Source organism: Ruditapes philippinarum, unplaced genomic scaffold (assembly GCF_026571515.1).
Source record: "Ruditapes philippinarum isolate M1 unplaced genomic scaffold, ASM2657151v2 ctg1896_1_1_1_1, whole genome shotgun sequence".
Lineage (NCBI taxonomy): Eukaryota > Metazoa > Mollusca > Bivalvia > Venerida > Veneridae > Ruditapes > Ruditapes philippinarum.
Window position 1 is genome coordinate 75,908 of NW_026865882.1, and position 64,281 is coordinate 140,188.

Consider the following 64,281-nt stretch of genomic DNA (forward strand, 5'->3'; position numbering starts at 1 on the left):
GTAAATTGATAGTCGTTGCGTTCTTGTTTCATTCGTAACAAATGGCAAAATAAACAGATTTATGCAATTTTATTTAGCAAGAAATAAAAAAAAATCGTTGTTTATATTTTATGAATATGTAAATATAAATATGCAATAAACTTGCATTAAAAATTAAATTTTATTTATCATTTTAACAACAAACAAAATAACGTTAACGCCACGACACTTTGTATTTAGATTGCATCAAGAGTGCTGGAAATACCTAAAGAAAAGATTCATACGATCGGTAGCAGTACAAGGGAAATTCCGAATACCATGATTACAGCTGGGAGCTTTGGCACAGACCTGTATGGACCTGCTGTAAAGGTAACATTATGAGCTTGATGAGCTCTGCCTTGCGCCCCGTCCCGTTTTTGTTTGGGGTCCTCCTGGGCTCATTGCCACTAGATCTTGTTGATGGGTCGCTTGGGGTTGCGTTCATTTAACGCCGCCTTTACTTTTTGATATTGTTTATCATAAATTTAGTATTATAGAACATTAATTGTAAAGTTGAAGGTGGCATGAGCTTAAATACTCCAGTTTTAAGGGTGTATTTTGAGCTAAAGCATGTGATTTCGGTGATTGAAATATTTTAATTATTCTCTTATATTATAAACTGATTGGTTCAAACGTATTTTATCTTCTTTTTTATGTTTCAGGGACATTCTTGTACTTTTCAATAACACTTCATGCAAACATTGCAATAAAGATCACGTTACATTTATACTCGTTTTAATAAATAGCTTTTTGAATTATATAGGATGCTTGTGAAAACTTGAACAAACGACTTATTCCTTTGAAAAGTGCGATGCCTGATGCAACATGGGAGAAACTGGTTCGTGTTTTTGTTACTTCTAATTTGTTGACCTCCGTCCAATTTTGTTTATGGGAAAAAACAGGTCAATAATTTGTAGAAATAGTTGCAGCTGGCACACGATCAGAAGCATTAGCTCGATAGCATAATGTTTAGAGCAATTAATTTGGTTTTGTTCATAAGGTAACTGTTTCAATTTTATTACACTTTCACACATACATGTAAGATATAATGTCAATAAAATGAGCAAAGCTGCTAAAATAAATCACATCAAATTCACAGCTTTAACTGTAACATATTCTTTGATGCTATTCTGACGGTTAGCAAACGGCATTTATAATGTTTTTATGCAAGGTTTTGTCTAGCTATTTACATAATTATGTTTTAAGTTTTATTTTCGCTGGCTGCTTGCTATATGAAAGAATATTTAAAACGCACTGTTATGAAATAGCCTTATTTTATTATTCTTAAATTTCAGATTTTCAAAGCATTTTTCTCACGAGTTCAATTGTCGGCAACTGGATTTAACTGGTAACTCTTCGATTTAATTAACAATTTAAAAAGTTGAGAGTGATGAATAATTTATATTACTTTTAGGAATATAATACATGAAGGATTTTCATTTTCTTTAACAAAAGTTTATCTTCACAAACATGGCGAATACTGCAAGGTCAAACTCAATCTTGAATATACTTTTGGTCAGCTCAGTAGAGTCAGTATAGTGTTATCATATATAAATAATCACTTGTTTTGATGGATTGTAAACAACACCGACACTGTAAATGTCAATAGGCGTCTTGTCTGTTAAGATTTAATGGTGGAGGAAGCCCGTAGGTGCCCAACTACCGCCTTCTTGCATTATTTCAGACACGATCGGCATCTGATTAGAACCACCGACTGCTTGTTCAACAGCTGTTTCGTAAATTTTGATCTACAACAATCCTATGCCAATATGTTTTTTATTTCAGTCCACAAAAACAGAAAACTGATGGTGTTTATGATTATTTTACCTATGGGGTGGCTTGTTCTGAGGTAGAGATTGATGTGCTTACAGGAGAAAGCCAAGTGAGTTATATAAATATAAACTCAATTGCTCAAAGATCTTTCAACACATATCTTCACTGTATCATTAACATAATAAAAAATTATATCGTGGAGGAAAACCTCGTTCTGAAAAATAAGCAGGAGTATCAGTAATGACGATATTATTATGATTTTTTTTATCACAAGTAGCAAAAGTTACTTTAATGAAAAAATGTTTGATGTATATGTTACATGTGACGAGGGGAAACTCTGCTTTTTTGTTAAAATGTAGATTGTCGCCATATAGATCCTTAATTACAATATAGAGGAAATTGCAAGTTTCTTATTTATCATTATTACATGGAAACATTTATCATTTTTGATCATTAAATGTACGAAATTAAAGTGATATTGATTGCCTTTTTTTTTAAATAAAGTAAAACAAACATCTTATATTTTTAGGTACTTCAATCGAACTTGTACGTGGATTGTGGTAAAAGTTTAAACCCTACAATTGACATCGGACAGATTGAAGGCGCGTTTGTGCAGGTATGAACTGTAAACTTTTTTGTCTTTACATGTAATAAAGCAACGTGAAGTTCACGTGAAGCATACAGGTTAAAATGCACATTCTTGTCTTTGTAATTGCAAAATTGTTGTTTTAGAAGGAGTTTTTATGTAACTCAATCATTTTAACATTCATTAAGAGACAACGATTGTATTGTTTTTCTTGTTGTAGGGATTAGGTATGGTTACCTCGGAGAATATGGAGATAGATGAAAAGGGTCGTCTGAACACCTGTAGTCCACTCGGGTACAAAATACCTAATATAAAAAGTATTCCAAGAAAGTTTATTGTCAAATTGCTGAAAAATCACGATATCGTTACAAATATCTATTCTTCAAAGGTGTGTACTTATAATATATTGTCACCCAAAATATTAAAATAGCTTGTATTCAAAATATAGTTACAGAAGTTAAAAAGCAGATCAATAGTACAGAAATGTTAAAAGGAATAATTATTTCTTTGATTACATTAAGTTAAGCTTTTGGATATTTAATATGTATATTGGTTTATCTTTTAATATATCAGTTTTTACAACTCACTATGTTTTCTTTTCCAAAGGTTCATAATTGTTGTGATTCCAATCTTACCATAAACTGGAAAACACATATAAAGTTTTTATTCAATATTTCTTTATAAAAAAATTACTTTTTCAGTCCGTTGGAGAACCGCCATTTATATTGTCATTGTCAGTCCTTGCTGCAATAAAAGAAGCCATACAATCTGCGCGTGCGCAGATCGGTATAACTGGATACTTCAGGCTTGATTGCCCAGCAACAGTACAGAGAATTCAGGAAGCTTGCGGTCTACAAATCAAATTATAACTGAAGAGAAATAGTTTGTGGATTTGTGAATTGATTCACTTGATTTTATAGTTGAATAACGATATGAATGAGATAGTAACAATATTATACTCACGAAAATAGTGTAACATATATCTTATAATACTGTCATGTGTACCAGTATAATCTTAATGAACAGCCGGGATGTTCAGTTTCATTTTCCCTACCTCACTTTTCTATATACATGTATATTAAAATATATATCGAAGAAACCTCTTACGATTATTTGTATTTTTGCTCCATGTCAAGAATTTTAGAAGCAGGCATTGTTTTAATGAATGAATTTTTCCATCTCAATTTTTCGTTTCTATTGTCATGAAAAATAGATATCTGCATGTATTAGCAATTGACCTTCTATCTGTATCTGAAATGAGCATTAAAATGAAACCTCATTTGTTTGTTTTTTCCTGTATCGTTTGATGTAACAAATCAGTTATCACACTTGCATTTAGTCAATTTTGTTCACATTAACTTGATCAACAGAACCCTTTAATCGGATAGACAGTAAACGATTAGTAAATAATAAATATTTAGGCACTGTGACAGAAGCTAACATCTCATAGAAGTCTTGAATTATATATATTCTCTACAATGTGTTCATATCTTAGTTAAGTTTAATTAACTATGTTCATCAGACGTTCGAATACATTTGAAATTTTAAAGATAACTTAATCGTATCGACCTCATAATTCAGAGTTTTGAACGAAGTGCGCATGTAAAATCTGAATGTCGTAGCCCCGCCTTTCTAGGGCGACATGACATTGTTAAAAAGTTATAACAGGTAACAACAAAAATAGATAACAAATACTTCCTTCAGGGGCGGCAAAATAAACTACTGGAAAGAGCTATGAAAAATCATATAGACACACAAGAATCGCTGCTAGAACGCTCAGCCAGAAAACTTTAGTGTGCCATTGATAAGATGTGATAGACTGATGACATATTGACCGAGCGATGTTCAATGGCTCACAAGTCAATAATTGTTTAATTATATGAATAGGCTAAGAATTAAAAGAAAGTCACGAAAAATACAACCTTAAACATGTACAACTTTTACTTTATTCGTTGAAGCGCGGTGAATTTGATACTTAGAACACTTAATTCAAAAGCCATAAATAACTTTAAATGGAACACTATTGACTTTTGAAATTTATACTTTATACATTTAAAATATTTAAATAACTTGATTTAATCATTCTAGTAAGAATCAAAATTTTATTATAATGCTTATCTATATTTCTATTTTTTATATATTTCTTTCTCTATAAATTGTTTATTTGATTTATCTATATTTACATATGAAACGTTTGTAAAAATTAGTTCCTGAATATTATTTCCTGAAAATTACTTAAAACTGAAATTGATAATTATTTGATATCACACAATTTTATTCAAATTGTATAAATTATTTTTGACTAACCTCAGGATAGGGGCCACGATTATGTTGTTAGAACTTTGGCCCAACCCTTTTGTATGTACACTTGATTATGTCTGTAAAATTATGAAATTGTATATTGTGTGTATATTAATACAATAAAATATTATTAAACTAAGAAGCGCGGTGAAACAGACGCACCTGTCAGGAGTGTAACAACTACGCGAACGCTGCGCATACTTATATAAGTTTATACTCATCATTGCGGTGTAGCCTTTAAGTGAAATAGTAAAGTAATGATATTTTAATCGAAAATATGCTATAAAGAACAAAACGCAACAATTACTCTTTAATGTGCACGTGTAATTAACAGTTTACGGTGTGTAGTTATTGAATATGAGTCTCAATCTATGTTTAAATGCAATTCATCCAGTGAAGATTATACTACACCCATTGAATATGATTTTATGAAAAGTTCAGTTGACTACTGTTTGGATCAATGAGATTGTAGCTATATTTATATCATATAAAAAACAAAATATAATTCTATTATTAATAGTACGTGGAATAGTCAATTTGTTTTTGTGGTTGCTTGTGATGAATTCGAGACTTAAACACAATATACGAGTGAACAGCACTGAAGTGCACAAAAAGCTGATGGTTTAATTATTATCATTTAAGGTTACCATTTAACACATCCTATACCGATATAAATTATATATGAATTATAAATTAATCTGGTAAAGATTCAATTATATAATCTTAAGGATTTAAGTGTTTATTATGATATTTAACATGTACTCGTGCGAATATTTCTAGTCAAGGCTCTCACGAAGCAAGATCGAGACTGTGATAAATCCGAGAGATCCAAATACAAGTACTAGATCTATGTATTCCTCCATAAAATGTTTTGTAAAATGTATCCGGCGTGACTGTGTATAAACTTTTATTATATATCTATACATTTTCTCCCTAAAATACAAGCGAATACGCTTTAACAGAAACCTTTCGTATTGTGTTAGTGACAAAAACGGGCAATATGGAAGTGCCGGACTCTTTTATCACGTTGGTTCCCATCTAAGATGTGTATTACGTAGAAAACGGGAGAACAAAATATTGAAGGTGCGACCTCTTTAAAAAATTGCAAAATATTACGTATTCATCCGTCGTTCGTGAATTTTATTGCTTGACAGCATATTGAAACTCTTTTGAGGTAAATGATAAAAGGATAATTATGTTGTAGAAGTTTTATGGGGCCATATATTTTGCTACCCACAACGTAAGAAAATATTGTATTCAGCTCGACCTCCGGTCTCGCGAGATATATATTTTCCTACGCTGCTCTTAGCATAATACAAAGCCTATTAAAGCTTTTACAACGTAATATTCAGTCTATATTCCACCGCAAAGTAATCTTATTTCGGTACCTTGTCCCGAAACAAGACCTCTTAGAATGATGTTTCATCCAAGTCATTAACAAAAATATTGGAGAACAACATCAACAATTGCCTATAGTATAGTATATGGGGCATTACTAAATTATGTCTTTTTTATGTTTTTGCTTGCTTATCTTAAGATATAAAACACAACCTTTTTTATACTGTATTGCAGACAATAATCAAAGTATAAAAAGTTAAAGCTACATGCCTTCACATGAGTCAAAATATTTCAATAAAATCAAACTTGATATAAATGTACTTATATGTAAGGAAAAGTAAAAAGTTTCAAGATTCAAGTAATATTTTACATATTATGTGCGATTAATGACTGATTTGCTGTATTTACAACTATAATTCTACTGCGTTACTAACGCAGTAAAGACTAATTATGCATATTTTGACCACTTTTTTGTAATTTACGTGGTTTGTAACTGCCATTGATAATGTGTAAATTGCTTCCTTTGGTTACTTCACAATATTACAATTTCAAATGCATTTTCAAAATTTTCATGAAAATTAACATGAATCTGGAGGCGTGCTGCTTTAAAATGAAACTATGTATTTATGATGTGTATATCGATAGTGCGTAGACGTAATCCAATCTGTGTGTACTCATGCATGTTTATTTTACAAGCTATATATATGCTGTTTATAGTTTACAAAATTATCAACGAATTATGTGTAAATGTCTCTTCAAGTACCTGGCGCAGGCACGAAACAATGACAGAACACTTCAAATTAAACCCGACAATATATTTTTTTTTCGGAAAATATATTTATTTAGTTAACGTGCAATATTTATGTTGGGTAAGTAAATAATAACTCTTTCGAGAATCGACAATAACAATTCTAGAATAGCATGATTTTACCGTTTATAAATAATGTTCGAATATTTCATTAATTCAGTTTAATGCCCCTTTTTAATCTACATAGCAACTTTATAACAAATCAATCAGAAACTTAAGCTTAATATATCTTTATTCATCATACTCGAGATAACAAAACTGTAAATGATTTCATTTCTCTTCAAGTTTAATATTATGTAAAGTTTATGATATCTTCCTGTGTGTAAATATACATTCAGGTTTGACATAATTTACAGCATACATCCGTAATATATTTGTTGACTCAAGTTTATTCATTACACCGAAATGGATTGTTCGGAAACGTCAGCGAATGTGAAGGCATGTGAGCCATGTAAAGAAGAAAAGGTGTCGAAAACAGCTGACGGGATGTGTAAACAATGTGACGAATATATGTGTTGTATTTGCTTCAAAAATCATCTTACGGCGCGTTTGTGTAGAAAGCATGAATTTATGGATAGCCAGGGGATACAAATCGATCTTCGTAAGGCTGCCGAGTCTGTTAATTGGGACGAGTGTGGAAAACATGAAAATGAGATAATTAAGTATTACTGTCAGAACCACGACGATGTCGCCTGCGGAGAATGCATGTTGATCGGGGAACACAAAGGTTGCTCCCCTATACTGATTAAGTGTTTGGTCGATAATGTACAAAACAGTGAAGATTTCAAAGCTTTATCTGATAGACTTGATAACATCGAAATAAAGACAAGTTCTACTACTGATTTGATTCTACTCGAAACAGAGAATAACTCAAAAATGAAAGAAGATACGAATGCTGACGTAAAACGGTTTATTAATGACATAAGAGACATAATTGATTCAAAAGAGACAAGTTTACTTTCCCAAGTAGACGAACTTTATCAACAAAACCAAGAAACTCTGAACAACATGACTGAGATCATTAAATCTACAGAAACAAAAATAGTAAATATAAAACGGGAAATAAACCAACTTAGATGCTCAGAAAATGAACTGTTTATAAAAAGTGTAAAATGTAGACGGTTACTAGCTGATATTGAAAACAATTTTGCTGAGAGTTTCAAAGATACCAACATTAGAAAATTTGAATTTCGAAAAAGTGACATACTATTTAATCAACTTGTTTCTACATATACCTTTGGGACAATTACTCATATCGCTAAAAGGATTGGTGTATATCAAGATTATGGATCAAATGGTTTGTAATGTTGTATGTGTTTTACTTTATTGCATTTGACTTTTAGATAACAACAATAAGTACAGGATGAATCATTTATTATTAAGGACTGAAGCATGACAATTTAAGTTGGTAGAAAACAAAGTTATGTGTAAGATATCTTATTTCTTAAAATACCAACGCTAGTTTAGTAAGTCTTTTGCAAATTGAATGACATTTAAATTAATAAAAGTATGGTTCTTTGAAATTTAAAATGTCGGGTCACATATTTACTTCAATCATGTGATAGGAAACGATTCTTGTTTAATTCGTAATGTCCCAAATGTGGAGTAAATGGACACTGTAATGTTCTGATAAATGAACACCACAGTGTTGACGTTAGTCGATTAGATATTTGAACATTTCATGGAAGGTGTCTTATATCCCGTTGAAAGGTTTTTCATATTAGGATTAAATTTGTTAATTTTACTACCATAGCCCATACTTTGTTTCATAAATTTTGACAGGTTATATGATCCAGTATAAAATATTGTAAACGTACTCGGGTCATATTAAGAGTAGAGAAAAACTGCATAGTCATATGAGCTAAATGACAAAACCGACAAAGATTATCACAAATCCTTTTCTTTCTTTTTATCTTCTTTCCATTTTTCTTATTTTTTCTTAAAAAAATAACATTGGAATGTAACATATTGCGACACAGAAACCGTTGTTTTATTACTGCTTTATTCGTTTTATCTTAAGGCACATTTGATTAAATGTTTTACTCCCGTTTGTTTGTTTATTTTACATGAGAAGTGGTAACCGAAGAAATGTTGTATACACTACTTGAAAAAGAAAGAGTATCAGGTATAACATAAAAAAAAACCTTTAATACTGTTAGATTTACGGTTCTAGATGCATCAGTATGACAAATCTACCTTACAAAGAACAATATATTTCAGGGTACAAACTAATGTTAACACTCTTTTTCACAATAGAAATAAGCAACCGATCGTTAGGGAAACTATGTAATTGGCAAAACGCAATAAAATTAAACCTGCTGCAATATATTAGTTATGACCTTACACACATGATTCTTTTATCGTATTTAGTATCATTATGTTGTGCTTTAGTTAATCGAGTTAAAAACAGTTTATTTGAAGACTTTTTTAAATGGGGTTCTCTTTTAATTTCAAAGCTATTGAATGCACAAACACGAAATCAAATGGCGTGGACACAGTTATTTGTTTGGACACTTCTTTTAGTATGGCTGGACAACCACTTACAACAGCAATTGAATGTATTGAGAAAATACTAGATGGTAACCATTTTTCTTTCACTCCCGATGTTGCAATCTTTTTGTTTTAAATTAACAACATTATCGTGATGTTAAAAAATGGTAAAATGATTAAAGTGGTATTATTATAGTGTATAAATAGAGAGTTTTAAATTAAATAACTTAAACAATTACGAGAACATTGTGTCATGTTTTTAAATTTATAATAAACGTTATATTAAGTAGTTAATAACCCTTGTGACTCAAATAGATATCTTAATTAATTAGTAATTATCAATTGGAAAATGTCAATAATGTTAAAGTTCAAGAGTGGGCAGTGTTTATATATTATAAGAGTTTTCATATAAATTGTTATCACAAATGAGTGTAATTTCAGTTTCAATTTAAAAGTCTTTGGTATCGAATTTCTGCTTTTAATCATTGAAGCCCTTTATTCGTTGATGCTATTGACACCAATATATTTCTTCTCTATTATCTTTTTTCATCAACAAACCGTACAGTTGAAATGAGGAAGAATTCTAAAACTATTTTAAGTCATTTTGGAGATAAACACAAATATATTAATAAGTACGAGTAATATCAAAATATCATGTAAATGCTACTTTATACAGTTTACAAATTAACAGTAAAAAATCAAAGACTTTTCTATGAGCATAGACAAATCACATTTCTTCTAATGATTTTATAAATTTGAACGTATACATTTCCTTATACTTAACTCATTCCGGATTTATAAGGAAACTATAAAAACAAATCCTGTCACCAGTCACAAACATAAAATGAGCCGCGTCACGACAAAACCAACATAATGGGTTTGCGACCAGCGTGGATCCGGACCAGTCTGCGCATCAGCGCAGTCTGATCAGGATCCATGATGTTCGCTATCAGTTTCTCTACTTGTAATAGGGTTTGTAAGCGAACAGCATGGATCCTGATCAGACTGCGCGAATGCGCAGGCTGGTCTGGATCCATGCTGGTCGCAAACGCATAACGTTGGTTTTGTCGTGACGCGGCTCAAATAATGTATTTATTTACAAAAACAAGAACATACTTTTTTGCATTGTTGTAAACGATACTGTTGGAGTTGATCCTACAAAAAGACAACAGAAAGGAGTTCTTAATTAGTTGTTTCACGAGCGTATATTTAATCGGATCTTATTTGGTTTGCAGGGTTTGAAACAAATGCAGTTTACAATGATTTAGAAGAAAATGTCGCTCTGGTAACGTTTGGAAATGAAAATAAAATACGTCATCATTTAACAAATAATTATGATTTAATTAGACAGGGGCTAGGTAAGATTCCTTCATATTTTGATAGTAGCTAAAATGCATATATGTGAAGTAACAATACGGTATTTGCATTTTTTTTCAATTTCACGATAGTTTATTCTCTGTACAATTTGAGATAATACTGTTATTGATGTTAAAAAAGTATTTTAAATACAAACATATGCAATACACATTGAGACTTTCAGTAACATTTCAGTTTAGCATCAGAGTTTATTTAACTAGTGGCTTATGTAGATGACATTAAGCTGTACATATAGCTTCTAATTGATAATGAGATTATCAGACAGGCGGTTTGTATGATTTAGATCTTGTGAAAAATTTTAATGTGTTTTGGCATAAAGTGTATAAATTTGTAACATAATTATGTTTTAACTAATTCTTATTTCGTACTGAAATGAACTTGAGTAAAGTAATAAGCATGAATGTGATATATATTAAAGGAGATATAAATGCAGGAGGACCTTCACCTCTCTGGTTAGGACTTTCACTTTCACTGGCAGAAATAAAAGAAAATGGTGAGATTTGTCTTTGTTAGTCATTTATACACTCCAAGTGACAAATGCATTAAAATTGATTTTAATCTCTACTTTGCAAACTTAGAATGATTTTAATGATATATTGTAAGCACAATGTTATAACGAGGTAGATATAGAGGGAGATGTTTACAAAGCAATAAAAAGAAATTTATAACCATTTTATTACTGTATGAGTTATAAAATCATAAAACTGAATTATTATAAAATGTCATATGTGATAAACAAGATCAACAAGGACAGGCGGCGTTCAATGCACGCAACCCCCATACGACCCAGCAACAAGAACCAGTGGCAAGGGGCTCATATATTTCGATAAGTGCTAGGTTTTTCTACTCTTTTACTACGCACGGCATATTTGATAATCTAAATAAAAATGTACAGTACATTGTCGTTCGTGTTCCTTTTCAGGTTGCGCATGTGTAATGGAACCAATGTCGGTGCTGCCAAGAATTATTCTAATAACAGATGGATATGCCTCACGAAAAAATATTTTAAATGGTGACGATAATGGATTTGTAGATGATCAGGTATTAGATATTATTTCTAATTTATTTTACCACAGACTAAAAAAATATTTCATTGTTGGTTGTCTATAAAATGACTACAAAAGTATGTTAGATGTAATTTATTTCTCCATCTGTTTGTCATAATTATGTATGAAAAGGTGTAAGATAGTTTTAGAATATTGTTAATGAATGAAGCCTTAAAATTTATCGTAATTTTACTTACTCCTAATGCAAATACAGTTTTAAAATACCGAGAAGAAAATATTTAATCTGAACATAGTAAACATATATCCTAAGGTCACATGTATGTAGATCTCGTATATTTTCAGGTTGTAAATGAAATACAATCCTTGATGGATACATGTCGGTCGTGTACGAGCTACTTGGAATGCATTAAACCCGGCGAATGTCACGAAGTAAATATATGTACATTAAAATATGAAAGTAAATATAGATTACATACATCAGAATAAATTATAAAAAAAGAATGTATTGGCCCTATTAATTATTTTAAACATTGTATTATTTTTATATATCGTTTGAAGTAAACTTTCAAAAACACAAAGTGTTTGTTTCATTATTATTATTATTATTATTATTATTATTATTATTATTATTATTATTATTATTATATACCACATTTCTATAGCACTCTTTTCATAAATAATAAATGTTCAAGAGTGCTTTACATAAATCTGATAAAACATAATCATATATATATATATATATATATATATATATATATATATATAAATATATATATATATATATATATATATATATATATATATATATATATATATATATATATATATCATGATCTAAAGTACTTTTATAAAATTACATTTGTAAGGAAACTACATATATTCTTGAAAACTATCATAACGATTTTAACAAATTATAAGACAGTACAACTCAATCTTTAGGAAATTCTGGAGATGACTACTAATGGAAGAATGTACATGGCTAATAACATAGATTCAATAACAGAGTTTTTCCAAAAATGCGTGAGTGCATGATTGTATAGTTAATATGACATACCTAGTGAGAATAACACCAATTACAAAATTGTTTGCAAACAATTTCTTGTCGAACTGGATAGTTTTCTTGTAAAATTATATTCAAAATAAAAACACTGTTTCTTTCCAAATATTTTTAAATAGATGTAGAAAATTAATTGATAACCAACCGGCTGTTCCAATTGAGATTTGATAAAATAACACCTGGTTGGTTTCATATTTGTTTTTGACATTTAGCTGTTGAAATAAGAAATAAATGTTGATTTTATCCCATAGGCCTTAATATATTCGTATATAAACTTGTAAGCTTTGATCAATTTCATAATCAATAGGAGAATGCCAATACACTTATTAAACAAGTAAAGAGTGATGCGATTGACAATGCTGAAATTGACGAGGCTGTAGAACACAGCAAGTTGAGTAGTATCGGAAAGGTAATACCGTTTGATTTGGGTATATTTTGATATATTCATTATCGCATTCGATTTCAAGATAAAAATACCAACTAGTCTATCAATTGTGATGCATCATTTATTGTGATGAATTGCTCATTTCGACTTTTTATAAAATAAATTTCGTCTGTTTCCGATAGCTCAAGAAACAAAAGACAAAGCAGTACAATTATTTATTTGAAACGTTGCTTTTTTTCTGGAAAAAGCAAATTACCAATTTCGTTTCATTTTTGTGCATTCATTATTTAACGATATTTGTGCAATTAAAAAATACCAATACTTGCTTAGATTATTGTATGCATAATTTCAAGAGCAAAGAATTGTTCTTAACTGAAAACATTTACATACCTTAAGTTAGCATATGCCTCTCAGTTAAATAAATACCAACATCAAGGTTATAACTGATTTCAAGGAGGACCTTAGGCGAATGGTATTAGAATATCTAACATCTAGTGATCACGGGCGTGCAAAAGAAGAACTAAATGAAAGTGCAAACGATGATTCTACTTCACATAGTAAGTTCGATATTATAAAAAACTGATGGTGATTTTAAATGTTTCTCTTCGATATGTATGTTATTGCATCTCCAAGGCATTGTCCTTTGGAATTAGATAATCTTTACTATATTGATATGCATACCTTTTGGATATGATACAATTCAAAAAAGAAAATTCTACGAGAATATTTATTCTTTGAAATCAAATCAACACAATATTGTTTTCTAAGATGTTAATCCTTTTAAAAAGTGTGTAAAATGGAATGCTTGAGATATTTCCTGTGCGTATTATTTCCACAAAAATAAAGATGTATTATATTTTGATATGTTTTAAAAACTTAGATTTGAATCTTGTTGAATTCAATGACTTATCATAAGAAAACAATCAAGGAATGATATTGTGGCACATGCATATGTTCATATGCTAGAAAATATTTCATTCATTACATGTATTTAATTGCTAAATTGGTCTGATGCATTAGGTTTAAACTCTATTATGAATTACAATATATTTTAAATCTTTATATTAAATGTTGCTGAATCTTTAAATTCTACGAGTATAATGGCAGTAACAGCTTTTTTGTGTTGTTATCAACAATAAATTGAGTGTTTTAGTAAAGATACGATAAGGATAAACGGATATTGTTGTGAAAAGTTTTGTACATTTCAGACATTTGATGTTTTAAAACAATAACATGTATCGCACTTAGAACATATTATTGATATATTGAACATTAACTAGTAATCAGTGAATATAATGGATAATAAAAGATTAACGTAATGTTTTCTATTACACCTAAGGTCTAGTATGAACACTTTTGTAACAATTTCTGGTTTCAGAGAAAACGTAATAAAAAAACAGCTTCTAGAAGACTTACGAAATGAGTGAATTCTTCTGTACACAAATCTGAACGTATAAAGTTGTTCCAAAGTAGAATGGTTTCTTATTATTATACATTACACAAAAAGAGTCCACAATACAAGTAGTTGATGATAAAGATTTTGAGATGTTCTCAGAAAACAGCCTTGAATATACATGTATAATCATTGTGTCTTTATCTGAGTATATATATTGATTTATTTCTAAAACCTGGAATTGAAAAACAAACAGCTGTTTATAGAAAAAAAGCAAAACGTTCAACGTGTGTTTGTTTAAAATCTCAATAAAGAATTGTAAATATAATTTTAATGCGACGTTTAATACTTACTTTGCAAAAATTTATGTGTATATATTTCAAGTTTCGTAACATGTTGTGAAAAGTTATTGTAATTGTGTGCATGACTGTTTTTGCTTATTCGACTTTCTTAGAATGATCGTCAGAGTGATCTGTCTCGAATATTAAAAGAAATAATCAAATTAATGATATTAATGATATTTCCAAGACTACCTTTCGAAGAATATCTCTCTGTCAGTAATAGCAATACATTCTTTTGATGTTTATTATATAACATGCATTATACTAGATCAATGAAATGTAATCAGTTTTCGAATACCTGTCAAGCATCTGTGGCTGTTGTGACATGCATATGAAAAATTCATGATCATTTTGATTATAAATTGTTCTTGCTTCCCAGTACACTAAGATCAAGTTAATTCGTAGAAAGCATCGCTTAGTTAGCTCAATTGGTAGAGCGTCGGACTGTGTAATTGGTGCCCTGGACCAAGCAAATCATATTCTGTTTATCCAATCATATTTATTTATGCAGAGTAGAAGATATTTTGTCTTTGTTTATCTTTTATTTTTAGTGGAGGGCCTTCTTTTAATTGTATTTTCTTCTTCTGTTCGTATACATTAATCTAAGATATGTAGCATTGCCTTGTAAACTTCTTTTATAATATCAATTGTATGAATCATGCACTAAGGATCAACATTGGTCGATTTGGGTTATTTAGTTTATAAGACTTATATTGTTAACATGACTTTAAAATATTTCATCGGAAACTCTCTTCAATGACAATATTGTGGCCTTTCCGCAATGTATCTCAAGTGAGTATTTCTTTTCAAGAATCTTTCGTTTATAATTTTTTAACACATGTGTCATTTTAATGTTTATAGTGTTAATTTGTTACAGAATGTATTGAAAAAATTAAGCATTAGAATCTATTATTCGTTGTTTACAGTGCATTTGCATAAAAGTACTTGTTTGCATTTTGTATAATTAATGAAATTACCGAACAGATAGAATGTAAACGATTAGCATATAGCAAATTTAAGCAGCACCATAACCTCTTGAAGTGTCAATGCAATAAAATAAACAAAAATAAAGTTACAAACGCTTGCTTAGCATGTTAATGTTAAATACAATGTATCTGTTTCTTAGACATAGTTTTAATACAAATATTAGCATGTGATCATACCGGAGTATTTTTTTTGGCTGACTTTTGTGATTGCAGATCAATGAAATACCAGGACCGATTGAAACTTCAACTTTTCTTGTTTTTTTGTGTGTTTCTGTTAAGAAACTACTTATTTGAATGATAAATTGCATGCACTTACTGTTCGAGTTTATATATCAATAAATATCTAGCGTTTGAAGGTTAAAGTGTTGAGCGTTTTGCGCATGTTTTGTGTGCTATGGATGTAGTAAAATATGTACAGAAATACATTAAATAAGATGATGGTGTGTCCTTAGACATGAAACTCACAGAATGCTTTATCTCCAGATTTTTTTGCAACAACTTAATTTGAGGATTGCTGTGTAATCGATAGTTTGGCCTATCTATACATATTTCTTCATTATGAATTACATTAAAATAGAATATAGACAACAATCAAAGGTACTGTGAACGAAATGTAATAAAGTAAGGGTGGCTGTGAGCTCTGGTTATTGTATGGACGATGAGTTAAGTATTGAAAGATCGTTAAAGTATTTGTAAACATAATGGAGGGGAGACTATTGCTATATCATCCTAAATGTGATGTTGAGTTGCCGTTCCTGTTTCTGCGCATTACAAACAATCTTTGTTTAATCTTTGTGTGTGTGTACTGTTGAAGTTAATTTACTTCGGAACCGCTGTAAACATAGCATGGATCAGTGCACTTCAGAAAAGGTAAGTCATGTGTGTATGGATAGTATTGTAATACTTATTGGCCATACTTCTTACAGCGAGATGTTGTAGTGTAGTAGCGCGCTGGTCTATCAACTACACAGGTGCGGGTTCAAATCCCAGCATTTAATTTTTTTAATGATTTTTTTTTCAATGTACAGGTACTCAATTGAGCTTTTGTGCTACACGTGACATAATGGCTTGCAACGAAAATCATTTATTTATTGCGAGCACGCGAGTTCTGGGCTGTTTGCTTGAGGTGTATGTTGTGGCGCTGTTAGGAGGACGTCATCACACTTTTTGTACTTGGTGAAAACCTTGCCATTCATTCTCCGTGGTAATCACCTGTTGAGGTACTCTCTTGGCACTGGAGACGAACACGCCAGTGCCAGCGCGACTTGAGTGCCATAGAGGTTGAAGGCATTGTTTGATTGATGAATTAAATTGAATTTTAACTTATTATATATGCTATAGCATTCTCGTGAATAAAAAAAACATGGACATGTTTATATACATGTACAAAAATATTATATTCATTTTCCTGTTTACCTGGTTATGTTTTTTCGAACATGGCTTTTTTCTTGCCACCCCTATGTACTTTTAGATTTAAGATTTCCCATTCTCGATCATATTTAAATAGACAGTATAAGTCGAACACGATAACGTTTACATTCATCAGTCGAACAATTATGATATAATCGGTTGTTCAAGTTCTTCAATTATTACGTTTTGCATTTATACTGCAATATAAAAGAATAAACGCAGATATAGACACGTACATCCGTGTAGCGTAGTGTTAAGACAGTCAGATTATGAAGATCTCAGGTAATAAATTTGGTTTTCGAGTTCGAATCTCTAATTGTCAACCTTCTTTTGAGTATGGTTAATACTTTCAGAATATTTTTAAATTGTGTCACGTATCTTTTCTTTTTCTCTTTCATAATATTTTGCACAATTTAAAGTTAAACTTTTGACAGCGAAGCAATATTGAATGTTTTTTATTTTTATAACTGTCATTGAACAAATTAAACAGTATTATCAATTTTATTCTGTTTTAAACTATGAGTCCCAGTCGCCACATTTTAACAATTTGGCTCATTTGTATTTACTGTATATGTTCTTCCATTGGTCATCTATTACCCTAATCACGACTGTGTTGTCTTAACCAGTTGAATGCGAATGTGATGTTCTCAAATATCATTGTTTGGATGAAATTTCCGGGGATCTAAAATCCACTCTGATGTAAATAAAAAACAACTATAAACAAAAAAGAAAAGAATAAAGAATAATTGCCTTTTTTAGGATTCGAAAAAGAGGGTCTCTACACTGACAGACCACTACGACATTATTCTTAACGCATGGAAAATGAGTGATTGATTAGGTGGTAAAAGATTTAGGCGATATATAGTACGCTTTATATAAGATTAATCGACACCCTTATTTATCAATATTGATCTAAACAGATAATGAAAGGAATTGCGAATTCGAGCTGTAACTGGATACATTTTGATATTGACTAGACGTGTAAATATATGACATACGTTTATGTGTGTTTTAAATAAACAAATTTAGGTGTTTTTGAAATAGCCAGAAGTAAATAATATGATTACTGGTTAATACTTATATTTAAGTTGATCGGATATGTGTGTGTACTTTGTTTAATGTTTATTAATTCCATTACTTGATTCAGGTAATATCAATCTTAAAGCATTATATGGATATTTGTAACGTTTGTTCATTTCATTAAAATGGAAGTGTCGGGGAAATCAGCCAACTTAAGTACGTTGAAAGATATAAAGGAAACATTGTGCGAGCCATGTAAGGAAGAAAACATTTCTAGAGCGGCAGGTGGAATTTGTAAGCAATGTGAAGAATACATGTGCTGCATTTGCTTTAAAAATCACCATGCAGCACGGTCGTGTAGAAAGCATGAATTTATAGATAGCAAAGGGTTGCAAATTGAAGTTCCTAATGTGGGCGACAATGATCATTGTGAAGTATGTAGCAAGCATAAGAGTGAGATAATAAAGTATTACTGTCGGCGCCACGACGATGTCGCCTGCGGAGAATGCATGCTGCTGGGCGAACACAAGGGCTGCTCTCCAGAACTGATAAGATGTTTGGCCAATAATTTCCAAAAAAATGATGAGTTCAAAGGTTTAACTGAAAGAATTGATAATCTCAAAACTAGGACAGGTTTTACTACCAATTTGATAAAACTAGCAACGGAGAAAAACTCAAAAATAAACGAAGACGCACTGACAGACATTAAAATGTTTATGAATGATATAAGAGAGGTTATAAACGAAACAGAGCAAGATTTGCTTTCGAAAGTAAGCGAAATTTATCTACAAAATGAAGAAACCCTTAGCAGTATGGCAAGAATATATGAATCTACTGAAACAAAATTAGAATCAGTCAAACGGGATATAAACCCATTAATTTGCTCAGAAAATGCTCTCTTTATAAAAATGGTTAAATACAAACGAACACTAGTTGGCATTGAAAATATATGTTCTGAAACTTTAAAAAATACTACTGTTAATAGATTTGAATTAAGAAAAGATGACATACTTCTTAATAAGCTGAAATCTTCGGGGTCGTTTGGAACAATATCAAGTGTTGTTCAGCAGATATTTGGAAATCAAGATAGTGGGTCAGGCTTTAACAATGAGCACGGCGATGACGACAACAGGTAATATAAATCATAAAATTAGATACTCGCAAAAAGACCTGATATACGACATAATCCCAACCAACAGTACTCTTAAAATCGAATATTTATAGAGATACTTTAAACTGTTTACCTGATGAAATCCTTGAAAGATTTATTTGTATTGTTCCACATTGCATGTATATATAGAGTCGTTACATCATAATGTGGTATAACATTATACTTGTAGGTCTGACATGTCACACTATCTTGATTTAAATAATTTGTTACGTTGCCTATTTTATAACGGAAATTAATTCATTTGGCCTGAACGCATTTAACAGGTCATCTACGCTGGTGTGGTAATACGATGTATTGTTTCGCCTTCGTTTATTGCCTTAATTTGATATTTTCGTTTAAACAAACAGAACAATATGATTAAAAATCGAGAGAGAAGTAGAGAGTATTTGGGATGAAGAAGATTGTAGTCTCTTTTTTCAATGTTACCCATTCTTATTTCATTCAAATTAGTTGTAATCAAATACTTAAATTTTCGGAATGTACGTGCCAAAACCGCATAGATAAAATCTATGATAATACATTTGGAAATAAATTTGAATACCGTAATATTACAGGCGCCGAATATTTTTGATTTTTAGCAGTCTATTGAAACTAAAACATTTCTGATTTATACAATTTTCAGGTTCAATGCCGCTGCTCATGAAGATATGCTGCCGATGGTACGGCGGGAATGTCGTTTATCAAACCTGAAGCTGTTGAAGAACGGACCAAAACAGTTAGGGGCTAGAGGTGATGACACATCCCGTCTCGACATATCGGCAAAACGTTGTGCAGACGCAAAAGAGAAAAGAAAGAGCCAGGAAGCAACGAAATCAGGGCCTGGTATATGCTTTGATTGTTTTCTTAAATTCAAATTCAGATTTAAATTCACAAAAACACCGTAAAGGTCAAATCTCAGTTGCCCCTACGTACATCATTTTAGGCATTTGGTAGAACTAGAGTAAAACCACCCACATTCTGAAAACTAGCCGTGTTTTTTCTCACATGAAGAAATCTAAAGTCCCCGAAAGGATTCGAACTCACAGCTGTGAGCGGTAAGTGGTCAGAAGCCGGTGATCAGGATCTGGTGCATACTGTATATTGTACATTCATTACATTCATTACAAAACGATTTATTTCATATATTATGACATGGAACATTTCTAGGATACGGACGATAAGATATATGTATGATAATATCAAGGTTTCATTCTAGGATTCAATTTCAAACATAATAAAGTTAAAATTACTTTCAAAGTAGCTCAATTTATATTAGTATGAAAGTTTAATTCTTGTTGTAAGATTTACAATTACATGTGTATTTACATATGTACAAAAATCCAAAAATACGTAAATGTTTTATTGTTGTTTATGATATTTTCAACAGAGCTTGTGGCTGATGACGTTTTGTATTCGATAATTGAAAAGGAAAGACTATCAGGTAAAGCCATGGAATAAAATATCTATAGACTAAATAATCTTGAAGGATTAAAGATTCAGTATGCATAGTTTTGAGACAGAGCTGAAGTAATATGCTTGATGTTACGAATTTATCAATACTTTTTGAACACATATTTATGTCAATGAGATTGACATAAAGGCGAAGTAGGTAGAAAGATTGATAACATAATAGACTTAAACAACTAATTGCTAATAGAAAAAAAACGTACTGAAATAGCTTATCTTAACAACACAAGCATGGACGCATTTGATGATACTAAAGCTGTAATAAGTTCGTTTTATTCTTACATTTAGTCTTGGACACTGCTTTTACCGTCTTTCCTTTTATTGTTTATTTTTTTGGTTATTTCAATACATTAAAAAAATTGTCTGATTCAGAATAATCGAAATATCACTGAATATCATCAATATCATTCAATATAATTAATTGCCTAGCGAAAATGATTATTTTACAGCTAGTGAATGCTCCGATATGAAATCAACTGGCATCGACACTGTAATTTGTTTAGACACTTCTACTAGTATGGCTGGAAAACCACTTACAGCAGCAATTGATTGTATTGAGAAAATACTAGATGGTAACAATTTATTTCTTTTATTTAATACACCATCGCAATATTTTCGTTTCAAATTTACCAAATTAGCATGACCTTCAAGCCGAACTTTCAAAATTGTTAGTGCTATAAGTTGAAAAAAAGATACATCGTGAATATTCTGAACAACAACCAACAAAGGCTAAAATACCTAAAGAAGGAGCTATAAAACGAATAAAAACAACAACAGTATAATATTTCCCCTTTTGAGCAGCATCAAGGAATCATACTCCTTCATATTATATTTAATGTTTTGCGGATTGTTCCACGAAAATCAGGAAATTATAAATTCAATTATATAAAAAAAAATATATAATTTCGCAAAAAAGTGTCAGTTGACCATTATAAACGAACATGTTGATGAAGACATTAAAATGCATAATGAAAAGTATTTGGTTTCAGGTTGTTTATCATATTAAACCTTATGTATTTTGTAGGATTCGAAACAAATGCCATCTACCATGGTTTGGGAGAAAATGTTGCCATAGTAACGTTCGGAAATGAAAATAGAATACGTCATCATCTAACGAATGACTATGGTTTGATAAGAGAAGGACTTGGTAAGATTTTCAAAGTTCGTGGTTGAAGCTAAACAACTAATTTTAGATGATTAAAAGTATGTGCATGATTCTATTAAACTATTTCATATTGATTTTAATTTTTACTTCATATGAATCTTGACTTTGACGTTTGAGCGGCACCATGACAAAACCATCATGATGTGTGTGCGACCAGTATGGATCCAGACCAGCCTACACATACACATATGCATTTTTAATTAGTATTTGACAAATTGCCTTGTATCGAAGCCGAAAGTACAAGACGAGTATGACGCATACAAGGGAAATAACCATGTCAATTATAATGTAAATGATAATCAAGATTTGTTTACCTTTAGTTGTTTGCTATAAGAAAATTGTAACATGGATTGATTTAACAAGAGGATAATAAAAATTCGATGAAAAGAACAAGAAAAAAAAAGAATAACGAACATGATACAACATATCGAACATTTAAAAGGTATCAAATACAGTTTGAAAGTAGGAAAATGTTTTTACATGTAAAGAGGAACATATGAAAATTTAGAAAGGAACTTTAGAATCCTACGGTATATAAACATTTATTACTCTCTAAGATTGCAATGTAGATTCTTTTCTAATCTCGAATGCTTTATAGACAAACATTGCTAAATCTCTTACAATTTGTACTAAATGCGAGTAAAACAGTTCTGCAGTTTTATACATTTAGGTTTATTACTTAATATTGGTTTATATATCGCTTCCTAATAGAATTATACAATTTACATTTAAAAAATAAGTGAAATTCGTCCTCAAATGTTTGACATGCGTTACATAATCTGTCGCTTAAGGAAATGTTACCCCATCTGCCAGTTTCAACACTTAAATGGTGAGCTGACAGTCTTAATCTGGTTAAAGCTGTCAAGTATTTACTTATATTAACATTTTTAGAAAAAAGTTATATTCAAATTTTGCAAAAACTCTATAGAATCTTGCTCTTGATGATTAATTTATACGACTTGTCCATTCTTGAATAAAAACATCTGAACTTCTTTCTTTTAGCTTAGGTAAAAACAATGTTTGGTTATCAACACCCTGAGCTAGCCAAACTTCGAAAAATCCTAAATTTCCTAAAACGTCTCTGACTTGAGATGCCCAGTTTATTACCCTGGTTTTTTTATCTATCTCACTTAACATTTGCAAGTAAATCAATTTGATATATTTTCGTTCAATTCTACTTGTAACTTTTAAACAATATTTAATTATTCTAAAAATACGCTGTGAATAAAGATCCGTTTTACCAAGTTCACCATAGATAAAATCATTCTGAGTAGAGGTTTTAATATAAAGAATAGATTTACGAAAGAGAGTATGAATTATCTCTATTTGTGGAGCTTTAGTGAAACCCTATACCTCCTCCGAACCGTAAAAAAGAATAATTTATCAAATATTTCTAAAGTGTGTTAAATTGTAAAATAAGTGTATTTGTACTTTCTTAACCTAGAAATCGCTTTCTGTGCTTGACCGGATAAAGTTTTATGAGTCTCACTAAAAGAATCTACAGTCGTAAAAACAATACCTAGATATGAAAATTTGTTAACTATTTCTAAAGGATAGCCATCATAATAAAAGTTAAGATTTTGTGGCAGGCGGCCCCTTTCCTGAAAACAATTACTTTTGTTTAAGCCTTATTAAGACATAATTTCCAACGATTACAATACTTATGCAAAATATTAAGATATCCTGTAATTCGTCTTTTGAAGAAGCAAATATTACAATGTCACCAGCATACATTAACAAAAATACCTTCAAGTAACCGATGTCTATACCTTTTTACCATTTTTTTTAAATAAAACTTGTCTTCAAGATCGTTTAGATACATTGAAAATAAAAAAGGGGAAAGACTTTCGCCCTGTCGAACTCCTAAATAACTTTCTAATATTTCTCCTTCATTATTATTTAATCTTACTCTAGATGTGACACAGCTATAATAAAGACATTTTATAACATTATAAAGCCTACCACGAAGTCCCAATTGATAAAGTTTATACCAATTGTTTTCTCTTACTAGATAGTCGAATGCTTTTGAAAAATCTATGAATGAACAAAACAATTGTTTATTATTATTTAATTTAATAATATGATTAATCAAACCATGTTAAACAAAAATATTGTCAGTGGTGCCCATTTTGGCTCTAAATCCCGTTTGAGATCCTACGTAAACGTAATAATTTTCTGCCCAATTTGTAAGCCTAGTATTTATTAAACGTGTGATAATTTTCCGATAACGCTTAAAGTGTTATACCTCTAGAATTTTCAGCTTCCGACAAACTTCTTTTTTATGTATAGGAACAATGAGACCTTCGCTCAACTTTTTACGAAAATACCCAAGATATAGTAGTTTGTTAAAAAGATTTAAAAGATAGCAAACTAAAACATTTTTTCCATGAATAAAAAATTTGTTTAATATTCGGTCCGAGCCCCCGCCCTTATTCAAATTCAGATCTGATATGTCTAAACGAGAAAACGGTGCATCTAACTCAGAAAACATACCATTTAATTCTTGTTTACCTTTCTCATTAAAGTATATAATATCGTCATCAGTTTGAAAAAGAATGAGTCATCAGGATTATTAATTGCTTTGAAATAATTCGTGAATGTTTCTAGAGATATACCTTTTGGTGCCTTTGGTGCAACTGATTCCTTAAGCAATCGCCAATAAAGTCTAGCATTTTTATATTTGGCATTTAGTAATTTATCAGTGTTTTGTTGGTCTTTTTCATAATTAAAATTCCTAACATTATTCTTATAAATACTTCTTGCTTCTATCATTTCCTTTCTATTTATGTCATTTTTATTGCGCCTATAGTTATTAATATTTTGATAAAAATCTTTCCTGCTAGTGTCATAGCTATCATTGAATTGTGTTGAATAATTGTTATTTGATTTAACATGAACATTACATTTAACTGTTTTTTAAACATTGTTGAACAACTTGATCAATACAACTAACAAAACATTCAATATTACCGTCAATATCATTATAACATTGAGCATTTTCAACAGATTGGTTTAAGTTATTTATTGCAGAAATAAACTCTTCACTATTTATTTTATCAACATATAAATCTTTGTAATCCTTAATCCATTTGTAACAACTACTGAGTTCATTAAATTCTGGTTCGTTGAAGATATTTATAACATCACTAGTTGCATACATACTACCCTTCAAGGTAAACTCAATCAAACAATGGTCAGATAATAAAATAATGATTTAAATTCAGTTAACAATTGAATATCAACAATATAATAGTCTACAACTCTTGACCCATTATATCCTACAAAAGTACAAGACCCCGATTGTTCAGGATTCCCTACCCTCCCATTAGCTAGTCTAAGCCCTGTTTGCTTTAAAAGTCAAGCAGCAGATACCCATTTGAATTGGTATTTTCATCCTGTGAAAAACGAGGTAAAGATACATCAGCTGTATAATCATCTGGAAGTTAATCACAATTAAATAAAAATCAGTATCATCAACCATGTAATCGGGTAAGAGGCCAACCCTCGAGTTTAAATCATCCAAGGGCATAAATTTACAATTGTCATCACCATACATGTTTTGAATGTATAAAATATTATCTGTAATTGTATCGTATATATTACTCTCAACTTGCATGTTTCTACTTGAATTTGTCTGTACAATATATCATAAACAAAGAAAAAGGTCTGTCCCAAAATTAAATGTTGAGATTGAAAATCTTAACCATAAATGTGAATCGGAGTAATCAAACAAAAACATATTTTGTGTCACAAATTTGTTTCTAACATAGATCAGCATACCACCCGAATTGCTAGCCGTTCCTTTTAGTTTAACATCTCTATTTAAGAAAAAGTGTTGAAAGCCTGTTCAAAACTCCCCCATGTTTCCGTAAAACAAATAATGTCATTTTTATTAAATATTTCAATAATTTCTACACTCTTTAATTTGTAATCAGTCCCTGTACATTTAATAAAGCGAATCTCACAACATTATAATCACATTTAATGTTTACATGGACATCGCTTGAACCCCGCTAGTCAGCGCACTTTGACCTCTGTGATTGATGCGCGTTTTCATTGGTTGATTTGATGACGTATGTTTTACTGGTCGAGTACTGACAGACCGAACTCTTCGCTGACTGGCTAATGATGTCGTCCTAGATTTTGGCCTACCACGTGATGTTTGTTTACTTTCTGTGGGTTTTACCTGTTTAAGGTTTGTTTCTTCATTTCTTGTATTTTGCGAAGTTTTTTAATCGGCACTGTGTATATACATGTATTATTAAGACTTGATTGTGACTCAAAGGTCAATGGGGTGTGTATGACTGCGTCGTTGACAGAACTACATCCGTCTGCATGTGTTTGGCTATTAATGTTGTTGTCTTTAGAATGTGAAAAGGCTTTACATCGTTGGCTTGGTTGTTGTAAATGGGTCCGAACCGGTTTACGTTTTAGTGCTTGTGCTCATGATTTCGTCCCAGCACAGAAACGTGTCTACTATTACCCTGTCATTTACAATAAGCGCTGCTGGGTAATTTAATTGCACACGATTCGAACGGTTTTACGGTACTCTTTGTACGCAGGCCAAAGTTTTTTCCTAGCAGTTCTTACTTCGGGGGGTAATCTCTATCGACAGCATATTTTGTACCTGCAAGATTTCGTGCATTTCTCATGACAGTATCGACATTGTTGGACGGAATTTTACTGATTGTACGCTTTTTCGCTGTATTATTATTACGGTAATTGTTCAATGTCCCAAGACGCTCAGCTGATTCAATAAACAAATTATCATAGTCTTTACACGTTTCCTAGTTAAAGAAATCACTTAAGTCATCATATATTGCATCTCTGCCCGTGTATTTCTCCTCAAGGCCATAAATTATCTCATTTTTATGCCCCCACAATGTGGGAGCATATAGCGTTGCACTTGTCCGTCCGTCCGTCAGTCCGTCCGTCCGTCCGTCCGTACGTCCCGAAATCTTGTGAACGCAACTCCTCTTAAACCGAATGGCAGATTTTGCTTAAACTTACAGGGATGAACAACCTTAATGTGTAGATGGTAGTAAAGGAAGGAATTTTTGCTGCGACCAAATTTAACAGAATTATGGCCCTTTGATGATTTTTTCACTATATACTAAGTAGAAATTTTGTGAACGCAACTCCTCTTAAACCGCATGGCAGATTTTGCTTAAACTTACAGGGATGAACAACCTTAATGTGTAGATGGTAGTAAAGGAAGGAATTTTTTGCTGCGACCAAATTTTACAGAATTATGGCCCTTTGTTGATTTTTTCACTATATAACTATGTAGAAATTTTGTGAACGCAACTCCTCTAAAACCGCATGGCAGATTTTGCTTAAACTTACAGGGATGAACAACCTTAAGGTGAAGATGGCAGTAAAGGAAGGAATTTTTGCTGCGACCAAATTTTACAGAATTATGGCCCTTTGTTGATTTTTTCACTATATACTATATAGAAATTTTGTGAATGCAACTCGTCTTAAACCGGATGGCAGATTTTGCTTAAACTTCCAAGGATGAACAACCTTTATGTGTAGATGGCAGTTAAGGAAGGAATTTTCGCTGCAACGATATTTAACAGAATTATGGCCCTTTGTTGTTTTTTTCATTATATACTATGTAGAAATTTTGTGAACGCAACTCCTCTTAAACCAGATGGCAGATTTTGCTTAAACTTCCAGGGATTAACAACCTTAATGTGTAGATGGTAGTAAAGGTAGGAATTTTTGCTGCGACCAAATTTAACAGAATTATGGCCCTTTGTTGATTTTTAGTTTTCAACTTGTGGCACATGTAGTCCCAAAAATATTTGACCCAGAGTCATAAGATTGACAGAACAGTGGCGTGTGGGGGCATCCGTGTCCTATGGACACATTTCTAGTTTCTTCTGATTTTTGTTTCTAAATCGATAACTGTGTATGAAAGAGCTCTCAATTAGGTGTTATGTGTGTCGATTTGACTGTTAACATTTTGTATTTGACCCAGTAAATCTGTGGTTTTCAAAATTAACGAATCTTGTCCCTTCTCTATATTAATCATTTTGTTAAATAACACATTCAGCTTTTCGTCTCGGGTCATGGTTTCATAGGATTCAAAATTGACACTACTAGTATTTATTCGTTTACGTTTTCCTTTGTTTTGAACTGTTGACCACTGACCGCTTCCCGCCATTTCATCCGCCATATTGTTCATATACCCCACCTGAGAGTTTCCTGGGTTTTGAAATAAATCCTCATTTTCCAAATTCTTGAGATGAATTTAAGATCTGAGATAAAGTCCTTTCAGAAGTACTAATGTTCAAGTTCATTTTCACAATTTATTAAAGCGACTCTCTGGCGCTATAAGTCATAAATTTTGATATTTACCCTGTGCAATATTAACTACTTTCGGTCAAGTGATCAAAATACGTGATCAAGCGAACAGCATGGATCCTGATCAAACTGCGGGGATTTGCAGGCTGGTCTGGATCCATGCGCCAGGTCGCAAACCCATTAAGTTGGTTTTGTCATGGCGCGGCTCATTTATAATTGAATTTATTACTGTTTCGTCAGGTTGATTAGACAGATGGATGTGGAAAATGTAGTGTTTGGTAATAAACTTGTACAGAAGTATGTTCATAATGTTACAGATTAAATGACAAATATATCAAGTACGACTTCTACGTTAATATACGGAGTGCAATCAATTATATAATCATTAATAATGAAGTATTTTTACCTCAATTTAGTTATTAACTAAATTAAATTGAAACGAAGATAAGAAAGGGTCTACGATATTTTACAGATAATATAGAGGCGGGAGGGCCTTCACCGCTTTGGCTTGGACTTGCACTTTCTCTGGCTGAAATTAAGGAAAGGGGTATGTTTTCGAGTATCTGTATTCGCCATTCACACTGAACAATTAAAAATACATTGAATACCATTAACCATATATTTTTATTGCAAATGATACATGCTGTAGGCAGAACAACTTTTACAAAGCAATAGCCTTTTGTTGTCAAAGACTTTGATTGTTGCGTAAAGCTTTGAAAAAGTGTCATGTTGAAGTCTCATTTGTTATTGCTGTTGTAATGAGGTTGTCGCTCTACAGATGTACGCTTTGCAAAGGTTGATTGTATAAGCTTATTGATCTGGCAGAAACTCCAGGGTAATAATATTAATTAACAGACCCTTGTTGTAAGATGTGTTCATGAGATGTACAAGTGCATGTAACTGCAAAAATTAACTGCAAAATCATTCTTTCTATGGGATAAACATTGCGATTGCACGTAAAAGGTGAATAACATTGATTTAGAGTTCAGCGACAAATGCCAGTCTTTGGCACATACCTTAGTTAAACATAACATTGCAAGTCTGTTTTTGTCTAGGTGGCGCTTGTATAATGGAACCGATGTCGGTGCTTCCAAGAATTATTCTGATCACGGATGGATATGCCTCACGAAAAAATCTTCTAAATGGTGACGATAATGGTGTAGTTGATAAAAAGGTATTTTAATACTATCGATACACTTTAAAATTCTGCATTTCATATTTAGATTAATGTCATTTTCTTATATGAACTATTGTACACTAACATTATACTAAAGATACAATGTCATTCAATGATATCTTAAAGAATTTGTAATTGCAATATTTGTTACGGAGATTTGGATTAGGGATTTTGTATTTGAATAAGACCTGGAAAGTTGGCATGAAAAGACCAAAAGCTAATGCCACTGTAATTGCACACATAAACTTATAAATGGTACGATTATGTTGTTTCTCTATTCTGATGGTCGCTTCTCGAAAGAGTTTTAACAAATAATGTCTTTGATATTTAAAACCTATTCAAATAGTACGTTAACAGAATAAATATTTTCCGGGGCAACATATTATGCTGATATAAGTAGGCAATGATTCGTGAATTTAAGGTAATATAGTTCTTTCATAAAAGTATTTAGAATTATTTGTGTTTATTTAAACAGTTATTTAGCTAAAGGCATCAGTTATATATCTATATATATGTTATAGTACTTGTCATTTATCACGCATATTTTTAGGTAATTGGGGAAATTGTCTCTTTGATGAATACCTGCCCGTCCTTTACAAGTTACTTGGAATGTATTATACCCGGGAAATGTCATGAGGTGAATATGAAAGTAAAACGCTGATTATATAGATCATTAGAATACTGCTCGTTTAGAAACTATATTCACGTCTTCTTTCAAATTAATGAAGGAATTTTCTTTTTTTTTCAATAAGAAAGTAATTTTTGCTGTATTATAAATTCGATATAAAGATTGTTGACAAGCTCTATGCCCGTATTTGAATAGTTGATTGCAATATACCATTCGCTAAGTGGCTTTATATAAGGCAATATTACCCTATCTAATAAACAAAGTGAACAACTGTATTAAACATATTAATAGCTTTCTTATACAAACGTCTGCTGAGGCCTTCCTCCAACAGTAAAGCTGGAACGTCGCTATGTGATATATACTGTGTCGGTGTGACGTTAAAACAAACGTCTGATTGTTGCACTATTAGTTCTGTATAATGATATACATAAATAATCTGTTAATGCTATCCTGACGATTGTTTACAAATTTAATGATTATACAATACAATTGCTTTAGGAATTTCTGAAGGGGCTTACTAATGGACGAATGTACACGTCGGATGATACAGAGTCCATAACAGATTTTTTCAAAATTCAAGTAAGTGCACCATTTTCCATTCAACCTTAAGATGCTACTTATTAAAATGATAGCTATTATGCACACAGGCAATTGATTGGGATCATTGTACAATTAGCATAAAATCGGCTATTTTCCCCTCTTTTGCCCATGTTATAACGGGACCAAAACCATGCGTTCCATAGTCACGCGCTCTTGTTATAGCCCGGTTTTACCTATGCGCAATACATACAGGGCCAAGTAAACAAACCAAAAATGACGGTTTGGCCTGTTTGCCAAAGTGTTTTATTGAAATTATTGATTCGAGGGCCTCAATCGCATTACGGCGAGCAGCATTCAAGTAACTATGCCGGAAATACGGCGTATAGACATCGCCGCTTATCTTGGTTGTCGCCCTTTCTAAGAAACGGACAGTTGTCAATGTAAACAAATAAATGTCATTCAGTTTAACCCTCAAATTAACTTACAAAACAAGATTACACAAAATGAATATGAGAAAATGTTGTTTTATTGATGTTAATATTGATATATGCTATTTATATTTCTTTGAGAAAATAATGTTTAGTGCCTGATATTCTTTTATCAACTTGTGAGCTTGAGAAAAAAAAAACGATTCTGATGTCACTGGTCTTTTCTACCGTCAATCTGAAATCATTCTAAGAATTTCTGAGGGTCATGTTCCATCTTGGGCAGAGTAATTTAATGTTGTTTTTTTTCTTGACTTAATAAATCTCCAATGATAAACTTTGTTAAATCAATTAAAATTCGAATTTTCGAACGGTTCTGAGCATTTGAATTTCCCAAGTAGTTGGCCCCGGAAAAATAAAACGCATACGTAAAACATGTAGAATTGGATAAATACCGTCCAAGCACACGGATTTAATGTATGTGTTTTGTATTAAATATACATCATGATTTTTTTTGTAAAATTTATGCTATAATAGCGTCAACGCATGTTTATTTCGTGTTATAAAGTATGCAGAGTCCCTCGGAACTGTTGGAGCCAACCAACCGTTCCTCGGGACTCTACAAACGTTATAACACGAAAAAACGTGTGTTAACCCTATAGAATTAAATGTTTTATTTCATGTTATGATATAAGCACTTAACCACTTATGCATGAAGAATTATAAATACTAATTTTCCTTAAGTTAAACTTTCTTATGCGTTTAAGAATGAATACAGACAATTTAACAAAAGGCTAATTTAAGCAGACTTATTTGATGAAAATGAACAGCTGTTACTCTGCATCTGCGAACATTTTATCAAATCTTTGTTTGTTGTATAAACATAAATCAATAGAGGGTTAATGCACCCTTTTTGTGCATGCACGACTACGTATTTAAAGCTCAAGCCCGCAGTGCGAGCGATTTCCATGAGGACTTCTACAGATGTAAATTCACGTGAGATGGTGCATTACCTCCATTTATGCATACAATGCAGTCTATATCGGTAATTCCCCGTTTATCTGTGTATTGTATAAAAAAATTTTGCTCTCCTTTCCACATACTAATGTGGTCCAGAAAACTACACGACGCGCGGTCACGAGAATCTTTCCGCTAATAACTGTTTACTTCCCCGTTAATATGTACCATATTTCGCAAATTTTATACAAGAATACAGTTTGATTTATTTCTTTGATTTATCCGACAAAATAACAATTGTTCATTTCATTATCTTGAATAGGAGAAAGCAAATACAATTATAAAACAAGTAATCAGTGCTGAAATGGACCGAGCTAAAATAGATGATGCTATAGAAAATTGCGAATTGAACGATAAAGGAAAGGTAATGATCTTTTGATTAAATTGATACATCATTCTTGATTTCCATATAACATTTAACATATTCAACTCATTTTATTTAGTACCTTCAACGTAACATTGCTTATCTTGTATGTTGATATTCATTCTAAGTAACAAAACCTGACAGAGTTTGCAAGAGAAATAACATTTGGAAATATATGTTGTCCAAATGAATACATACATTAATATGTTTGTAATACAAATTTAGATTTATTCCTCTGTTTATACATTTTACGCCCGTTTCATTGAGCACAATATACATATACATAATTATTTAGATGTTAAAATTGATGTATTCCAAGAGGCGCGAAGTGTATTCAATTAGAATCAGTTGCAAACTGGAAAAAATATGATGAAAAAGCAGTGGCAACAACATTATTATAATGAAAATTGCAATCTTGTAGTAAACATTATCCTTAATTCAATGACAGCGGATAACAAGTATATTTGATTGCAGGAGGATCTAAGACAAATTATATCAGCTAGTTTCCCGTCAAATGATCAACAGCCTGCAAAAATGGAAACGGATGGAACCAGTAAAGACGCTCGGGCAACGTCTAGTCAGTTTGACATAATACAAACTAATTTTGACAATTAAATTGTCTTGAACTCCCCTCCCTATTTTAATATACATTGTATACATGTATATTTCTGCCCCATTATATGTCTTTTTGCTTTTTTCTAAGATGGTAAATAACTGCAAAGGCATTGCTTTTAGCAGATGGGCTGATTGGAGTAGATTGTAAATCTTCATAACAGTTTCTTATGGTAACATTATTTTATCGAAGTCATTCGAAAGGAATCCTTCCAAACGCTTTGTTTACTTTTTTATACCTTTAAAGATTTTGTAAATTTTAGAATGATTTAGATAGAACATGAACCTGTTATTTACAAAGAATAAGGAATTAACAAGTAAATCGAAAGAAGGAGAGAACACAGTCAAACATCAAGATGGGTTGTAATTGGTTTATTCAATAATCTACCGGCTTTCGGAATTAGGAATTATTCAAATGTCACAGGGATTTTGGCTGTTAAGAGTATCTTAAAACGAGTGTTAATATTGTACCATACACTTAGAAAAAGAGGAAATGAGATTGTGTCACATGCCCTTTTCTTCATATGTTATTCGTTTACATTTGCTTTAAAATATTTAATAAATTATCAGCTGCCACAGACAAGAGTGAACATGCAGAACGACCTATGACAGACCGCGATGGACAACTTGATTCTGTACCACCCGAATCAATTGATTTGTCAGACGATGTAAAATCGTCTCCGTTTGGTTCTGCAGTCGTATCGAATCCAAAATGGATTTGTCATGCAACCAGACAAAATTTTACTGGCACGGTTGTTGGTCCCCGAAGGAAAGGTAATTCATTAATATTTTTCGAATTCATGATAGTTCTCGTAATAGGAATACAATAAAGTTGTTCCTTTTGACGAATACGTAACTTATAAATGTAACTGTATTTGATTTACATCAATAAAAGATTATAGTGTCACAATTGTCCCCGCCATGTTATGATATATATTTCATGCATTCATAATGTTATCAATACTATAAATAGCTATAGATCTGTCGTCAGTTAGTTAAAATAAAACAAAAACATGTTAGCTGTAGGTTGACAAAAATATTATGAAGTTAAATACAGAATAGTATCTATGTAAGTATGACTGAAATGAGGACTGTAAAAGAAAAAACATATACACAAAGGTGACAGATGTTTTTTTAAAAGAAAAGCAAAAATAATCGTTGTTCATTTTTAGGTTTGTTGAAAGTTTTATGGTCAGATGGTTCTATAGTAAAATGCAAGTTTGGAATTAACGGTCAGTATGATATTCTCATGTCCGAGGACCAAAGTATTGACTGCAGTAAGCTAAAAATTGGATCTATTGTTGTCAGAGGTAATTTACAAGTTTTAACTTATGTTACTTATAACTGCGGATATAACTGTTTCGTTTGTTGCAAGTAACTGACAGTATAAATGCAGATGTTTTTATATGTAGATGCATAAATAAATATTATTATTATACAGGTATTTGTAATTATATACGTTAGGAAAACTTGATTTGATAATTGGTTTATAGGGAACATGTTAAACAAATTGTTTGTATATGATGATAAAACATTTGATATCTTTATCAGGTAAAGATTGGCGATGGAAGGACCAAGATGGGGGAGAAGGAAATGTTGGCGTTGTGACGAAAATAGATGGCCCTGTAGTCCATGTAGGAAATTTTGAAATATATTGAAGGGAATGTAAAGAAAATGTCTAGACTCTATATATAATGCTAGAAATAAAATATCGAAAATAAACTTTGTATCATGCTTTTTTGAAAGAAAGTGTAGGTTCATAGCTAAGAAATTTAAATTTGTTTGCGCTGTACGGTTTTACACTAACTTCTACATTGGTGTGATATTTAAAAAAAGGTCATCTAAATGTTTGCCTCTATAATACATATTCTAAAATCAATAATTTGTATTGTTCTATAAACATATATGGATACTGTTTTAGACAAACAACAAGAGTAAAAGAAACCACCAGAATAGCAAATTTAACTATACTATTTTTCTTTATTAACATGATCTTGTCAAGTCAAGCCTGCGTGTTATTGTTTGGTTTAAACAATATTTATTTCTTCTTCCATATTTTCAAACCAGGTGCCCGTTCGTGCCTGAAATAATGCACGGAAGGGCACCTGAGGTCTTCCTCCACCAGTAAAGCTGGAACGTCGCGATATGACCTATACTGTGTCGATGTGACGTAAAACCCAAAACAAAACAAACAAAAAATATTTTCAAACAAAATTTCAATGCATAAATGGCATACTGGATTGAGTAGAAAGCTTAAAGCTTATATGAAACTCTCTCGATCTAAGGGCTCAATTCAATTATATTAATCTCTCTGTAAAACCTAAATGATATCATTCATTAAAAAGGCAAACTTATAGTTGATATTATATTCGTGTTTAGGTTATCTGGTCGCATGGCGGTCCAGGAAATTACCGGTATGGCTTTAACAAAAAGTTTGACCTAACACTATGGTACGATTTTACATTGTTAACTAACTACTTAATTAAGTTTAATGGTTTAAATAGATGATTAAGCAAACATATTAACATACATTATAACCAACAATAACATATGTGCATATTTCTCCATTTTATCTTTTCGCTATATATGCCATTTAACTATACTTTTACATTATTATTACTAATTTGTCAAAGTAAACAAAAGCGGACATTCGTGTATTACTCTCAACTTGAAATATATGTCTGCAACTACAAGCGATTTAAATATTATCGACAGTGATGTTACTTAGTTTAAAACTAAAATAAATGTGACAAAAATGATACGCCTATTTTGTTCAACCTTTTTCAGCAAATACCGCAGTGGTAAGTATTACATTTTAAATACTATTTCACACACAATGAGGATTTTTTTCTGTTTTCACCTCAGTACATATTACAGTTTACTTGATATTCCTTTATGAATTTCTTCCTTTCACTTCTAAAGTTAATGCCACACTACTGCAGAAAACTTACCAAATATATCAAGTAAATTATAGTAAATTTCTTGATAATATGTATATAGAGGTTTTCATCTCCATCTGCATATAGTGTTCTAATTTCAATATGAACATAATGTTTTCATTGACGAGGTTGAACTGTCCTAATGGATATTCATTGTCTATATACAGGGATGCATTTTGCCTGGCATATAACGGATGCGGAAGATGGTGAACAGTGGAAAAGATTACCTAAAAATGTCAATGACAGCATTGAGGAGATGTATAAGACAAAACATACTGGAACGTTCTGTGTATTAATGGATACGCAGTCGTGAGATATTTTAATATTCTAATTTCACAATGCATTGTTATTAAAAAAGAATTCCGTATATTTTGTTTTATAGACTTGTTTCCAACCAAATAGATAATCATTTAAGCACGACTTTGTGAAGTATAGGTAGAACTATTGCGTCGACGTCAGCATCGCTGTCATAATGCTGAAAATGAATGTTAACTGTTCAATAAATTGATCCTGTTTAAGAATACATTAAGTACATGCTTTACCTTGATAAGAGTCATGGACCTGCATAAAATGTCATCAAATATAAGATGTCTTGACATAACATTTGTTAATACATATCAATATACCTATGAATACATTTTTATTGCACCAAGTAGCAAACGCGTTCTAATAATAACTGTGATTTATGCTAACCACTGTTAAAGTTATATAAGAATCTTTTTATAAACGAGGTCGGTACAATGGTCTAATGGTTTGCTGTAAGCTTCCTTTATTTGTTTTAGGTTAAGAATTTCTATTCAGAACCTACAAGCTAGGAATACTAATACACAGACAGCGTATAACTTGGAGAGGAGAGGTAAGGGACCTATACAACATGCTGAAAATTAAAACGTTTTATTTACTGTATTATGTCTGTACTCCAATATTTTCAGTACTATAAATGCAATTAAACAGTGTATCTAGCTTGACGTTTTGAACAGTATGGAGAACTATTATACATGTATGTCACAGGGTCATTTTGTCTTTGCTAGAATACTCTGTAATTCATACACATACTCTATATCATTCCCATGATTCCCCTATCGTCTCTTTTTCAATCATTCATATCATTATTCAACTTCATACTAATAACTTCATTTGACCTGTAACACGTTGACGGGACTCATTCACTTCATTTTTTGAATTCGGTCACGCTAACCTTTACGCATGCGCACAAGAAATGAGAACTTTTTAGCGAGAGCTGTTGTTTTTTTCATTGACTCCGTATTTATATTTTATTGTGTGCCAACAATATATTTACAGGTATATTTGAGGTTAATAAAACGTTGTTAACATGAATTACTATGATATGTGTATGTATTTCGCTTGGAATTATCAATAGCACAAGAAATGAGAACTTTTAGCGAGAGCTGTTGTTTTTTTTTTCATTGACTCCGTATTTATATTTTATTGTGTGCCAACAATATATTTACAGGTTCCTCTTTGAACGCCCTATCCTCCCGAGTGAGAACTCACGTATATCCGTGACATTTGGTGGCCAGTGTTACATTTGGGTCGTTTTGGGTGCGAAAACAGTTGAGGACGAACTCAGTTCGGGTGGATTGTCTCCCGCTTGTATCAGCCAATGAGAATTGGGAAACCCTTCTTACGTCACATAAGGAATGTCAACAAGGGAATTCCGTCCATCATGTTGTATCGAAAATTTTATATTCTATTTTAACAATCAAATGAAAACTTTCTAAAGTAAATATAAGCCTTTTTTATTTAATATAAGTACTCTACATTGAAACCACTAGTGTATAAACTCAACAGACCAGGATTTCTTTATTTTTCAACCGTTGGATTTCTACCTCTGGACATTTTTGTTTTAACAATTTTTATTGGAAAAGGAGATTACAGTGATAAACATTGACTTGAATGACATTAAAATTAGTTGATTTAACCTTTAGATAGATTGATTTTTAAATTTTCTTAAAATCCTTTGTAGTTAAACCATCTAAGGGAATTGTTCATTGTATATTTTTGCTTCACTGTCATAGATTTCTACAGTTATTGTTTATATTTGACAGGTTTGTTTTGGCATTGAAGTTGTGTGTATTGTGTGGAAGTCAAACCTTGGCACTGAGCATGTACATTAACAGAATAACAGATTTCATTGCATTAATAACATTTTCATTTTGGTAACTGGTGATTGGTGAGAATAACCCTTTCATATCTTTCTTCTGGGTCGCCTGATACTATGAGTAATACTCTAAGAAGCCATTTCTTTCCATTTTACCATCTGTTTTGTCTTATTATTACTATACTCCTGTAAGACATCCCCACTTAACAGTCCCAGCTTTATTGAAAAGCTTGTGACATAAACTTTTGTACTATATTTACCTTGATAAAAAAAAAAAAAAAAAAAAAAAAAAAAAGAATTTCATCTTTGGAAAGAAATTTAATTTTGGAAGCTTTTTATTAATTAATTAATCTTTTGGCGGCTCACATACACTTCATAAAATTTATGTGTTCTTGGAAAATGTTTTGTTATTAGGTGCCTGATATGAAAAAGTCAGTAATTGTAGTCTTGTAGTGTAATGATAGTTTAGTTCAACTTGTTGGTACTTCTGTTCATAAAACAGTGAAAGCCTAAAAATATCAAAATACAAGAAATACTATAAAAAATTGAACATTTTATCACAGGGATTAGATACTATTTGATAAAATCTTCTTATATTATTTAAAAATATTTCTAGTTCCGTGTATAAAAATTGTTTCCATTTATTTTAAAAATTGGGAACTGGTTTTTTTGGAAAAAAAAAACAAAACATTTTACAATTGCGGTGGTAGCTTGGCGCAAGTGGACAATTGTATTTTGTTTTAGACTTTTCTCGGGTTTTTTTGAATGCAGTTATCTGGAGAAGATTGGAAAAATTGAAGTAATTTTTCCGCAACTATTTGACCAGGTATTATAGTGTGGTACAATTTGAATCCTTGTTGTTGTGAATTTTTACAGTACTGGTTTAGCCAGGAAAGTACATGAAACATTGTGCTCTTGTTTGAAATAAATCAAGTGATATTGAAGACTTTGGGTATAGCAGGTCATATGGAAGTAGTGTTGTGCTTATATTGTCTTCATTGTTATTTGAATTTCCCTTGTAAATTGTTTGGTAGGTGAAATCCATTCAATTTTTATTACAAGTTTGATACAGTACTGGACTTTGATATTTATATATTGCAGCACATTCTCAATGGAAAACTATAGAAGTTAGTACAGTGTAAAGGAATTACCAAGCATTAAATATAGGTTAGGTTGATTGGCATTTACAGAATTTAATTGGGTGGCACATAAAAGGCTGCAAATTTGAAAGTTTATTTATGTGTTATTTATCTTGTTTGTAATTTATATGGTGTACAATATGGCAACATCATTTTTTGTGTGTTTTAATTATTCATTTACTGAAGGCCTGAATTGTCTTAAGTAAATAAAATTCATCTGGTGTGTAAATTCTGCTAGATATAACATATTATCATTAAAAATTTCAGTTGCCATATTTGTGTATGGTGTACAATGTATGCCATATTGTGAACAAAATTTATTTTTGTGTATTAGATGAGTTTATTTTTTTTCATTTGAAAGTTTTTATTTGGAATAATATTTCAAGTAAAAAGTGCCCTTCATTTTTATTTATTTTTGATCAGTCTAAGTTGGTGTTGTTGATTTGTTGACACGTTATGTCAGTAATTATCAATATGGATAATGACGATACACACCTAGAGGAAAAGATAGTCGTGATGAGTTAGATCTTGAGTATTGTTTGAGACGTGTTTTTGAGTTCTGGTTATACTGTTGATACAGTGCAACCTAGAAACTGATAGACGTTCACCTCTCCACTGATGCTGATCCTGATACACATACACCTATTAGGGAGTACCGACATAGACATCGTGATCGTTCTCCTCCTGTGTTATCTCCTCATAGGTTGCATTCTATTCATGAAAGTGCTTCGTCACCCTTGTTGAAAGACGTCAGAGTCGTGTTTCTTTTCGTCCTGATTTCGATTCCATCCCCTCTTGGCTCAAGCTTTGCCCAGAAAATCTGATTTTATTATTCTAGGCCTGAGTTTGAAGGATTATCAAACAGTCCTTTCCCAGATCTGGCTTCTCTCCCACAGCATGATTCTTATAGCAACCCTTTACATTTTCCACCACAGAGACTTCCTAAGAATTACCTTCAGTTTTCAGGGGAATTGAAGAAAGAAGATGTGGAATTTGTCGTTTGGAAGTATGAAGTCACTGTATCCTCAAAAGCGGTATGTATTCTGAACATTCCATTTTGGAGTCGATTCGGCGTAGTCTGCGTGGGAAGGCCAGAATCAGTTTTGTTACATCTTGGGGAGTGGGCGACTGTGGATGAAATCGTTCGAGAAATGGATGCAACTTATGGTAACGTGGCATCAACAGAGAGGCTGAAAGAGCAATTCTACTCTGCAAGTCAACGGGAGGGTGAATCAATTGTTGACTATAGTCTTCGATTGGAGCATCTTCTTGTTTGATTCCCAAATCACACTCGATAGAAAGACACGGGATGACATGTTGAGGAACAGATTGTGGTCTGGACTAAGGAACCAGGATTTGAAGAACGCCACTAGGTACAAATTTGAGGCGGAACTTGACTATACAGGTTTTAGGCGAGAGTTGCGACTTGTTGAAGAGGAGATGAAGTTGGCTCAACAAGGAGTTAAATCATCAGGTACCTTTACCAGGGATAGATCTTCCACTTCTTCTACTTCTTCTTTTCCTTCTAATTCTTCCGACACGGTCCAAATTGCAGGATGTAAGACAGTGTAGCACCTCTGTTGAATCCAAAAATTTTACAGGGAGTTACAGGGATGTTACAGCTCAGTTGAAGACTTTGAACAGCAGAGTCACTCGCATCGAAAGAGACCTTGATGATGTCAAGAAGAATAGGTATAGGTCAGATGGGAACAGGTGGCGAGGTAGAAGTAATGACATCCGAATTCAAGAGAGCAGAGCCGAAACCATCTCCAAGTTCTAACTCTACTTACTCCATTCAAGACAGATAAGCCTTTAAACCAGCAGGCTCCTCCACCAAAGGGCCAGTAGGAGGACCGCCCAGTCAGAGAGGCCCACCAAGTATCCCTTTGGTTGGACATTCCAATGAAACAGATGTTCTTGTTAATGGAATGCCCTGCTACAGGCACTTTTAGACTCTGGTTCTATGGTCACAACTCTTGCTCATTCTTACTTTTTATCTTTGGATCCTTGTCCAGAGCTGTTGAGTATTTCTGATTTCTGTGTCAAAGGAGCAAATGATTCATCTATTCCTTTTATTGGTTATTCTATCCTGGAAATTTCTGTTCCATGTCTTTCTTCAGATTCTGTTGTTTCTGTTCCTGTTTTGATAGTGCCTGATACTTCTTATTCCAAAGTCTATACCTCTTATTATTGGTACTAATGTTAGCTAGCCACTACAAGAGATGTATTACCACACCAGAATCAGTTCCATCTCCATGGGGTGAAGTCTTTTCTTCTATTCCGGATAACACTGCAGTTCAGGTGAAGGCTTTGATCACCAGACCTATGTATATTCAGCCTTTTCCGGTTTGTACTGTTCCAGGTATTGTTCGTGGAAGTCATTCCATTTGACATGGTGTTACAGAGGATGATGAGAACTTGCACTCTTTCAATGTTTGCCCTCGCCTTGTTGAAGTTGACCCTAGTCGTTCTTCTCTAAAGTTCCGGTTCGAATTTGTAACATGAGTGTCAGACCTGTTCGTATCATGCCTAAAAGTTCAATCTGCCTTCTTCAAGATGTGAACGTTGTTCGATCAGTTTGACCCTTTGGAAGCCACCTCGTCTAATATCAGTACTAAAGATATGTCTTTGGCAGATTTAGGAGTAGACTTATCCAAGAGCACTTTATTACAAGATCATCTTAGAGACGCTACACAACAATTCTCGAGAAATGGAAGGTATATTTTCTACTGGTAATTACAGACCTTGGCTGCACTAATCTTGTTTGAGCATGAGATCAACTTGACTGATCCACAGCCTTTCAAGGACCCCTATCGTCGCATCCCCTGGTATGTATGAAGAGGTTAGGGAACATCTCCAAGATATGCTTGCTGCAGGAGCCATTAGGGAATCCAAAAACCCTTTCTCAAGTAACGTCGTCCTTGTTCGCAAGAAAGACAATTCGCTCAGGTTCTGCATAGACTTTCAGAAAGTTGAATAGTCGGACAGTTACTGATGCCTACTCTTTGCCAAGGATTGATGAAAACCATTGATTCCCCTCGCAGGTTCCAAATCTTCAGCAAACTTGACCTACGATCGGGTTACTGGCAAGTTGCCATGAAGGAGTCTGAAGCCCCAAGACTGCTTTTTCGGTCGGCCCACTTGGTTTCTATGAGTGTGAAAGGATGGCATTCGGACTAACCAACGCTCCCGCCACCTTCCAGGGGCGCCTGATGGAAAGATGTATGGGGGAACTTCATCTTAAGGAGTGTTTGATATATTTGGATGATGTCATCGTTTATTCAAGACGTTAGATGAGCACTTTTAAACGACTTGATGCTGTTTTTTCAACGCCTCAAGGAAGCTGGTTTGAAGCTTAAAGGCAGCAAGTGTGAGTTTTTCCTCCCTCGTGTCACATATCTCGGTCATGTTGTTAGTGCTGACGGAGTGGAGACTGACCCGGAGAAGACCAGAGTTTTGAAGGAGTGGCCCGTTCCGAAGTGTCTTAAGGATCTTCGCAGTTTTTTAGGTTTTACCGGCTACTATCGTCGTTTTGTTCCCGGTTATGCTAGTATAGCCAAGCCTTTGAATGACCTCCTTGCTTGACACCCGACAAACACTAAAGGTAAGAGTAAGAAGGATGCAGCTACTTGGACTTGGAATTCAGATCAACAAGAAGCATATGAACAACTCATTGAGAAGTTGACTACTCCTCCTATTCTTGGCTATGCCGATTTTACAAAGCCGTTCATCTTGAACATCGAGGCAAGTACTTCCGGTTTAGGAGCGATCCTCTATCAGGAGCAGGACGGTCAAGAACGCGTAATCGCCTACGCCAGCAGAGGGTTACGTATTAATGAGCGAAATTATCCTGCTCATAAGTTAGAGTTTCTTGCGTTGAAATGGGCTGTTGTTGACAAATTTAACGATTATTTGTATGGTAACTCCTTCAAAGTTCGTACAGATAACAACCCATTAACGTATGTGCTCTCTTCCGCCAAACTAGATGCAACTTCACATAGATGGTTAGCTGCGTTAGCATCTTTCAACTTCACCTTACAGTATCGTGCTGGACGTTCAAACATAGATGCAGACTTTCTTTCAAGAGTTCCTAATTCATCTGAAACTGTGGTTTTCAATGACGCAGTTAAAGCTATTATACAAGGTTGTATGTATATTAAGGAATCACCTGTTGTTGAATGTATTTCTATGAGTCAGAAAGTTGTTGATATAACTACTGATGTTTCATCAAACTACCTTAGTGATGTTGATTGGAAGCTGGAACAGACAAAAGATCCTACAATTTCAAGGTTTATACAGATTTTTTTCTACTGGTCATAAACCAACTAGAAGACTTTCTTCATGGGAAACTGAATCTGTTCGTCAATACCTTCGAGAATGGCCCAGTCTTTTTATCAAGGATGGTATATACTTTATCGTCATGGTCAGGTATGTAATCATCCCGTAGATCAGCTTGTTCTGCCAGACTCATTTAAGGATATGGTTTTCACTGGTCTCCATGACAATGCCGGACATCAGGGTATTGACAGAAACCAATTCCTCATCAAATCTCGTTTCTTTTGGCCAGGTTTGGATGGTTTTGTTGAAACTCGAGTACGGAAGTGTCCTCGTTGTATTCGGCGGAAAACACCTTTGTCAACTTCTGCAGGACTTATTCCAATCCATTCTTCTTATCCTCTAGAGCTTGTCTGCATGGACTTTTTGACCTTAGAGATGTCAGCAGGTGGATATGAGAACGTGTTTAGTAATCACTGATCACTTTACCCATTATGCACAAGCCATACCGACTAGGAACCAAACGGCACGCACCACGGCGAAAGCACTTTTTGATAATTTCATTTGTCATTATGGTTTCCCCAGTCGCCTACATTAGTGATCAAGGCAGGAATTTTGATGGGGCAGTCATTAAAGGGGGTTTAAAGTCAGCTTGGCCCAAAAATCGCTAAGTCTAGGGGCTTTGCCTTTTCCCTCCCCCGGTAACCGGGAAAGCCTGAAAAGGTTTAACCAAAACACTTCTGAATTTTTGCCCAGGTCTTTGGAGGATAAAGAAAAGCTGGGAAATTTGGGAAAAACTCATGTACCCAAACCTTGTACATTTTCATAAAAAACTCAAACCCCGGCCCCCGACGAAAGGGACCGACACCAATTTTCTTATGTTTGGGGCGGGCCCTCCCTTTTGGGGCCCTTTCATTAAAAACCTTTTCCTCGGGAAACGGCCCCCAGAACCCCCTTTTTCCTTTGCAACACAAACCACTAAAATTTGGGGGGAAGGCTAAAGGGAACCGGGGTTGAATTTCCGCGTTTCAGGTTGCTGCCCCTGAGGGGAGACGGGCAAAGCCCAAACGGGACAAAAGAAGCGTTAAAAATTTTTCGTGTTCGGGGAAAGTACGGGGCCTTGTTTCCCGGGGACCGGGGTTAAATTGGGGAGAAAACGTTTTTTGGTTTTAAAAAGGAAGTGTAATTTTTGGGTGATCCGTTGGAGTAAAAAATATCTTAATTTTTTATTGATCCCGGGGCCAAAAATTTACCTATTATTTCGGTTAAGCGCCGGAAAAAATTTTGTGGAAAAGATTTCAACCCCAAAAGGTTAACCCCTTTTACCGAATATTCTACCCCCTTCCCGTTCCCTGGGTCTTCCCCCCCTACAAAAAAGGAAAAACGAACAAAAATGTCCCTTCTCTCCAGTAATTGGGTAATTTTTCCAGGCAAAAATTCCTTTCCCCCCGTCAGTTCTCTTTCCTTTTCAGACACAGGCAGCACCTAAACCTTCTGAGTCTTCGAGTACTTCCATTAAAACCTCTATTTCAGACAATCCATCAGTCGTATCCGCGGAATCCGATAAGTATGTGATTCCTGCAAGACGGTCAGGTAATAGTTTGTTAAGACCGGAAGCTCCACCTTTTACTCCACGAAGAACTTCTAGAGTAAGAGAGAAGCCACGCTGGATGACTGATGATTGGAATTTGAGTAGGAAACGGTAGTACAGATTCTCAGACAGATGTCAAATTTGATTTTGTCATTTTTTTGTAAATTGTTTTATAAAAGATGAGAACAATAAATTGCTTCAGTTGAGTTTTGTATAGTCTTTATTTCAAATGGTCAGTTGATGGTTTACTGATGTTTGAGATTAGTGTTTATTCATATATGTTATCATATGAATGTAGGGTTTCGTCATATATATTTGTATGTATGGTTTGTATTTAACCAATTTGTAAAATTTCTTCAAAGAAATTTGTCAAATTTTATTTACTCTGAAAGAGTTACTTTGAATATTGTGTAATGTGAAAACATAACACAAGTTCTACAGTTTTGTAGATGAGTCAGTGTACTAACGTGCATGGTTCACAATCCCCAAAGAACGCGTTCACCATTCCCAACAGTGCTTCGGGCACTTTTCTGGTTGTTAATGCCTTACAGCATTTTCAAGCAGTATACATTACCTTTATTGGTAATTTCACTGTTAGGACAGAAGTACTTTAACGAGTCCCATGTCCTTAGTATTAGTTCTACTGTAGTTAGACAGTATGGTTTTTGATATATATGCAGGTATCAGTATTTTTTGTTTATGAGTTGAAAATGTCGGGACGCCATTTTATCCTTGGCGGGGAAGTATGTCACAGGGTCATTTTGTCTTTGCTAGAATACTCTGTAATTCATACCCATACTCTATATCATTCCCATGATTCCCCTATCGTCTCTTTTTCAATCATTCATATCATTATTCAACTTCATACTAATAACTTCATTTGACCTGTAACACGTTGACGGGCCTCATTCACTTCATTTTTGAATTCGGTCACGCTAACCTTTACGCATGCGCACAAGAAATGAGAACTTTTAGCGAGAGCTGTTGTTTTTTTCATTGACTCCGTATTTATATTTTATTGTGTGCCAACAATATATTTACAGGTATATTTGAGGTTATAAAACGTTGTAAACATGAATTACTATGATATGTGTATGTATTTCGCTTGGAATTATCAATAGCACAAGAAATGAGAACTTTTAGCGAGAGCTGTTGTTTTTTTCATTGACTCCGTATTTATATTTTATTTTGTGCCAACAATATATTTACAGGTTCCTCTTTGAACGCCCTATCCTCCCGAGTGAGAACTCACGTATATCCGTGACATGTATATACCCGGTCGACGTCACACATTAAGTTTTTGCGTGCAAGTTGTTATCTTCTAATTTACCGTTATCTTCTAATTTACCGAATGAGCTGAAACTTTACGCACTTATTTAAGGGGATAATTTTAGGTATTTTTCAAAGGTCCGTAGCTCTAACATAAATTTTGACAGAATTGTGGCATTTGTTTAAAGTCAGAAAATTCTACTTTATTCCGGCTCTTGTTTTCCTATCAACCACTGAGAAAAGTCGAGTACGATGTCCTATCAACAGCCCTGTTAATACGTTATGTCGGGTGCTGGCGAAGTTGCACTCTTCATCATTTCCTATTGTATTCACACATTTAGTTCTGGTTTTAGTGCTCTAAAGGGACTGTTCCTTTTCTGGATCTCACAAAACACTTGAGTCATTTTTACATCATTTCTTAAAAATTGAATAACAAAGTAAAAAAACGTAACATATTCAAAATGACAGTGACACGTGCAACAATCTTGATTTGTTAGAGAAAAAGAGATCATTTAGTAAATCACATTTAATTATATCGTAAGCTATCGCACCAAGGAATTACTAGTAAAGTAATTCAAAAATCAATCAGTATTGATATGTAATATCATTTCCTTTCAGAAATGTCAAATGAAGAATGGTTGGCAGTGAACAATGAACAATAGTGCATGTTCGATCATCGAAACTGAATGCAGTTACAAAACATATATCAATCAAGCACCATCTATAGTTGACGAAAAATATATTATGTTTTCTAATAACGTTTATGTTATTAGATTTGAGTAACATACTTTAATGATACTTAACTAACTTTTTGTTGCTTTTTGTTTGTGATTTTAATAAAGAAATCCAGCATGTAAGAAAAAAAAATACTCCGGTCAGCTGTAGGATGACCTAACATTATACCGGTTGTTTACTTTCCTGAATACTGAAAGCGTCCAGAGACTTTAACACAAGGTACCTTTGAATTAAACAGACGTTTTCATTTAAAATTGAACCTTCTGTGTACGCGCTCAAAGTTTTGCATACATTTGCATACTTATTATTAAGCACCTTAAACTTATCATACACTGGAAAACAAAGCACTGTTTGACGTTTTTTAGTCTGTAACAGTTTCAGTAATATTCAGATTTCTTCAAAATGGGAGTGTGTGTAAACAATATCATGGTAAATTTTCTGTAATCTAGTTTGTCTCATTTCACATACTATTTCACATATACATATGTACTTAATCAATTAACGAGTTCATTTAAGTTTTATTTTTAAGGGGTCTATGTCATTGAACATAGTATTCTAACTTCATAAATCATATTTTTATTGTGTTGTAGTCATGATTTTAACTGTTTATTTTCCTTTCTAAAAGGGTGTATCTTTACTAATAATTTTGTGAGGACCGTATTGATTTGACTCCTGTTGTAACTTGTGAGGGCCATTATTCATTTAATGTTGATACTATTACAAGTTATCGTATCATATATTCATATTTTTATTGTGGGCAACATAAAAGTGTAAATGCAAGGTTTAAGTCTTCTCAAAGAGTTTTATTATTCATAAATATTTTATATGGATCATTGAAATGTCAACCATATTGAAAATTTTGTAATTTCTATTGATTCCTTTTATTTAGTCAATGATATTACAAAACATCAAAGCAATCCCCCACAGCCCAACAGCTTCATCTGTGTTTATAACTAAATAAGTGGTAGTCTGTAATAAGCCAAGAAATTATGAACATAATGACAAACTAGTGGAAGTTTAATTATCATTTCAGTCCTACGCATTAACCCAAGGTCTCCAGTTTTCCCATAAAACTATCTCTGATGAATTTGTAATTATAATGACATGGCTTGTTACCGTATTGATAAAAGTGTGTGTATCTAATGGCGCGCTGCATCTTCAGAATTTTGATGTTTCAACTTTAGGGCTTTTAGATAAGAGTACAGAGGACCAATTAGTGATGACAAGATCCTCAACTCAATAAACGTGTATTAACATTGGGGAGATATACAGTTAATAGTGATTTACTTACTGATAAGCCCTTTCTAAAATTCAGCAGATCTCTAAAGTTAATGTGTAGGACTGATTTACCTTAATCACACTCTCAAAATATATTTATGGTGAAATATTTGTTTGATTTAGACTTTTTCCTCAAAATATTTGTTTGATCATTTTTGTCATGGACTGTATGTTGTGATTGATGAAAACTCAAAATAAACTTTTTTCACAAGGTTTTATGTTCCTTATTATTTTTATTATTTATTGGGTCGCTAAACATATTCAAATATCATTGTTACCTGTCACTTACTCAAAATTGACTTAGAAACGCACTTTTTGTAACCGTATGACTTTTGTGTTCTGTTTTATGAAAGGTCGCTAGTTTAACCGCTGTTATTTACTGACTTTGAAGTGAATGGTTAACATCAACAATTCAATTCAATTAACAATTCAATATTGTATTGGAAATATGAGCATATTTACAATATTCTTTATTGTAAGGCAGTGACAATTGTTACAATGAGAAGAGCATGATGATCATACTGCCTATGGGAATAAAGAACAATATTCCCATGTACGATTTTTTTTTCAAAAGTAGTAGGACTAAGAGCATTGCGTCTTCATGTTCTCTTTAAGTTTAACTATTTTATATGTACAGCGATCGCAAAATAACCAATAACAGCATTAATACTGAAGATGAACATATAAATTAAAATAAATCATATTAAAACAAGTCATTTATATACGAAGTTGGAACACAAGTTAAACTTGTTAACAAATTATATTCGGTACAAGTATAAGTTGACCTAAATGAGCACTAGTTAATGCAAAATTAAAAAAATGGAATGACAGTCGGCTGACTATTATAATGATTTCAGATAGATCCTTTTGAATATTGATTATTATGTATAACAGCATAGCAGGGACTCGAACCCGTGACAATCGGAATACTATTCCGCGGCTCCTTCCACTGAGCTATTCGGTCGCTTACACTTATCTCAACTTAGTACAGAACAGTTCTAAACTGTAAAATGCTTCCCTACTATATATATGCAAATTTGACTTCCAATTTATCAGGGTAACAGAGCAATGTGAATTGAACTCAGTGTTATAAGTCAGTTACAGGGTGAGAAAAATGTGCAGCCTGACAGGGATTCGAACCCGTCACCAACAAAATACCGTACCGCGGCTCTACCGACTGAGCTGTCGGCCACTTTGATATACATTACATGTGCCTCATAATGAACAAATCTTAACCGTGACAGATACGGTTAGATGATTTTTAAAATAGGTAAATTACTTCTTAATTAACATGAATTAAAAAAAAAACATGCTCTTGACAAAATTACAAAAGCAATACATTATCATAGTTATTTTTTTACTAAAATGGGACGAGGCATGTATCGATAGTTCCATTATTTTTACATGTATAGTGAAAACTGTACTACTTGATGATTAAAGAAATGATATTGTGGCACATGTATATTTTCATATGCTAGAAAATATTTCATTCACTGTAACACTAACGGTAATAAACAATACATGTATATAATTGCTAAAATGGTCTTATTTATTAGGTTTAAACTCTATTATGAATTACAATATATGCTAAATCTTTATATTAAATGTTGCCGAATCTTTAAATTCTACGAGTATAAAGGCAGAAATAGCTTTTTTAATTTGTTATCAACAATAAACTGTGTGTGTTAGTAAAGATACGATAAGGATAAACGGATATTGTGATGAAAAGGTTTGTACATTTCAGAAGTTTGATGTTTTAAAACAATAACATGTAGCACACTAAGAACAGATTATTGACATATCGAACAACAACTAGTGATCAGTGAATATAATCGATAATTATGTTGTTACACCTTGATTACTATTTATAAACAATTTTGTAATCATGTCTGGTTTCAGCAAAACACAGCTTTTGGAAGACTGAGTGAATTATCCAGTAGACAAACCTGCATGTATAAACTTGTTCCAAAGAAGAATGGTTTATAATTGTACATTTGTAGCTAAATTGATAATTTCTACAATCCTAAAAGAAATAGACAAAGATTTCAGATTATAAAGCTATGCCAATAAAGCACGCAAAATATCATACATCTTTTGATTTATCAAATAAAAAACTACAATACTTGATAGATATTTTGGAATATTTTCAGAAGACAGTCTGGAATATATCATCATTGTGACATTGTGGAAGAATCATTCTATATCTTAATATATATTGAATTCTTTCTAAAATATGGAAGTGAAAACAAAAAGCTGTTTATTGAAAAGTATAATCTGAAAGAAAATAAATATAATTTTAATGCGACGTTTAATACCAATTTTGCGATTACTTAATTTGTATATATTTCAAGTTTTGTTACATTTATGCGCATTTTTATTAATGTGTGCACGATTGTATTTGTTTATGCTACGTTTTTAGAATGATCTTCAGTGTCGGCTTGCATATTAGTAAAATTAAACACAGATTTATTTCTAATATCGAAAAAATATACTTTCTTTGTATACACATATATCTGCCTCGAATAAACAAAATATTGATATTTCCAAGATTATTGGTCGGAGTTTATCAGCCCGTCAGTAGTAACAATTAATGCTTTTGATGTCAATTATATAACACGCATTATACTGGATTACGATTCACTATCAATGACATGTTATATGTTCTCATATATCTTTCGTGACATACTTATGAAAAGATCCATGGTTCTCTTAATTATTAATTGTTCAGCGACTTCTTCCTTTCCGAGACACAAACGTCAAGTTAAATCGTAGAAAGCATCGCTCGGTTAGCAAAATTGGTAGAGCATTTGACTGTGTTTTGGACGACCTGGACTCAACTCCAAGACGGTGCAGGTAACTCTCGTGGTAATTGATCATATAAAACTTTATTCGTTCATTTGTACAGTACGTCTGCTTTGGCATGTGCATATATAACTATCAGTTCAGCAGTTTCTGACGGAAGTGAAAGCATCTTGTATTGGTAAACTGCTTATGAGTCTGCCAAAGAACGGTGCAGTGACTGAACTATGATTTGATGAATTCATCCACCGTGGCTCGGTGACTTGATTCGGAGGTTAAGCTGCAAAAATCCGTCCAAATCGTAGCAAAGGATTCCCTGAAGAATGGTGACCGTGACAAACGGCTTAATAATCAGTGCTGTATCATCTGGATGTTATGTTTGCAAGATTACAGTAGTCATTCCAGTATTTTTCTATTTATACGAGTAGTTAAGTATTACGCTTAATGATGTAACTTACAAAAAATGCGATTAGTGAGAGAACACGATTTTTCTTTAATGGGTAGCTGGCAAACTGTCTTAGATATCGATACATGTGTATACCATTTCTGTATCATTTAACAATTTTGAATACAAACCATTGTGAAACACAACTTTATTTCTGACTTTAAAGCGTTCCCATCATAAATGACAATAAACGGGTTAACGTTTTAATAAAACATTATGATAATCAAAAATATTCTTGAAATTATGAGTAAATTTGAGGGTCTATTATTGTGCAATATGTTCTGTATTCTCGTTTCTTATAATACTATTAGATGCAGTTAATTAGGGAAAGTTTTTGTTTTCTGATGACAGATTGCTAAAATGCTATAAGGTTTCAAAAAACTGTATACCATTTCTTTCATTAGGGCACACTTTACACAATTTGGGAAACAGACAACTTAAAACACAAGATTTTAAAAACACTTAAAGCAGTCATCTTACATACTGCGCATTGCTTCATTTTCTACATCTTTAATGAAGGATATCATTCTGGTTTGATGTTTATGACGGATTATTTATTTTTAATATGATGACAATTATTTAGATTTTAAACGAGTCATGTCAATTTTCTTCCCAAAGAGCATTTCAGTGTGATTTTACTTATACATCTCCTTGATGCTGTCATGAACATATTTTTCTCTGGTCACCCTCTCTTGTACTTATAATACTAAGAATACAGACGACTTGAAATAAACAAAAAACAAAGCTGAAGTTACAAACACTTGAATAACATGTCAATTATCTGTTCCTAGATATAGTTTAAAAACATATATAAGCATTTGGTCAGCTCGGGGCATTTTTGCTATATGGTTACCCAGGATTTGTTGGCTGACGAATGTGATCGTCCAATCAGTGCAATACCAGGGTCAATTGAAATCCAACATGCAGGGTTTTTTTTGGGGTTAGAAATGTATCAGAAACTACTTATTTGATTAAACAATTGCCTGCACATTTTTATGTGGGTTTATGGGTTTATGTATTGATCAATATATCGCGTTTTGCGCATATGTTTAGCGAATATGTACATGAATATAATAAATAGGATGATGTTAAGGCCTTGTCCTTAGACATGACCTTACAGAATGCTTTATGATCCGAATTTGCAGCAAAATTACTTGGAGGAGATTCCTTGTAAAAATTCTAAGATTGCAAAATGTATTAGTTTTGTGTAATCGATATTTCGTTTTTTGGCAGTGGCAAATTTTATTATGAATTAATATTAATAATAGTAAATTAGATTATAGACAAAAATGGAATTCTTGAGAAACTAAATGTGTCAGATATTAACGAATTAAGTAGGAGAGGCTGTGATTGACGATGAGTTAAGTACTGAAAGATCTTTTAAGTATATGTCAACAAAATGGAGGGGTGACAATTGCTATATGATCGAAATGAACAGTCATATTGAGTTGCCGTTCCTGTTTCCGTGCTTTAACAAACATTATAAATAATTAATAAATAAATAAGAGTGTGTTACCTGATACATTTCGTTATTGATTAGACGTGTAACTGTCTGAGATAACAATACGTTAAGTCGAAAATAAAATGATAATCATTACTGATAAACTGATAATCATAACTGATTAATACCTACCTATATTTAAATTGATTGGATGAGTGTGTACTTTGTTTTATGTTTATCAATTTCAAATGATTAATTCACGTACTAATATCAATTTTATAGCATTATATGGATAGTTTGAACGTTTGTTTATTTTATTAAAATGGAAGTGTCGGGAAAATTAGCCGACTTAAGTACGTTGAAAAAAATAAAGGAAAAATTGTGCGAACCATGTAAAGAGGACAACATATCGAGAGCGGCTGGCGGAATTTGTAAGCAATGTGAAGAATATATGTGCTGCATTTGCTTTAAAAATCACCTTGCAGCACGATCGTGTAGAAAGCATGAATTAATGGAAAGCAAAGGGTTGCAAACTGAAGTTCGTAATGTGGGCGAGAATGATAATTGTGAAGTATGTAGCAAACATAAGAGTGAGACAATAAAGTATTACTGTCGGCGCCACGACGATGTAGCCTGCGGAGAATGCATGCTGCTGGGCGAACACAAGGGCTGCTCTCCAGAACTGATAAGATGTTTGGCCAATAATTTCCAAAAAAACGATGAGTTCAAAGGTTTAACTGAACGAATTGATAATCTCAAAACTGAGACAGGTTTTACTACCGATTTGATAAAACTAGCAACGGTGAAAAACTCAAAAATGAACGGAGACGCACTTACAGACATTAAAATGTTTATGGATCATATAAGATTCCTTATAAACGAAACAGAGCAAGGTTTGCTTTCGAAAGTGAACGAAATTTATCTACAAAATGAAGAAACCCTTAGCAGTATGGCAAGAATACATGAATCTACTGAAACGAAATTAGAATCAGTCAAACGGGATATAAACCCATTAATTTGCTCAGAAAATGCTCTGTTTATAAAAAGTGTTAAATGCAAACGAACAATAGTTGGTATTGAAAATATATGTTCTGAAACTTTAAAAAATGCTACTATTAAAAGATTTGAATTAAGAAAAGATGGCATACTTCTTAATAAGCTGACATCTCCGGGGTCGTTTGGAACAATATCAAGTGTTGTTCAGCAGATATATGGAAATCAAGATAATGGTTCAGGTTATCACAAAGTGCACGGCGATGGCGACAACAGGTATTATAAATCATAAAATTAGATACTCGCAAAAAAACCTGATAGGCGACATATTTGCAACCAACAGTACTTTTAGCCAAACATTATTTCATATCAAATAGCTATACTTTAAACTGTTTGCCTAATGAAATCCTAGAAAGATATATTTGCCTTGTTCCACATTGCATGTATATACGTCACGTCATAATGTGGTGAAACGTTATATTTGAAGGTCTGGCATGTCATTCTATCTTGATTTCAATAATTTGTTACGTTGCCTATTTTATAACGGAAATTAACTCCTTTGGACTGAACGCAGTTAACAGGTCATCTACGTTGGAGTGGTAATACGATGAATTGTGTCGCCTTCGTTTATTGCCTTCATTTGATATTTTCGTTTAAACAAACAGAACAATATGATTAAAAATCGAGAGAGAAATAGAGAGTATTTTGGATGAAGAAGATTGTAGTCTCTTTTTCCAATGTTACCCATTCTTATTTCATTCAAATTAGTTGTAATCAAATACTTAATTTTTCGGAATGTACGTGTCAAAACTGCATAGATAAAATCTATGATAATACATTTGGAAAAAAATTTGAATACCAATTAACGTAATATTACAGTCGCCGAATATTTTTGATTTTCAGCAGTCTATTTAAACAAAAACATTTCTGATTTATACAATTTTAAGGTTCAATGCCGCTGCCCATGAAGATTATCTGCCTATGGTACGGCGGGCATGTGATTTATCAAATCTTCAGCTGTTGAAGAACGGACCAAGACATTCAGGGGCTAGAGGTGATGACATACCGACAAAAAGTGGGGCAGACGCAAAAGAGAAAACAAGTCGCCAGGAAGCAATGAAATCAGGGCCTGGTATATGCTTTGTTTGTTTTCTTAGATTCGAATTCACAAACACACCGTAAAGGTCAAATTTCAGTTGCCCCTAACATCATTTAAGGCATGGGAGAGCAACAGAATTATCAGAGTTTCTTATGATAAAATTATTTTATCGAAGTCGTTTGACACAAAGCTTTCCAAACATTTTGTTTATTTTTTACTATCTCTTTAGAGATTTTGTAAATAATCGAATGCTTTAGACAGAACATGAACCTGTCATTTACACAGAATTTGGATTTTTTTCAAATGTCACAGGGATTTTGGCGGTTTAGTATATCTTGAAACGTGTGTTGATATTTTAACATACAGTTAGAAAAAAGGAAATGAGATTGTGTCACATGATGTGACACATATGCCTTCCTTTATTCGTTATTGGTTTACATTAGCTTTAAAACATTTAATCAATTGTCAGCTGCCACAGACAAGAGTGAACTTGCAGAAAAACCTGTGACAGACCGCGATGGACAACCGATGCACTCTCCATAATGCCCCGTTGTATTCACACAGTTAGTTTTGTTTTAGTGCTTCTTTTTCTAGAGCTCACAAAACAATTAAGTCATTGTTTTATATCTTTGTTTAAATATTGAATAACAAATTTTGCAGGGAGGTTTTAAATTTATCAAAAAATATTAATTTTAAGGTGTTTTGAGTATAAATCTAAATACGGTCACACTCGTGATATGTTAGCCTAAATAAGGAAAGAAAAAACTAAGAAATTTCGTAAAAATCCCCATGAACAACAACATCTAGCTTGATTATTTGATCTTTGATTTTCCCTTTTCACATTTTTTCTCTAATTGCGACTGATTCAGAGAAATTGATTTTCTGAATTAATTTGTTCTCATGTTTGAGACACAAATGTCCCGTTGCCAAGATTAACTATGATTAGCTATGACATTTGAGCGTAAACGCTTTCCGTTTTGGTATTGGTTTGCTAAGCAGAACAAATGTGTAATATATGTAATATATATATGTATAGTGTCTTGATAAATATCAGAATGAGTATGGGTTCTAATGATAATTTGTGAACAAGTTCAAGTCCATGTGTATGTTGCTAACCAAACTATGATTAAGTATCTGACGGATTTGATAAAGCATCGGTGATGGTTTTTCAAATATTTGTTATTCCGATAACTAATTAAGAAGAGCACTCATCCTAACTACTTTAATCATTTAAACACTTTCACTGCCATAGGGACGGCATATGCCTTCCCTATTATTTTCGGCGTATTTGCCATATGGACGGCTTTTTCCGTTTATATAATAATAATAATAATTATAATAATTATAATGATTATAATAATAATAATAATAAATATAGATAATTATACCATCGACAATAATTATTATTATACTAGCAGATTTGGAAACATATATAATAAAATTATAATACTAATAACAAATATTAATAATTATATTAATTAATAATATAGTAATTTCTTAGAAAACATTCTAATAAATAAATAACTCTCTGGCAGCGAAAGGCTTAAATATTATTCCTGATAAAGCACTATATTTGTATTTTAATTAAATGGATTCATTTTCCGCCGTTATGTCACCGTTGTATACTATTAGTCAGTTTAACTCGTAAACTTATTCTAAGATTTAATTAACGTAAGTCTGTCATGGCATAAACAATGGTTATAACCAACATTTAAGTAAAAATATATTTGACGAAACAAAATCTTATTGAACCGATGATTTAGTATATCAAATCAAATGATAGGATGAGATGTCGGATTTATGCGTACAGGCACAGGCAGACAGTTCCAGACATTGACAACTAATTCATATACATGTTTTTAACCAAACATGCTTCACTATTTTGCTATATATATAGAAATAATAGAAACAAATTTAAAAGTTACGTTACATGATGTCGGTTATTTCTAATTTGTATCATTGTTTCGGGACCTTTGTGTTTAAAATGTGTCATAGTTAAATCGTATACATATACATGCACGGTGCGGTTACTAGAGTGCAGGTATTAGTTATCGCACTCCAGAGCATGCCCATTGATTGGCTCTTTTTAGCTGGGGTTTACTTATTGTGGCGGCAGAGAAAGGGACAGCGGCAGAAATATCATATTCAGATGCTCGTTCATTGGTCACTTTGTTCTGGGGTTTTAAGTCGTGACAACAAGGAACGTGTTTTTATGTTTGACTATGATACAAAAGGGAAAGAACACCAAAACACTCGGCAATCTGATTAATACTCGGGGGCTGACCCCCCTCGTACAAATCAGATAGCCCCGTGTTTCGATGCTCTTTCTATTACTAACCTTAATGCTATCAATAATCATGCAAACTCATTTTTATTTGTTTAAGAAGTATAAATGGTAGTTTGCCACAATTCTGGAGGTGCAAAGATATTCAGGTGGCTGTTATTGTATCAGTACCACTGGTTCATGACATTTTCCAATTACCTTACCATTCAAAATGTCAATGTATTAAGTTATTTATAAATTACATGTATAACATTATCCAATTACCTTACCATTCAAAAGGTCAATGTATCAATTTGCACAACCATTACTTTGTGTTTATTTTCTTCTTTCAGCAAGTTAAGGAGAAAGGCAGGTAAAGTGTAAAGTATTTATAATTGTTTACATATACGGAAACATGTAACGTTAATGTTATCTTCACTTTCATTCTTTTAGTAAGATTACATTTGTTGCTAAAATATGTTATTCAAATAATTCAATTTATTTCATGATTTAAACAAAAGATGTGAAAAAATTTAAATGTATAAAAATGTTGCATTGTAAGTAGATGAGAAATCATAACACACAACTTTGCTTTCGTCAAACAACGAAACCGCCGGAAATCGATATTTCAAAAAATGAAATGCTGGACTAATACTATTTAATGATATGATGCACACATTTAAAGTTAGCATTAAATACAATACTATAGTTTATTTTATCTAATACTTGTACTTATTCATTATCCCTCATGTACAGACTCAATCAAACCGAGTCTGCAATTCTTATGTTATTTTGTTGTGATTAATGCTTCCGAGGGATCAATTTGTTTCCAGATTTTTATACTTCACAACATCAGGTGTCAAGTGCTGTGTGGTAGCTGTAAAACGTTGCCCCGTACTTCACTTCAGTGTTGTTATATTTTTCTGGTCCTTCGGGATCATTGATGCCAGCACTATTAAGTGTTGATAATTGAGTACAGCTCAAACCGGTGCTAGAGGGCGTGAGGGATGTTGCACTTATTCATTATCCCTCATGTACAGGCTCAATCAAACCGAGTCTGTCATTCTTATGTAATTTTGTTGTGATTAATGCTTCCGAGGGACCACTTTGTTTCCAGATTTTTGTACACTAGCATGAACAAAGTTTGCAAGATCGATTCATACTTTCTACTTTTAGAGTTCTCGTAAAGTGATTCGTACAACATTTAAATGGTTGGGTCGAACATGCCTGGCAGTTGTGAACATAAACAAAGGAAGAATATATCCTGTACATCAGATAATTTATTATACAAACAGAAGATGTGTTGTTGAAAATTTGAAAGTGATTTACAATTATCTGTTTATTGTAAAAAAATAAAACTTTCACCATGTGTTTTTGTTTGATTCAGACAAAAAGTGTAAACAAAATTTTGTTCTGAATATGAATACTATAGTAAGGCTTGCACTCTTGTTTATTTTCTTATAATGTATTCTTTAATGTTAATGGTTGGTTGTTATATTTTACTATTTTTGTTAATTCTATTTTCATAGAATATGTTGATTACCGCACATAATTAGCATACTTCTTCAAACATGCCATGAAAACATACAGATTAAATCTGGCCGGATGATTTCAAACTGATAAGACTTCTCAAATTATCAATTAACCAATCACGAGCGCAAAGATAATGTGTCATTACAGAATCAAGTATGTAAATGAATATTGCGGACATATTAAAAAGAAGTTTTGCAAAAGTATAATTTTTGTTTTTTATCTTACTCGCTATCCATGTTGGTATAAATTGCTACATGGGATTAGTTGGAGGTTAGTTGGGTTGTATGTATCGCATTGATAGTGTACAAATCGCATGCCGACTTTTAAGGTTCACAGATGGAGGAAGACCTAAAGCTGCAGGTGCCCTTCAGGCTCGAATGGGCGCCTGAATGTAACCATCGACTTACCGTTAGCTAGCTGTATAACCTCTTCAAATGATACCAACGTTTTGGTATCGGTTTGCTAAGCATAACAACTATGTAATTGAACGTGTCTTGATAATTATCAGACTGGGTATGGGTTATTATGATAGTTCATGGACAAGTTCAAGCCCATGTGTCTGCTGCTAACCAAACTTAATATATGTACGAGGATTGATCAAAAAGTTCTTGGCCCGGTAGTGAGAGAACCAAACTAATCGTCTTACTTTTCAATATAATCGCCCTCTACACCAATACACTTTGCCCACCTGTGCTCCAACTTGTTTAACACTTCAAAATAGAACTCTCTATTTTGGTCCTCAAAGAACTCGTTGACCGTCTCCATGACACCTTCATTGCTTTCAAAACGTCTACCACGAAGCTTGGTTTTCAGTTTCGGAAAAAGGCAGAAGTCAGAGGGGGTAAAGTCCGGAGAATACGGGGGATGGGGAAAGATTTAAAAGCCGCAGTCAGTTGCAGCAGTAATTGCAACTTGGGATATGTGCGCCGGGCATTGTCGTGCAGGAGCAGAACACCTAGAGTCAGTTTGCTCCTCCTTTTACGCGCGTTTTCTTGACGCAGATGTTTCAATTCGTCTGCATTGTACGTACCGTTTATGGTACGACCTTGCTCAAGATAGTCAATTATGATTATCCCCTGACTATCCCAAAAAAATGAAGCATCATCTTCCCTGCTGATGGTACCCTCTTGAATTTCTTCGCAGGGGGTGACCCAGGATGCTTCCACTGCATGCTCTGTTTTTGGATTCTTGATCGAAGTGATGGACTCATGTTGCATCCTGAGTTACGATCCGGTAGATAAAATCAGGTTCATGCTCGTAGCGAGACTAAAGATATCTTGAAATGCAAAGCCTGGTCCGTTTCTGGTCGTCAGTCAACTGTCTGGAGACAAATCTAGCTGAAACCTTTACCATGCCATAGACATCAAATACGCCTCTACTGATCAAAGTGTGTTTTATGTTACTTAATCTGTGTAATTTGCGCTAAAGATAACGTGACTACCGGAACTAGAAATTGGGGTAACGAGAAACCACTGGAAAGAGGATCACGTCAGAAAGTAGGACAGCGTATTGGGACAAAGTGGGGTCAAACTATGTTTATTAAACGTACAGGGATTGATAGGGAAAAGCTACGATAAATTAATCTCCCCTGAAATTATTAATCTTTTTTCCGGAAAATGATATATTATTATTTACAGAGACTTGGTCAAGTAACGATTTTGACTATAACGTTCAAATCATTTTGTTAATATTTGAAATAATCTTTTTAATAGAATATTTGATTTAAGTTACGTTCCAGTACAATGGACCGAAGGCTTTATAATCCCGCTGCATAAAAAGGTGACATTTATGACTCAAGTAACTAAAGAGGAATAACTTTAACAAGTTCTTTTGGTAAATTATTTACAATTTTTTAAATGATAGATTTAATACTTGGACAAAAAGATATCACGTCTATATTGAAGCTCAGTCTGGTCTTAGACAACAAATAGGAACTGTAGATATTTTTGTTTTGTTTTGCATGGTCTCATTCCGTATCTGTTGAATAAATATAAGAATCTATATGCTGCGTTTGATGATTTTACTAAGGCTTTTGACTATTTAGTTAGATATAGTATATGGTTTAAATTAATTAAATATGGTGTAAGAGGTAAAATGTTAGATGTTATTAATTCAATATACGAAAGTGTAAGGTCCAGAATAAAATATCAAAATGTTTTGAGTGAAGAATTTTCATGTGTGTTAGGCGCCCCACAAGGAGAATCTTTTTCACCTTTTTGTTCGCCATGTATCATAATGACAGAGAAGAATATTTTTTATGAATGAATTTGAAGGAGTTAATTTAGGCTTCTTAAAAGTATGCAGATGATATCGTTATTCATCTGAAACAGAAGAAGAAGGCTTACATAAAGGTTTATTGTTATTGGAGAATTATTGTGATAAATGGAGATTAATTGTTAATATTTAGAAAACTAAAATAATGATTTTCAGAAAAGGCATACTAAGATATAACATTTCATTTGTATATAAAGGAGAAAATTTAGAAATTGCCGAAAAATTACTTATTTAGGAGTAGTCTTTACCACAGGTGGATCTTTTAATACTTCTTTTGAAACACTATCTGGTCAGGCTTAAGAGGCAATATATAAATTACAACTGTATAACTGTGAAACACAAACTAGATCTTTTTGATAAATTGATCTCACCAATTTTGAACCATGCTTCAGAGGTAAGCGTATATATATGATTGTTGTAAATTAGAGAAAAAGCATTTAGATTTTTGTAAAAAAAAATGTTAGGCGTCAGAGTACAAACTAAGAACAATTTCATTTATTGAGAACTAGGTAGAACAAATTTGAAATGTAGAAGAATTGTAAGTGTAATAAAATACTGGCTTAACATTATACAGCTTGAAGATGAAAAATATGTTAAAATAATTTATGATTTATTGTACATAGAGTTACATGTAAGACCTTAAAAAAAACATGGGTTAGAAGTGTTAAAGATTTATTACAGTCGCTTGGTTTTAATCATGTATGGTTATCTCAAAGTGTAGGCAATGTAGATGTATTTATTAGTTTAGTAAAACAAAGAGTAAATGATGTTGTTATCCAAAATTGGTTTTCAGAAATAAATAACTCAACTAGAGCTCGTACATATGTATTGTTTGCAGATTTTAGATTTCAAAAGTACTCGGTATCAATATTGAAAAATTTAGAATTACACTGTCCCGGCTTAGAGTTACTTCACAAAGACTCGAGCTTGAAACTGGCAGGTGGAATAAACCAAGCGCTATACCTTTTGATGATAGGAAATGTAAAAATTGTTATATTTTAGAACATGAATTTCACTTTATTTTAGAATGTTCGTTATATAATGAATTGCGAAAGTTATCAATGTATATAATTATGTAAAGCTTTCGAAGTTTGAAACACTATTCTTTACAGTTAATCAAAAGTTTGTCCAAAACGCTGTATCACTGTTTCTTACATACACTTACTTTTGTTTTGCTCCTTATTGATAGGATGGTATATGTCCTTAGTATTTATTTACCAGTAATATAATTTGAGACATGTTGATACTTGTGTCAATAAGTAATAGTATATTCTATTATAAGTTAATGCTTTCTGATTGCTAAAAATACTGTGTAACTTAATGACATATGTACAGTATTGACATTGACCGTTTGATTGTATTGTATGCCTATTAATGACTGTGTACAAGTACGCATGGGGATATTGACCGAATATGTACTTTGAAATAAACTGTTGAAACTCTTGTAAAACCGCGTGTAACTCGGTCAGTAATCTTAAATAAGATATCGGTATCGACGTATTGTGTGTAAATGTCAGTGCTAGAAGTATTTCGGGCCGAGAACTTTTTGATCATACCTCGGTTCCGATGGATTTGATCAAGCATCAGTGATAGTTTTAAGATATTTAATATTCCGATAACTTAGTCATCCTGACTACTTTATCATCAAATATTATTCCTGATAAAGCACTACATTTGTATCTTAATTAAATGGATTTATTTCCCGCCGTTATGTTACCGTTGTATTCTAGTAGTCAGTAGTCGTTTTACTTTTCACTCGTAACTTTATTATAAGATTAAATCAACGTAAGTCTGTCATGACATAAACAATGGTTATAACCAACATTTAAATGAAAAAAATATTTGACGCAACAAAATTTTATTGAAGCGTATGATTGTGTATATCAAATGAAATGATCAGATGAGATGTCGGATTTGTGCGTATGAACAGACAAAAGCACAGTTCCAGAAATTAATAATTTTATTATATACATGATTTTTAATCATGCATGCTTCATTTACTTGCTAATTATATAGAAATCATAGCTACAAATTAAAAATACATTGTTTCCACTTTACCTTAATTCTATCAATAGTCATGCAAACTCATTTTTATTTGTTTAAAACAAGACTTTTAGTGTAAATGTTAGTTTGTCACAATTCCTTAATTCTGGTGGTGCAAAGTTTTCCGGTGGCTGGTAATGTATCAGTACCTCTGGTTCAGGACATTGCCCAATATCCTTACCATTCAAAACGTCAACGTATTAAGTAATTTATAAATGACATGTATAACATTATAAGCTTCTTATTCATAAAGCCAGTATTAATTTTACAAATTGCACAGCCATTACTTTGTGTTTTATTTTCTTCTTTCAGCAAGTTATGGAGAAAGGCAGGTAAAATGTGAAGTATTTACAACTGTTTTTACAAACGAGAACATCTAAAGTAAATGTTACCTAAACATTCATTCTTTTATTAAGATTACATATGTTTGTAAACTGTTTCATTCACATAATTTTATTTATTTTATGAACAAAAGAAATTCCTTTATATGTATAAGTACGTTGAGTTTAAATTAGGTTCGACTTTGTTGCCATCAAAAAAAGAACAAAAAGTCGAGAAAGAAGCCAAAGAAAATCGATGTTTCGAACAGTTGAATCTGCACGTAAACTAAATTTAATGATATGATGCACACATTTAAAGTTAGCATTAAATACAATACTATAGTTTATTTCATGTTATGCTGGTAAACTTGCATGAACAAAGTTTGCAAAATCGATCGTACAAACTGAGTGGTTTGGTTGAACGGGCAGTTGTGAATATACAAACTTATACCAAGGAATAATGTTTTTATACATCAGATATACAAACAGATAATGATTGTGTTGTTGAAAAGTTGAAAGAGATTTACAATCACCTGTTTATAGTAAAAATAAAACTTTCAACATGTGTGTTTGTTT

At 32.6% G+C, this 64,281-nt stretch overlaps 4 protein-coding genes across 8 annotated transcripts in view; all 4 read left to right on the forward strand.

Annotated features, from left to right (window-relative positions):
• Positions 1–3,770, forward strand: part of LOC132730644 (xanthine dehydrogenase-like) — a 4,885-nt gene extending 1,115 nt beyond the window's left edge. The window contains exons 2-8 of the mRNA XM_060716617.1: positions 220–348; positions 782–856; positions 1,314–1,366; positions 1,804–1,900; positions 2,321–2,407; positions 2,598–2,765; positions 3,079–3,770. Coding sequence (XP_060572600.1) covers positions 220–348; positions 782–856; positions 1,314–1,366; positions 1,804–1,900; positions 2,321–2,407; positions 2,598–2,765; positions 3,079–3,246 — 777 coding nt within the window. The 3' untranslated portion in view covers positions 3,247–3,770. The remainder of the gene's footprint in view (positions 1–219; positions 349–781; positions 857–1,313; positions 1,367–1,803; positions 1,901–2,320; positions 2,408–2,597; positions 2,766–3,078) is intronic.
• A 3,136-nt stretch (positions 3,771–6,906) lies between these two features.
• LOC132730641 (uncharacterized) lies at positions 6,907–14,615 on the forward strand. 3 transcript variants are annotated; one of them, XM_060716612.1, is made up of 11 exons: positions 6,907–8,121; positions 8,896–8,949; positions 9,281–9,403; positions 10,550–10,672; positions 11,110–11,184; positions 11,614–11,732; positions 12,041–12,127; positions 12,638–12,718; positions 13,063–13,164; positions 13,595–13,697; positions 14,519–14,615. In XM_060716612.1, the coding sequence occupies exons 1-11, from the start codon at positions 7,230–7,232 to the stop codon at positions 14,527–14,529; spliced, it is 1,770 nt and encodes a 589-aa protein (XP_060572595.1). In that variant the 5' UTR covers positions 6,907–7,229; the 3' UTR covers positions 14,530–14,615. The 3 variants fall into 3 exon arrangements, with proteins under 3 accessions (XP_060572595.1, XP_060572596.1, XP_060572597.1); XM_060716613.1 differs by having other exon boundaries at positions 6,910–8,121; positions 8,899–8,949; XM_060716614.1 differs by having other exon boundaries at positions 8,013–8,133; positions 8,899–8,949.
• A 3,575-nt stretch (positions 14,616–18,190) lies between these two features.
• Positions 18,191–48,708, forward strand: LOC132730638 (uncharacterized). The gene is made up of 19 exons (XM_060716608.1): positions 18,191–19,422; positions 20,084–20,283; positions 20,828–20,881; positions 21,357–21,479; positions 21,932–22,054; positions 28,857–28,931; positions 29,440–29,558; positions 30,112–30,198; positions 30,688–30,768; positions 32,434–32,535; positions 33,010–33,112; positions 33,718–33,921; positions 34,320–34,457; positions 34,699–34,781; positions 35,527–35,597; positions 35,935–35,948; positions 36,254–36,395; positions 36,869–36,942; positions 47,101–48,708. The coding sequence occupies exons 1-19, from the start codon at positions 18,476–18,478 to the stop codon at positions 47,142–47,144; spliced, it is 2,784 nt and encodes a 927-aa protein (XP_060572591.1). The 5' UTR covers positions 18,191–18,475; the 3' UTR covers positions 47,145–48,708.
• Positions 48,709–53,396: 4,688 nt separating this feature from the next.
• Positions 53,397–58,899, forward strand: LOC132730639 (uncharacterized). Of its 3 annotated transcripts, XM_060716609.1 has the most exons (5): positions 53,397–54,449; positions 55,121–55,305; positions 55,742–55,835; positions 57,889–57,908; positions 58,712–58,899. In XM_060716609.1, the coding sequence occupies exons 1-3, from the start codon at positions 53,503–53,505 to the stop codon at positions 55,813–55,815; spliced, it is 1,206 nt and encodes a 401-aa protein (XP_060572592.1). In that variant the 5' UTR covers positions 53,397–53,502; the 3' UTR covers positions 55,816–55,835; positions 57,889–57,908; positions 58,712–58,899. The 3 variants fall into 3 exon arrangements, with proteins under 3 accessions (XP_060572592.1, XP_060572593.1, XP_060572594.1); XM_060716610.1 differs by lacking the exon at positions 55,742–55,835 and having other exon boundaries at positions 53,398–54,449; XM_060716611.1 differs by lacking the exon at positions 55,742–55,835 and having other exon boundaries at positions 53,398–54,449; positions 55,121–55,295; positions 57,885–57,908.
• Positions 58,900–64,281: the final 5,382 nt, after the last annotated feature.

Bases quoted from the DNA above. Each gene is read 5' to 3' on its own strand.
- LOC132730641 (XM_060716612.1), top strand. From the start codon at position 7,230: ATGGATTGTTCGGAAACGTCAGCGAATGTGAAGGCATGTGAGCCATGT. The intron at 8,122-8,895 runs GTTTGTAATGTT...ATTTTACATGAG, and splicing joins TCAAGATTATGGATCAAATG to AAGTGGTAACCGAAGAAATG. The intron at 13,165-13,594 runs GTAATACCGTTT...ACTGATTTCAAG, and splicing joins AGTTGAGTAGTATCGGAAAG to GAGGACCTTAGGCGAATGGT.
- LOC132730639 (XM_060716609.1), top strand. From the start codon at position 53,503: ATGGAAGTGTCGGGAAAATTAGCCGACTTAAGTACGTTGAAAAAAATA. The intron at 54,450-55,120 runs GTATTATAAATC...TACAATTTTAAG, and splicing joins CACGGCGATGGCGACAACAG to GTTCAATGCCGCTGCCCATG. The intron at 55,306-55,741 runs GTATATGCTTTG...ATCAATTGTCAG, and splicing joins AGCAATGAAATCAGGGCCTG to CTGCCACAGACAAGAGTGAA.
- LOC132730638 (XM_060716608.1), top strand. From the start codon at position 18,476: ATGGAAGTGTCGGGGAAATCAGCCAACTTAAGTACGTTGAAAGATATA. The intron at 29,559-30,111 runs GTATTTTAATAC...GCATATTTTTAG, and splicing joins ATGGTGTAGTTGATAAAAAG to GTAATTGGGGAAATTGTCTC. The intron at 30,769-32,433 runs GTAAGTGCACCA...TATCTTGAATAG, and splicing joins CAGATTTTTTCAAAATTCAA to GAGAAAGCAAATACAATTAT.